The following is a 72089-nucleotide window of genomic DNA, read 5'->3' on the forward strand; positions in this document are numbered from 1 at the left end:
AGGGGAGGCAAGTGGGAGCAATTTAAGAAGCTTTCCTATGCTGAACTTTCTCCCATTTTGCTTCTCCAGCATCCCAATCTCTTTTCCACTGTAGCAGAGGTTCCAGTGGAGGTGCAAGCAGCATTTCCCGTTAGCAGGGGAGCAGAAGCCAAAGAAGGAACACTTCCCTTCCCTACAGATCTTGCAAGGAGGACACTCTCAACAACTTAAAACTAGGATTTCCATGTTACCCAGCTATATCACTCCTGGACGTAGACCCAAAGGATTCCATGTTCTACCACAGAGACATCTGCTCATCTGTGTTTATCACTCTATTCACAATAGCAAAGAAATGGAACCAGACTGGATATCTATTAACAGATTGGTGGAAACTGAAAATGTACATATGTATCCACTGTTTCCACAACTCTCAGATTTAGTTATGATTTTTAAGAAGCTGGGTAGTGGAACAACTGGTCACCTTGGTTGATACCTCAAAATTCCAAGGCCCCCTCTCCTTGTGTCCTCACCAAGAGACTAATGCTCTTCTCCAGAGCTCCTGAATTAGATCTGGGAAGGGGTGAGGTCAGAATGCATTTTGTCTTACCACCACATAAAAGTCTTCACTCTCCCTCATGCTAGACCTCTTTGGGGGCTCATGCCAGGTGAGCAAAACACCCCTTATACTGTTCTACTGGGCATTATTTGTGAATGTGCCATTTCTTATTTATTTGAAATGTTTTCCCCCTTCACTCTCCTACTTGTACTTTTGCCTTGAGTTCTGATGCTTTATATTTATGCAATAGTTGTCCAATGCCATGACTTCAGAGTTAGATTGATCTTAGAGTTAGCTTTGCAGTGTGAACAGGTCTCCATTTTTGTTACATAGATGACTATTTTTTTATATGTTGAACTATAAATATGTTGACTATTTAATATGTTGAACTAAATTTATAATCTACCCCTTCCAAACTTGCTATTTTTTCTAAATTCTGGTAGTTAACAATGTCACTAACCTCTTAGTTTTCCAGGTCAGAAAACAGTGAGTCATTCTGAATCGTCTCCCTTTTGGGACATTCCATATCCAATTCAGTTACTGTACAACACACTCTTCAATTCCCTTCAGTCCATTCCATGTTTCTTTTTGTGTTTCCATTGCTTTATCACAGGTTTAGATATAGAGAACTTCTATCTCCTAACTGGTTTCTATTTTTAAAGCTCATTCTCTTCAATATATCTCCACTTGCCAAAGTAATCTTTCTAAAACATATGGGACCATTGTTGTGGGGTAGTCACCAGAGAAGACTGCTTGGACATGAGGTTAAGCCAACAGAAAGTCTTTATTAGCTTACCACTGACTACACTGGGTGTCTGGGATCCCAGTGACTACACGACATTTTCTGATGGTGAGCTTTTAATCACAAAAAAACCATGCCCTGGGTTGACATACTTCAGTTAACAAGAACAGTTAGTCAACTACAGAAGCCAAAAAACAAGGTAAGTACATTTAGAGACTTTCCCAGATCAATGGACTTTGATGGATTAGGTCTTTGTTTTCATTTTGGCTAGTATGCTGTCTACACGCTGAGTTTCACAGCCAGAATGGCACTTCCATCATAGAGTCAGTTGTGCTAAGGTCTAGAGCCTATTAAGGTCAGGAGCCCTGTTATGACCATCTCTTCCTTCCTTTGCTGAAGTCATTCTAAGGCTATTTTCGCTTTCAAAACACAACTCAAACTCACCTCTCTAAGCAAAAGTCTGCCATTGCCTTTTAGACAATTAGACAGTGGTCTCTGTCTAATTCAACCACTGTATCTCTGGTTAGGAGACACCTAGAACTTTCCCACTTGGTCTTCTCTCTGCTTCTTCCAAATGTTCATTTATAGCAACCTTTTAAAACTCAGCCTGATTGTCTAGTGTTACATTTATGGGAAGATTCTACTTTTAGTTGTTTTAAAGGTTTTGCTTGTGATCTAGTCAGAGTCTCCCGGGCCCTTGCCTGAATTTTTTAATCCTGATTTCAGTCATGAAGATCCCCTGTTGCCTTTCGGGTCAAAATGCTGTGAGGATGTGAAGTTGGAGTTCCTACTACTTGGAAGATGTGCACTGGCAGAGAAAAGTCATCACCATCAGAAGAAAAGAAAGATGAGGACTGGAGCAAGGGCATGGGCAAGAGGGGCAAACCAAGTCTTGGTGACATAGAGGCTTAAATTATGCTTGATATGGAATCTTTTCTAGTCATCTTCAATTATTAGCTGATTAAATACACTGCCTATCACTTCTCCCCTTTCTGTGGTGCTGAGGAAAAAACCCAGAGTATCTCAAAAGCTAGGTAAGTGCTGTAGCACTGGGCCACATACCATTTTCTCCTGATTCTCCCCCCCGCACACTAAATTAGATTGATTTAGCTCTTATCACATTAGGTCTTAACAGTCCAAGGAGGTGCACTAGGCTTGGAGATCTAGCGTTATTTACAGGATGGTTACGATTTTGGCTCTGATGAAACAGTATAAATTTGATAGATTGATTTCTTTGGGACTTTACAGACATGTGAACTACAGGTGTTAACATTTAAGTTTATATAAAGAATGATGCCTGGCAGCGGTGGTGCACGCCTTTAATCCAAGCACCTGGAGGCAGAGCCACGTGGATCTCTGTGAGTTCAAGGCCAGCCTGGTCTACAGAGCGAGATCCAGGACAAGAACCAAAACTACATGGAGAAACTCTGTCTCGAAAAACAACAAACAAACAAACAAAAAAAGACACACTTATGGGCAGTTCAAATGTCTTAATTAGTACTGGAATGAACACAGCAAAATGGAAGCATGTTCTTAGAAAGCGTATTTGTAATTTTCTATCATTTAACCAAATGGCTCTCAACTCTGGATATGCAGTGCAGTTGTGTGGAGAACTTATAGAGTGACCGATGACTAGGAACATCCCAGGCAAAGCAAACCAGAATCTCTAGGGGGTAAGTGACAAATGTTGGTAGTGTTCAAAACTTCCCAGATTTCTACTTTTAGCAAGTGTGAGACTGTCAGCTTTACAGATCTAGAATCACCTAGGAAATCTCTGAGCAGGTCTTTATTTTTAATAATTTATAATAATAATAATAACAACAACAACAACAACAATAATAATAATAATTGGTATGTATGATGTGTACATATGAGATCAGGCATGCGCATGCCAGGGTGTATGTACGGAGGTCAGAAGACGACTATTGGGAGTTGATCCTCTTCTTCCACCATGTTTTGAGGTGAGGTCGCTCTTGCTGTTTCTTTCACACTGCGAACTTCCGCTGGCTGGTCCCTCAGCTTCAAGGCAATTCTCCTTTCTCTGCATCCCATCTCACCGTAGGAGTGCTGGGGTTACAGATGGATGCCACCATATTTGGCATTTTATGTGTACTCCAGAGATCAAACTCAATTAGTCAGGCTTGTGTGCCAAGCACTTTTACCAAGTGAGCCATCTAACCAGTCTGGGTACGCCTTTGAGGGAGTGTCTAGATTGGGTTAATGAAGGTGAGAAAACTAACCCTAAAGGTGAGGGGCACCATCCCTGATCCCAGACTGTATAAAAGGAGACAGGAAACTGAGCATCAATAGTTATGTCTCTTGGCTTCTTGATTGCAGATGCAAAATAACTGGCCTCATCACCCTTCCCTGTCCTGGAGGACTGACTGTACCCTCAAACTGTGAGCCGCCACCATCCTTCCCTGTCCTGAAGGGCTGACTGTACCTTCAAATTGTGAGCCGCCACCAAACAAACCCTTCTTCATCAGGCATTCTGTCCCAGCAAAGAGAAAAATAACTAGCAAAGCAAAGGCCAAGAAGCACTGGTCCATCCTGATATTGTACTCTCTTCTTTGAGGAATTCAGGTTGCCCACACACGGCATTTTTCGGACCTCTCTCCCTGAACCTAATTTCCCTTGTAGCTAGCTCAACATTAGCCATTAAGCTGCTGTTTGCTTTCATGCTATTTATTCTCTGGGTTGACATTAATTTTCGTGAAACTGGTCAGAAATATGGACAAGCACTGTATTCCTTGATTTTATTATTATCATTATTGTTGTTATTACTATTTTAGACAGGGTCTCATTATGCAACCCTGGCCATCCTAAAACTTGCTGTGTAGACTACGCTAACCTTGAACTACAGAGACCTGCTTGCTTCTGCCTCTGAGTGCTGGGATTTAACATGTTTGCCACCATAGCCCGGCCTTCCCTTGATTCTTAAAGTAATAATGTTCTGTGATATTTTGCTTGTGTTCTGAAAAATAAAGCTGCCCTGGAGATCAGAGGGCAGAGCTAGCCACTAGTTAACCATAGAGGTCAGGCAATGGTGGCTCCCGCCTTTAATCCCAGCACTTGGGAGGCTCAGGCCTTTAATCCCAACACAACCGGGAGGTAGAGACAGGAATATAAGGTGGGTGGAGATAGGATCTCAGCCCCCTTTCCGTCTGAGGATTCTCTAGTGCCTGTTGCTCTGTTTCTCTGAACTTTCAGTTTATTACCCCAATATTTGACTCTTGGTTTTTACTGATAAGACTAATTGATAAGGATCATGCTTCATAATAATGTGGCTATAAATTGTCAATTTTTATGTTAATTCATCCATTTTCTTGGGTAGGTGAATATTTTCTCAGATTTAGCTTGATACGATTTTTCCTGAATGAAGAGACACTGTAAGTGAGAAGATAATTTCTCTCTCTCTCTCTTTTTTTTTTTTTTGGTTTTTTCGAGACAGGGTTTCTCTGTGTAGCTTTGCGCCTTTCCTGGGACTCACTTGGTAGCCCAGGCTGGCCTCGAACTCACAGAGATCTGCCTGGCTCTGCCTCCCGAGTGCTGGGATTAAAGGCGTGTGCCACCACCGCCCAGCGATAATTTCTCTTATAGTACAGTGTTTTATTAATTACTGGAAAAGTTCATACATTGAATTTTGATTATAGTCACTCCTAACTCTTCCCCTACCTCTTCCAGATCCACTCCAAACTCCAAACCCCACCCCCTGCCACCTACTCTCAACTTTGCATCCTCTTTTTATTTTTTTTTAAATAACTGTCTTAGTTAGGGTTTTTTATTGCTGTGAAGAGACACCGTGACCATGGCAACTCTTATAAATAAGAATATTTAATTGAGGTGGCTTGCTTATAGTTTCAGAGGTTCAGTCCATTATCATCAGAATGGAGAGCGTGGTGGCTTGCAGGTAGATGTGGTGCTGGAGCTGAGAGTCCTACATCTTGACTCAGAGACAACAGGAAGTCGACTGACTGTCACACTGAGTGAAGCTTGAGAAAAGAGACCCCAAAGCCCGCCCCCACAGTGACACACTTCCTCCAACAAGGACACACCTCTTAATAGTACTAATACTTTTGGGGAACATTTTTTTTTTCAAACTACCACAATAACCCATTGAATCTAATTTATGTTGCCCACCTGCTCCTGGAATATGATTGACTTACACGGGTTATATCCTTAAAGAAAACTGATTCTTCCCACCCTACACCATCAACTGTCAATTGCTCCTCAGCTAGGGGTGGGGGCTGGTAAGCTAGAACACTGACCTGGCTAGACTTGGTACAGGTAACCACTGCCACTATGAGTTCATTGATGCTGCAGTCCTGTTATGTACAGAAGACATGGTTTTAGTCTAGTCCTCCCTGACTTCTGGATCTTACAATCATTCTGCATCCTTTTCCATGATGGTCTGTCCCTGAGTCTTGGGATGGGTGTGTGTGTGTGTGTGTGTGTGTGTGTGTGTGTGTGTGTGTGTGTTGTGTGTAATGTGGACGCTCCACTATGGCTGAGTAATCCACTGACATTTAAATCTGCACTTTCATTATTCATCACTGTCCATTGCACCAAGAGACGTCTCTGACGAGGTCTGAGATGAGCTGCATTGATCTGTGGGTGCAGAGATTCAGACTTACAGTTCAGTTTGAGCCTAGGTCCAAAGAAGATAATTTCAATAGTAAAACTGATGCAAAAGAAAATACTTAGCTATATCAAAACAAGCACAGCTTATACTATTAGGGTTTTAATCGACTTTTGTCTTTGTCTTATTTATTTTCCCATTGCTCCGATAATGTAGTCTGGCAACACCAATTTAAGGAAGAAGGGGTTTGATTTAGCTCGCAGTGCTACATACAGTCCATTCTGGTTGAGAGGTCAAGGAATCAGGAGCTTGAAACAACTGCTTATATTACATCCACGTTCAAAAGAGAGCAGTGAATGCATGCTTGCTCTTCCCACCTTACTTAAGACATCAACATAGCCTCTGGACATGTCTATAGGAGATTATCTCCCAGGTGATTTCTGTCAAGTTGACAACCTTAATCATCACAATCTGTATTTATTCCCCTTCCTCAACTTTCCTCTTGTGCTCAGGGTCTGAACCCAGTGTCCGTGCCTTTGCTAGGCCAATACCCTACCATCCACCTAAATCCCTAAGTCCAGGAGCTTAATCTGTGAGACAAAAGGTTACTTTACAGTCAAATGTGTGCTTTAGTCTGTTTTTTTTTTAATAGTAAAAGCAGTTTCTATTCAAGATAACAATTTGTATAGTTTCTGCAGACATATTTTTCTTTGTTAAATTATATATATATATATACACACACACACACACACACACACACACACACACATGTATGTGTGTGTGTGTGGTTTGTGCATATGAGTGTAGGTGACTATGCAAGCCAGAATAGGTGTTAAGTTTCCTGGGGCTGGAGTTACAGGCTGTTGTGAGCCACTGAAAGAGCAGTATCTACTCTTAACTTCTGAGCTCTCTTTCCAGCCCTGGTCATGCTTATCTTCATACACAGTTTGACATCTGTCGCTCCCTTTAGCTATTAAACATGTCCATATGCATACATGTAGCTGTTTTACTTGGCTTGTAGTAGAATTAAAGTAACGCTATAGGAAAGGAAAGCAGGAAACATGGAGTCACATAGAAATTAATTTGTGTCATTATTTCGTCATACAAGCCTGCAATGCCTGGAGGCAGAGTGGCACTCAATACCTATCACCAGAACTTTATTATCCGATTGGAGAGATAGGACATAAAAAAATTAAATACCGGTAGCAGGTTTGTGACTAAACGTTTCTCTGAATGGTGATAATCCTTCCAGCCAGATAAGAGAGGCACACGGAATAAGCAGGTAAAAGATATGTAATGAGAAGACAGTTTGGTCTTTCTCTGTCTGCTTTAAGATACGGTGGTAGGATTTTGGTTTCATAGTTTTGTCAAGACTCTGTGAAAAGCAGCTCCCTCCTTTTTACAGAGTTATTTGGAAAGTTATTTATTGAGGAGTGGGCTGATACTATTTAAAATGTCTAAAGTTTAAAATGTACAGGTTATATCTTTAAAGAACTGGATTGGGAATAGAAGGCTGTATATTGCCAGTAGAGGAATCTTGGCTCCTCCTCATCAGAGGCTGCCAGTGGCATGTCAGAAGGGCAGCAGGTGGCAGTTGAGGTTCAGGAAGTCAGCCCACCAGGAAGCAAAGTTCCAATGGGTGAATCTCTGATAGGCAAGAGCCCTCCCGCCAGGGCCTGGGTCCCAGAAGGTCTCGCTATGGCTGTATCTTTACATGTTTGCCGCTGACATTTTCTCTGGTATCTGGCATGGTGTGAATGGGTGTGCGGAAATCTCCACTGACTCTAATGTGATAGGATTATCTCTTGGAAATATCTCATTCTACTGGGCATTTTTACCTGTGGATTATTATGAAGATGGTTTTCTCCTAAGCTGTACTGTTTAACTGAAGCAATGATTTTATACAAAAATAGTGTTAGTTTAAGTAGAATTTTGATGATTGAGGGTCTTTAGTAAATATAGTAAGGGATTATGATAGAAGTTAGCTTAGTAGGAAAATTAATATAGGTAAAAGCAAGACATGGTGTTGCCCTACCCCTGATAAAGCAGAGCCTGCAGAGGATAGAAAATAGATAAGGAAATGTCACACTGCTAGAACACTTGAGTTTCTCTTGAGGACTGTGGCTAAGGATAATGATTAAGAAAAATAACTGAGTCCCAGAAGCTAAGTTAGCTCAAGTTCTTTTAATCTTAATGTTGAGAGATTAAGGTGTTTTTGTTAATAGCTTTGAGGTAAAAACCCTGGGGAAACAATATAAAGTTTGGAAAAGCACATAGTTGAGTGAGAGTCTCGGTAAGGTCAGGGAACAAGAACAAAGCAGCCCAATTATCATTAGCTGATGTGCCTTTCTTGCTAGGATGGGTTGGTGATCAAAGGTAATGATTAATTCCTTGTACCCATTTCTGCCCTCAGCTTCCTGATAGAAAAAGCCATTGATGAACTGGTATACACTCTGAGATTTAAAATAGAACTGACTGATTGTTTTTCATATATAAAAGTTTAGATTTGTGATTCTTTTAAGATTTCTTATAAGATTACCTTTTGAGATAAGTAATAAAGTGATGGATCCTTCCTTTGTAACTGCAAAATGCAGCCTGCTGGTAAAAGAACTGCCTGAGAAAAATACTTTGCTTACTTCCACTCTGTTAATCTATAACAAGTTGCTTGGACATGAATGTATGTGGGTTCTTGGGAATACTTTTTCACCTGTAATATGTAAAACGTTTAATCATGAAGGGATATGGAAAACATGCTGTTTTTTTTTTTTTACTTGTTTGCATTGTAATCATTCACTTGAAAAATAGTGTGTAACCACATTGTGATTTTTATATTGCTTGAAAGATTTTCCTAGTCTATATAAGCTGTTAGGAAAAAAATGAAGCTAGTGAGAAGAAAGGCATCAAGAGAGACAGAAGGTACATCTGGGTGGAGGTATGAAAAGAAATAAAGAGAGAGAAAGAACAGAGAAAGACCCTAAGGGTGTGTGTCCCCCCTCCCTTTTTGCCAACCCCAGAGAGTTAAACTTGCTCCCTTCACTGGCCCCTGAGAATTAAGTTTTATTCCCTCACATAGAAAAGTCAAGTTTAGGGAAAGTCTGCTGACTCCGTTGGCTCCCCTTCAAACCCTGAGCTGCTGAAGGCTGGTCCTCATGGCAGTGGTAAGAGACTCTTGGGGGAATGTCTAATTTCTTTTACGCTAGGGATTTCATGAGCTTAGAGACAAGCTGACAGACATTTTGGCCTTTCTTTGGACGTTTCCAGTTGCCCTTTCTAACTTGGCTTACCTCCCTAAGGGCATGGAAACAACTTGAACTATCTAAATATTAGTGTGGTACAATCCAAACGATAAACAATGAATTTTTCTCATACATGAGGGTTTCTGTCCTGCCAAGACGGTCCAGTTGCACACTGCAATTCTAAAGTGGATGAACTGTGTCAAACAATTACACACATACCAGGCTTATTTTGTGACTTAAATGGAGACATCATGTGTTAGGTCTGGTTTTATCTTTCCTTAATGGGAAAGTTTTTACTCTTTTTATTTTTTTATTCGGGTCTCAAATCTCCTTTTTGGTGGCTGATCAAAATTGCTTTCCTTTCAGACGCCTGCACACCAATTCAATTAGACTCTCTCTCCTCAGGGCACCTAACTTTTATTATAAAAACAAAAAACAAAAAAACAACACCTAAGTTGCCCTTGATGCTTAATGCCACTACGCAATTCTTATAACTTCCTATTGTTTTATCTTCTGAAGTTCTCCAGCTTTATTTACACATTTATTTCCTCCCTGACATTTTACTTGGATTCTCATCAGAGAGGCCACTTCTGTTCCATTGTCTCAAAAAAAAAAAAATAGTGTATCTATCAACTAATTATATTTCAGTACCTCCAGCCTCCAGTATCTTGGGATTTCTTAAATTGCTTTTGATTTCAGGAAAGAGTTTTTGAAAATGTTCCCCCTAAAATTATTTAATGATTCAACATTCACAGAAGCTGAGACTTTGGAGGGTTAAATGTCTTCAATATGTCTGACTAAACACTGAGCTGCCTTATCAAAGTTCGGGAAATGCATAGCCAGATGGCAATCATTTCTCTGCCTAATAAAAAAGAACGTTTTGAAGTGTTACATCAGCCCTAACCTGCATGGATACATTAGGCTTCATTTGGAAAAGTACTGGGGCCCCTAACATTATTAAAACATGTGAATCTATTTCCATAATCAGAGCCCTACAGGATCCAGCACAGACTTAGTGTAGCTTTGGTATTCACAAGATTTTTAGTATGTTGACTAATAACAGCCTCCCAATCAGGGGCACTTGCCTCTGATTTCAGCTGAATTAACACCTGTAGAAATCTTAGGATTAAGAATCAACAAATATACTGTGAGTAAACTTGCCTTGTGAGTCGAAGAATGAAGTGCTGGATAATAAACATGTTAAAATGACTCTCCATGTTTTATGCATGACACTCTTGTAATTAAAACAGATCCTGAAGGTGAGTTTGCATATACTAATATAAGGATTGCAAAGAAACAGAGTGTGTTATTAAATATCTGCAGGGCATATTTCCCAAGGGGGAATGTGAAATTTGGCTTATTTTATTCTTATTTTATTTCCTCAACAGTTGCTTGTCAGGGACTAGAGGCTTGGCTGTACCAAAGAAACCCCTCTTGCTAGGAAATTTTTTTCGTTGATCAAATACAGGCACACTGTATAGACCTATCAGCAGATCCGCAACATGTTAATTTCAAAATAGTGTTTTATGATAGCTTTAATTTCAATTACTCAACTAAATGTTAACCTTTGCCAAAATTCCCCAGTCTTATAAGGATCCTTTGAGATCTTTCATAGTTCAGCTTTTGCCCATGGGTCCTCAAGGTTGCATGATCATTGGAGGAAGGTCCTCCAAGAAGGTAATAATTTACATTTGAAAAATATACAGATCTGATTGTAGTTTATAAAATTTTGTTACAGTATGTTTTACCGTCTGATCCTTAAAAGGACCCCTTGGAGTAAGAAAAAATATTATCTTACAAATGAGAAAGGTAGAGACAAAACACTTCATAGCCTCTAAATTACAAATTAGGACTATTACTTTTGTTTTTTAAGTGTTAAAGTTGACTAAAGTTGGGTTTTCATGAAAGAAAGTCAGCTAACTAGAAGATTTTCACATCAGTGTGTTTGTGGTTGCAGAGTTGTGCTACTGCTGTTGGGCTATATACTGCATAGTTCTTAAGAAGTGTGCAAAAGCCTCTATTATACTCATTCACATGTGAAATCAGCGCAGTTCTCCCAAAGCCAAGGAAAAACAGCTATCCTTGCCTTATTCCTGCTTTAGTCTGTCACTGACCCTCTGCTTTATGATCATAAATGAATGTTAAAGTGTTGTGAGTTGTTGGGTACAATTTCTAGTGTCTACACTCTAGTGTTACGTATAAAAACTATATTCTTGGCCATTTTCATTACATACAAATAGCCTTAAGATGTATGTACACTACCTCCTAAGCCACTAAGTGGCATGTGTACCGTGAAATGGTACATGCACAGATAAAATACAGCATAGTTTTATTTATATTCTTTAAAAAAATTAAACCTTTATTTTTATTTCATGTTTATGGGTGTTTTGCCTGAGTATATGTCTGTGTACCAATTGCATGCAGTGCCAATAGAGGCCAGAAGAGGGCATCAGCTCCTTTAGAAGTAGAGTCCCTTGGGACAGGCATTACAGATGTGAGTCTCCAGTTGAGTACTTGGACTCGAACCCAGGTCTTCTGGAAGAGCCACTAGTGCTCTTAACCACTGAGCCATCTCTCCAGTCCCACCCCCAGCATATTTTTCTACGAATGAAGCAGACAGATCTTTCTCTGCAGCGGAGTGGTGAACTTTATAAATAGGTCTTGGGGTCTTTGACACGCTTAAGTGAAGTGTGTTAAGAGCACTACCTGTCTTCAGGAGTCCTGAGGTGGAGAATTACAGGGTTTTCTTTGCTTGGCATGTGGTTACAGGGTTGTGCATGCTCATGTCCAGTTTTATAAAGACCATGTTAATACTATGTGTTTGAAGGAAGAAAGTAAAGTGTCTGCACAGAATTCAGGCTTTTGCTATGTGATTGTAAAGAAATGAAATCACAACTGTATGGACCAAGGCCACCACTAGGCTTTTGACAGTGCCAACTTCAAGGACTAGAAATGGAGAATAGAAGGAACTAGAAGATGAAAGAATATTCAAGGAGCCACTGGCAAATGTGCCCTTGATCCCAAGGACATTTTAAAAGAGAATTACACAGAAGTGCCTTCTTACCAGGGCTGTTTAAATAACTTACATAACAGTCATATTTATTGCTTTCTCATGGTTCTTCAGGAGCTGATGATGGTCATATTAACTGATTCCAGATACCCTCACTGACACCATATTGTTTAAATCCTTATCTGTCCCTTTTGGCCTTTATTTTCTTCAGATTTATATTCAAAATGCAAAAGCTTCGTAATTGTTTTACACATTCCCCAAATTTTAAAAGAAGACATTAAAGATTTACTAATTCATCTTCCTTAGTAAAATAAAAAAAAAATATTGCTGGCCATGGTGGTACATGCCTTTTATCTTAGCACTAGTGAGACAGAGGCAGGGAGGGGTCTCTCTGAGTTTAAGGCCAGCCTGGTCTACACAGTGTGTTCTAGGTCAGCTGGGGCTATGTTGTGTGACCCTGTCTTAAGAAGTGTGTGTGTGTGTGTGTGTGTGTGTGTGTGTGTGTGTGTGTGTATGTGTGTGTGTGTGTGTGTGTGTGTGTGTGTGTGTGTGTGTACATAGGAGGGCACAGAGGCCAGAGAAGGATGTCTGATGTCCTGTTTTGACACTCTCCACCTTATTCCTTTGAGACAAAGTCTCTCGTTGAATCCGAGTTAAGTTGGCAGCCAGCAAGCCCCTTGATCCTCCTCTCTGTCCCCCAACAGCATTGGGGTTACAGGCTTTGTATATGAGCACTGGGGATTTGAACTCAGCAAATGCTGTTATACACTGAGCCATCTCCTCAGCCCTGTTTTTATTTTGAATTAGAGCATATATTCACATGCTTCAAAAGCTACAAAAGACATGTAGTGAAAAACCTCCATTCTATTCTGTTCTCAAACATCTAGCTCTCCTCCTTAGAAACTGTGCTATTAGTTTTGTTAATATGCTTCCAGAATTGCCTAATTATGTGCAAGCATATGCAGATATGCATATCCTCTTCTTCAGGCAGATAATAAAATACTCACTCCTTAAAACACCTTGTGGTTTTAAAAAACTTAACATTTAAAATCATTAAAAATCATAAAAATATTCAAAATCATCAAATTACATATTGTTACAAAAATCCTCACTAAATTTTGTGTCTACAGAATATTTCATTGTACAGATACATTAAAATTGATTTAGTCAGTCACCTACTGACAAGTAGGTTGTTTTCAATTTTTTGTTAAATCATAGTGCTGTGGCAAATACCTTAAACATTCAACACAGAGTACTTGTTTGAATGTATCTAAAGGACAAAGTCCTGGAAAAGGAATTTTCTATGTAAGAGTAGATTGTCTGATATATATTATTGCAAAATTTTACTGCAAGAAGGTTGAATTAGTTGTGTATTTCCACAAATACCTATAGAGTATTGCTGGACTTTTTGATCAGTGTCTAGCTAGTGGGTAAACTGGTTTCTAGTGTTGCTTTAGCATGTATCTCCCTTATTTTGAATAAGTTTCTATTGCATACATTTTTTTTGCAGTTGTGCAAAAGTCAATTACCCATTTTTTATTTGTTAAGAATGCGTAGTGTCTTCCTCACATGACAGGGATGCTGTAACTATGTACTCTCTGCAGTAGGGTTGCCTGAAGACCTCTATAAAGACTATACCAGTCCACACTCAAGCAAGGATTCAGGAAGAGCTCATAAGGCCCCTGCTCTAGCTGAAGAGTTGCTGAGGGAATGAGAGTCAGTTTTCTCCAGGGATAAGCCTGTGATAGATTGCCTGTGCCCAAAGTGGTCAGTCCTATATCCAACAGTGTAGAAAAAAAATCCAATAATCTGGTAGAGACTCCGACTGGACTCCGTTGAAGTGAACTTTTAGTGAAATGTGTCTAAGGGTGGACAGCTAGCAGGTGTCAGGACCTGAACTGACAAGTGAGTTTGATGTAGCTTTCCTGCTCTAATAATTGTTTCTGAGACATGTTGCTGGAAAACTGTGCTGATGAATTAAAGATATAAGATAAGGGATTCTATTTTGAGAAAGAAAAGTACAATCCTGTAACACGGGATATAAAGCAAGTAGGATTTATAAATTTTTAATAGCTATCAGAATGAGGTTCTCAGCTGGTCAAGGATCCAATTGTCCTTTATTCTTCTAAAGTGATGTCTTGAGAGTACTTCACTTCCTTTAAATTAGTTTACTGTGTTATTGGTAAGATCATGAATCTTGCTCTCCTGCCCTATTCAGAGCCTGAGTCATGATCATGCTTTCTCTTCCAGTGAGATTATTATAGGATCAAGGCCAAATGGATGTCAGAGAAAACAGAACTTTAATAAATGGAATGTCTGGAATCTTCTATCAGAGAGTTTAAAGACAAAATGAGTCTATGAGTTTGAAGCAAAGGCTGTTGGATGTGTGAGGAGAAGAGGAACCCTTTGTTTTCTTCTTTGTTGTTATGGTGGGATTTTGACACTCCTCTCCCCGCGCCTGGAACTCTTCTTCACTGGCTCTTGCAATCCAGAAGGGGACAAAGAGCATGCTGATGAGGTTGATGAGGAGGACTATATAAGGGCGTTTGCCATAGTATGTCTAATCCCGAGACAGTGTTTAAGACCAAAACTTGTGGGCAGGTGAGAGAAAGGAGGGAAGTTGATTCTTGACATGAGCAGGTTACAGCTATGGATGGCTGAAGCTGGATCCTCCTTGAAGAGGATTCCTGTAGGACCTGCCTTCCCCCCAATTGCCTATCAGCATGACGGAGGAAGGTGAGTGGGGATTCCTGTAGGAACCCCTGCCCCCTCCATTTGCCTATCAGCATGACAGAGGTAGGTTGCCCCGCTTGCAGGGCTTCAACGGATTCTTGACCACCCTAAGGACTGAATGATAGGGACAGGAGATACAAAGGAAATACACCAAGTCTAGATTCTGATCAAGGTGCCACTTTATTTTTCTCCAGGAAGGTTTATATAGTTCCTGCAGGGTGGGGGGAGCAAGAAGCTGTCATCTGCATAAGGTGGGGCAAGCTCACAGGATGTTTGTATAGGATGTTTACAGGGTGAAAGGGTCAAGGGGCTCTGACTCAATGTCCTGTTGCTAGGCAACCTGACTGTAAGATGATCTAGTTCCCTGTCTTATTGGGGGTCTGTATTTTCCCACTAACTAGAGATTCTGTCCTTGTCCCTGACAGTAGGTGAGTAGGGATTCCCATAGAACCCCCTTCCAAATTGCCCGTCAACATGACAGCCGAAGGTGGTATTCACCCACTGGTTTCCCTCCTCTGTTGCGCCAACCTTGACCCATAGGTTGTAATCACTCATGCTTTTGGTGCCATAGAGTTCAAGAAGCTCTGAAGCACAAGTAGATGATTTTGGTACAGTCAGGGGAGAGAGGGGAGGAGCTGTTGGCAGATACACAATCTGTGCAACCTCACAAGGCTCTGGGTCTTGAAATTCTGAATGGTTTTATAACCAGAGACACTGGCTTTTTATTTTCACTAGATTCTTCAAATTATGGAGCTGTCTTGGGCTATCAGATTGTATTGCATGAAGTTGGTTATCATGTAATGACCAGAGCAAAAAAACTGAAAAATTTCTGGAAGAATGTGGGCTAAGGCTAATGTCTGCTGTACTGATTTAACCATTACAGTACCTCCTGTGCTAGGTGCTACACTCCATTTCAAAGATGAAAGAACATATCTGGTAAGGTAATTAATGTGATGGTTCTTCTGGTGGTCAGTGATGGGGCTAGGATTTAGTCCTGAGTCTGGAGTGAAAGTCTAAATTCTTCATACTATACCTAGGTCTTGGTGCTTGAAAGGAGAGAACAGAGCTCATAATAACCAATGATGATCTTTGTTTTTCTGCCTTGAGTTCTCTGGGTTGACCGAAAAACTCAGATGTATCTACTGATAAGTACAAGAAATGTTCTTGCAACAATTTAACACACTGGGAACTCTGTGTAGTTATGTGGGTAGACCTGGCTGACTGGATTTAGTTTTTCTTTTCTTTTTTTTAAGTGTGTGTGTGTGTGTGTGTGTGTGTGTGTGTGTGTGTGTGTGTGCGCGCGCGCGCGCGCCCATGTGTGGTGTGTACATGCCATAGCACATGTGTGGAAATCAAAAGACGACTTCATGGGGCTGGTTCCTTCCTTCCCCTGTAGGTAGGTTCCAGGCATTGCACTCAGGTCATCAGACATGTGTGACCTTTACCTGTTGAGCCATCTCACTGACCCTATCTTTTCTTTGTAGGAAGATTTTTGATTTTAGATTCAATATCATGACTTATAATGAATCTGTATAAGTTAGTTATTTCTTCTGACTTTAATTTTGGCAGGTCATAGGCATTTGGAAACTCACCCATTTTTTTTTAAAGCTTTTCCAACTTTTTCGGAATATATGTTTTCAAAGTATTCACCAATGATGTTCTGGATTTCATTAGAGTTCATGATAATGACACCCCTTTAATCTTTAAATTTTGTTAATTTGGGTGTTCTCTCTTTTTTGGGGGGGCAAGGGCTTGTCAATATTGTTAATCCTTTCAAAGTACCCACTCTTTGTTTGATTCTGTATATTGTTCTTTCAGTCCCTATTTCATTCATTTCTACCCTACCCTATCATCCCGTGCCTTCTATTGGAGCCACGAGGTGCATTATTAGGCTGTTTTATTTGAAATCTCTATCTCTTTTTTAAAACACAAACACTTACAGATATAAACTTTATTCTTTGGGCTATCTTGACTGTAACCCTGAGGTTCTGGTAGATTTTGCTCTCATTTTCTTTTGACTCTAAGAGGTTTTGAATTTCCTCCACAGTGTTTTAAGTGACCCACTGTTCATTCAAAAGTGTATCGTTCTGTCTCCATGTGTCTCTGTACTTTTGGTAGTCTCTTTTGCTGTTGATTTCTAATTTTTTTGTTATGATCTAATAGGATCCAGGGAATTATCTTGACTTTTTTTTTTATTTTTTAGGATTTGCTTTGTGGCCCATGTGACCAGTTTTGGAGAAGGTTCTATGTGCTTCTGAGAAGAATGTGCATGCTCTATTTGTTGGTTGAAATATTCTGTATATAGCTGTTAAGTCTCATTGGTTTATTGTATAATTTAACTTTGAAATTTCTTTACTGACGTCTAGTTTGGAAGATCTACTCTGACAGGAGAGTAAGGAATTGAAGTCTGTCAATATTATTGTGTCAGGACCTATATGGCCTTTTATGACTTAGAGGTTTTTTTTTTTTTTTTTTTTTTTTTTTTTTACAAAATTTAGGGCTATGGTATTTAGTGCATAAATGTTAATAATCTTTATGTCTTCTTGTTGTCTTGTTCCTCTTTTAAATATGTGGTGACCTCTTTATCTCTTCTGATTAGTTTTGAAGTTTACTATACTAAATACAAGAATAGCCACACTTTCTTGTTTATAGTGTGTTTGCTTGGTAGCTTGATCTTTATCCTGTTACTGTCTTCTAAAAACTCTTCTGTGAGAAAAAGACTAAGGCAGAAGAATCCCAGGTTTGAGGGCAGCCTAGGCTGTACAAAAGACTGTCTATATAGAGACTGTCTCAAAAAAATAATAAATAATCCAGATAAACAAAATGGGACAGAAATGATATAATGTACTTGATAACAAAGGAGAAAATAGTGGTTATGTGGTTAAATTGTTTCTCAAAAGTTACTGGAGATGGGGATGTAGCTCAGTGGTAGAGTTCTTCCTAGCCTATGGAAAGCCTTGGGTTCAATCTGTAGCACTGGAAAAAAAACCCCATAATTGTATTTTTGGCTCTATGACCTCAAATGTTGGGTGACTTGTCTTTATTCCTTCACTAATTGGCCTATAGAGCTACGTCTCTTAGTATTTTCCTCATACAACCTGTAGTGTACATTCTCTTGATAGGCTCCTGTTTCTGCTGCTATAATCAACACCTTATTCTAGGTAAATTATTCAAACAGCGGAAGTGTATTGCTTTCGATTATGGAGGCTGAGACATCTAAGTTCATGGTGCCAGACACCTTGGAGTCTAGTAAGGTTCCATTCCTTTCAGAAGGCACCTTGTTACTGTGTCCTCTCGTGGCAGAAGGAAAGACAGGAGACAAATAGCCCTTTGTAAGAGTACTAACCCTGTTCATGAGGACTGAGTCTTCTCCGCCTTTGAATACTTTGGTGCTGGAGAATTACATTTCAGCATAGATTTGGAGGAACTCAGATATTCCATCCACAACAGACACTGACTGCTCTTTTGTCAGAATCCTTCCCGTTTTTCCTCTGGACCAGTACCTTCACTGTCATGCGATGGGAGACACTGTCTTTTTGTCTGCAGCAGCTCATGCTGTCTGAATGAGTGGACACCTGGCCCAGGCTGGGTCAGCAGCAGGATCCTTTGTAGCTCAGCGTGTGGTAGAGCTGTGGGTTGTGAGGCCTGGAAGTGCTGGTGCCAAGTGCTCTGCCACAAACAAGGCAAGGTGTTAAGAAACAGAGAGGCAGAGAGCACAAAGATGTCACAATTCTTGGTTCCAGCCCTTTTCTGGGACTAGTTTAAATGAACATCCCCTTATTCTTCTGAAATAACTTAGATTTTTTTTTTTTTTTTTTACATACAACATGAGGAATCTATAAAGGAAGGTCCATTCATATGCAGGGTTTTATAAATTTTGGTAGACTTTGGTAGATTTTTGTGTGTATATATGCATGAGTGTACATATGGATGTGTATGTATGTGTTTGTATACATGGCTGTCTTCGTGTACATGTGTGCATACATGCATGTGTGTGTGTGTACGGTGCTGGCTCTCATCCTCAGTTTTTTTCCTACCACTGTTTCCCTTTTCTTAGGAGCCCAGTGTCTTCCTCCAGATCCACTCTGTCTCCTCAGCTTGCGCAATCTGGACTTTCCTTTCTGTTCACATCCAATGTTTTTCTTTTTCGAAAAGCGCTGAATGCTGAGGAATTTTTGCTCTTCCTCGAAGAAACCAAAGCCCAGCTGATCTGTTCCTCTAGCTAACGAGTTGACAATGGGATCTTAACACAGGCGATGCTCTCTCTACTAAGAGACGTTTAGCAGACTGGTGAGAGAACACAATGGTCTCCACATTAGAGTACCTGCCATGTTTTAGATCTTCCCTTCATTAGCTAAGCCGCCTCCTGACATTTTCAAGGCCCTATCTCAGGACCTTTTATTCTAAATAGCTAATTTACATCTATTACCTTCTTTTTTTTCTACCCAATTTCTTAGGCAAACCTAGACACATCTCTTATCAGCTGTTACCACTTACTTCCAAAGCAACTAATATAATCTAAGTCCTCTTTTATATTCATGGGAGAATTTTTGAAAATTCTCTCACTTCCACATATTTTATGGTTTAGTTGAATGAGTGTTTGAAATGACTTGTGATCTTGCTCAGAATAAACTCACAGCACATGTTTAGCAGTCCGTCCCTTCTTCTCAGCCTCCCCAGATGTTCTCAGGTATGGCTTTGCTGTAGAAATGGAGGCGTGTCTGAGATGGTGGAGGCCGGGAAGAGGGAGACTTTCTTAGAGGATTTCTAGTGCTACTTCAAGGGGAACTTTGGAGGAAATTGCTTAGTATAGACAGTTACAGCATGGGACACGGTTCTCCCTCTGAACATTCAATTTGGATACATAAACACCACGAACAAATAGGTATAGAGTTTAAGTAGGATTCTTTGCATTTTCAGCAAATGAAGCATTACTTTTCCTCCAATTTCTCTTGACTGTGTTGGACCAAATATGGCCATAGTAACAAAGTAAAATGATGGATATCATTTGTTCCACAAACCATCTGACTAAATATGTCATCTTACTATATAATATTGTAGATTTTAAATATGCACTATAAGATTTATTTGCAAAAGCAAAACAAAAATTGCCACAAATCTTTGTAGCCTCCCCAGACAAAACTAGGAGTCTCTTTTAATCTGAGCTGGCTTTGTATCTTGCATTGGAAATGATGATAAGGCTTTCCCACAATGTCTTGATGGATCTTGTAGTTTCTGCCTATTCCCAGTTGGAATGGTCTTCTACATGCTCAGTATTGGGTCTTTCTAGCCGGAAAGCCTGTGCAGAAGAGGACTGAGAACCCTAGCCAATAACTTTGGTTATTACAAGTGAAGTCATGTGAACTATCAGATGACAGGAGCCATAAGAGAGAACATCTTAAAAAACTGCCCACTGAAGTCAGCCTAGATTCAAGCATCATGAACAAAATTTCCCTTCTTACATCGACTAGAAAGAGAAGATGGGCATTAGGGGTCAGAGGGGCCATGCAAGAACCATGATCTATAATAGGAAAGAAGTGATGGAGATGTCTAGTAAAAAAAAAAAAGGAACATAGGGAGGCTTCCCTCTTTAATGGTAGGAGGGCATATAAACAATGGGGCATTGCTTTGTGTGGTCTGGAGAGTGATCTAAGATATACTTACAGTTTCAAATGAATTTGTTTAGCATGTAGCAAATGAAAGTAAAGTAGCATGTAGATGGGAAGCAGCAGATGGATACCAATATCTTCAAATCATGAACTGACAAAAACCAACAGATGACTGGAGGGGCCTGATTGAGAGAGCAAAGAGAGATGACATCATCAGACAGAAGCTTATAACGTCTAGCAGAAATTAGCTGGAGAGCTGCATTGAGGCCGTCAGCTTGAGTTCGTGATTGAGAGCTTTGTGCTTCCTGTTCTCACTACAGGCATTTTTATATCATGGGATGAGTGATAGTTATATTCTTTGGAAATGGCTTATCTTCCAGCTGTTCTCAAGGACACAATGATTATCATCCCCTTAGCTGCTTTTCTGTCTGTTACAGAGGCAGAGGCCAACCTGACCCAGGACAGCAGATTTTGGAGAGCACTTGACATAAATATTCATGAGGCTGAGACCAGGGAGGGTCTCCTTGCACCCAGAATCCACTTTCAACAAGTTTAAATAGACAATTTGCCAGTGTCATGTATATTACAGGTATTTTGGAAGGTGGGAGGGCAGATTTGGTGGAAAATTCTGAAATTTTCTTCTGGTTGCTTTGGTTTCTGTAGTGTGACAATACAATGGTGACACAGACTCGCAGAGGTGGAGGCTAAAGGTGAGGGTGGTTCAGGAGTGGGAAAGGAATTTAGTAGGTCTACAGGAAAGAACCAGAGATCCTGGAGGTGGGTGTTTTCACACTTAACTGAGCCTGTCAATCATGCACTTTTCTCCAACCGTAATTAGACCTTAGGGTGCAGGTGTGTCAGAGGTAGAAGGTTGGAGGATCAAGATAGTTGAGCACTCATGCAGGGGAGTGGTTGCAATAGACGATCACAGGGTACCAGAACAAGGGCCCCCAAAGTGGGAAGGCAACCACATGAGGAGAGTAAAGGTTTGGGGGAAGTGGTAAGACAAGGTCACCTTGTGAGAAAAGGTACCTGTGGTGTCATGCTTTGTATCCGATACTGGTAAACGATGTGGGGGAAAATCACCTAAATCCATAGATTATATAATTAGAGAATCAGATTGGAATAAACCCCGTATCTCTACCAAGGTCTTACCCTAAGATTCCATAGTCTATTCATCTGTGATTCATCAAAAAAAGTAGCACATAACACAGACGCTAATGAGGAATAGGTTCAATTAGCACGAAACATTCAGGCAAACTTCTGCAGAGGTTTCTCGCATCATCTTAAGGTTAATTAGCCACTAATTATTTCCCTCACTTGCTTCTTGCATGCTTTTTGGATGACTGCTGCACAAATCAGTACTTTTGGAGGAAGTATCGAGAGACAAAGTGGAACAAATCTGGAATTCTGGAACAAAGGGCTGGTAGGCAAGACCCCAAGTGGGAGGAGAGAATGCTGGGTTTCTGCCCTTGCTCTAGCTCTATGCTGTTTCATAACACCGTATTTATTGCTTTCACTGAGGCTTGTTAAAAGTTCCGAGACACTTCACAATCTGTGCTTCACTTGAACATTTGGCTAAAGTGAGCTGGACCCAGAAGTCCTAGAGTAGAGGAGGAATGGCTGGAATCTTTTCATCTGTTTGTCAGAATCTGGGCAGAATAACAGCAGCCATGATGATGTTTTGGAGAGATATAAAAGCAAATAAAACTTTTTAACATTCCAGTAAAAGGTTTTCTGTAGCTGTGAAGAAACTTCCAGCGCCCAGGCCGGTCCCTCTTCCTGATGATTACAAACATCACTGTAGAGATTTAAGTTCCCTTTCTTCCCTTGTCCATCACTATGGTCATTCACAATGTGGCCAAGACAACCTTTTCAAGAATAAACCCAGTCAGTTTATACTTTGATGTGCAACTCTCTTATTAGACTGAGAATAAAATCCAGACTCCTCATTTTTCTCAAGATCTTACTTGAACTGGCCCGTACTCCCTTCTCTGATCTTGTTCCGAACACATTTCTACTTCATGCACGGCCCACCAGACATATTGACTTGCTATTGTTTCAGAAGTGTATATAATTCTCTATCACTGTCTCAGAGCTTCACTGTCTCAGAACTTGGTACCAGTGGGGTCCTGTGCTGGAAAGTTCTTTCCAATCCTTAGAAGTTAGTGCAGACACTGTAAGAACTCCCCCTGGGCAGTGGTGGCGCACGCCTTTAATCCCAGCACTTGGGAGGCAGAGGCAGGTGGGTCTCAATGAGTTTGAGGCCAGCCTGGTCTACAGAGCGAGTTCCAGGACAGCCAGGGCTACATAGAGAAACCCTGTCAAATTTCCTCCTCTTCCTTCCATATCTTTTCTTTGTTGTTCCACCTTGAACTAGACAAGAGAAATGTGACTAAAAGTTTATTTTTTTTTAAATCATTGACCTGTATATCTTCTGTGCCTAAGGCAAAATTTAATAGGCACCCAGTAAAGCCTGCATCATGGAGAACAGAGAGATGTCCAACGTGGGTGGTGTTGAAGGGTGGAGTCAGCTGAGGAGGACCTGGGGCTGAGCTGCTGTCCTTCAAAGTGTTGATCCTATTTCGCACAGGATGACTGTTCAAGCACAGGCATCTTCAAGTCCTGTAAGACCTGTACCCTCCAACCTCCCCCGTTGAAAGTGCAAATAGTCCTGTGAATTTACTCCTTAAAAAAAGATGCAGAATAGGTAAAGCAACACGGTGTCATGAGTGAGTGACAGAATGGGGCCAAAGGGCCACCCGGGAGAGAAAACACCGGGAAGGGAGAAAGGTCTGAAAAGGTCACGGCCGGAGAGTGACAGCAGTTTTGTTTATAACGGGATCATTGCTGATTTTCAACCCATAAGACAGGGCACTATTGACCACCACTGATGCGTGTGTCAAGGTATCAGATAGTCTTTGCTTTTAAAAAGCAGATTCTTGATGATTTTTTTCTTAATTACAGTAAAGTTTGGGGGGAAAAGAAGAAGGATGTGCATACTGAAAAAGAGAGCAAATCTGCAGCCACCGTCACAGTAGACCACGCAAGCCGAGCAGCATGAGCTTCGCAGGGAGAGATTTGGTAACTATAGTGTTGTGGTTACTATGGTGACAATGTATTTTTAATGACATCATTAAATGGTGGTATAGCTTCATGTAACTAAGGGAGCTGTACACTAGCAGCTGTGCTGTTTGGCCTTCACCTGTATTTTCTACAGGATTGTGTTTAATGACTCCAAAATAGAAGTGTGTTGGATAGAGGAACACTATTTTGCTACACAATCTATGCATGTTTTAGATATAGAGAGAACTTTAGAGAATGCTGATTCTCCCCTTACACACACACACACACACACACACACACACACACACACACACAAGTATGTAGGTAAAAACATACACCATGGGTATACTTTATAGATGAAGAGCTGGAGGCAATTTAAATAGTTTTTTTTTGAATTTTATTTTACAATATAATTTAGTTCTACATATCAGCCACGATTCCCTTGCTCTCCCCCCTCCGGCCCTCCTCACCTTCCCCCCAGCTCACCCCCCATTCACACTTCCTCCAGGGCAAAGCCTCCCCTGAGGATTGAGATCAACCTGGTAGACTCAGTCCAGGTAGGTCCAGTCCCCTCCTCCCATGCCGAGCCAAGCGATCCTGCATAGGCCCCAGGTTTCAAACAGCCAACTCATGCAATGAGCACAGGACCTGGTCCCACTGCCTGGATGCCTCCCAAACAGATCAAGCCAATCAACTGTCTCACCTATTCAGAAGGCCTGATCCAGTTGGGGGCCCCTCAGCCATTGGTTCATAGTTCATGTGTTTCCATTCGTTTGGCTATTTGTCCCTGTGCTTTATCCAACCTTGGTCTCAACAATTCTTGCTCATATAAACCCTCCTCTTTCTTGCCAATTGGACTCCCGGAGCTCCACCTGGGGCCTGGCTGTGGATCTCTGCATCCAGTTCCCTCAGTCGTTGGATGGGGTTTCTAGCATGACAATTAGGGTGTTTGGCCATCCTGTCACCAGAGTAGGTCAGTTCGGGCTGTCTCTTGACCATTGCCAGCAGTCTATTGTGGGGCTATTTTTGTGGATTTCTGTGGGCCTCTCTAGCACTTTGCTTCTTCCTATTCTCATGTGGCCTTCATTTACCATGGTCTCCTATTCCTTGTTCTCCCTCTCTGTTCTTGATCCAGCTGGGATCTCCCGCACCCCTGAGCTCTCTTTCCCTCGACCCTCACCCTTCATTACCCCCACTCATGTCCAGGTTGTTCATGTAGATCTCATCCATTTCTCCGTCATTGGGCAATCCCCATGTCTTTCTTGGGGTCCTGTTTTCCAGGTAGCCTTCCTGATGTGAGTAGCAGTCCAGTCATCCTTATTCCACATCTAGTATCCTCCTATGAGTGAGTACATACCATGTTTGTCTTTCTGAGTCTGGGTTACCTCAGTCAGGATGATTTTTTTCTAGATCCATCCTTTTGTCTGCAAACCTCATGATGTCATTGTTTTTCTCTGCTGAGTAGTATTCCATTGTGTATATGTACCACATTTTATTTATCCATTCTTCAGTTGAAGGGCATCTAGGTTGTTTCCAGGTTCTGGCTATTACAAACAATGCTGATATGAACATATAGTTTTTTACCACCTCATTTAGCTACTGACAGACTTAGGACAAGCTCTTGGGGATCCTGACCCCAAACCAATTTTTTTCTTACCACTACACAATGCTTTCCCTAAATGCACTATGACATAGAACACATTGTACATGCCTTTCATACATCAGCATTGGTAAGAGGTCATGGTAGGACACACCTTTAGTCCCAGCACTTGGGAGATAGAGGCGGGCAGAGATCTGTGAGTTTGATGTCAGCCTCATCTATATAGAGAGTTCCAGGCCAGTCAAGACAATGAGATCCTGTCTCAGAAGAAAAAAGTTAGTAAGTAATTGCAATAAATGTATAATCACCCTAAGGAGGTTGTGAGGTAGTTAGAGCCCAGAGGAAATAATAATTAATGTATGGTATAGTTGGATTTTTTTTTTTTAGTTTTCAGGATAGTATTTCTCTGTGTAGCATTGGCTGTCCTGGAACTCACTCTGTAGACCAGGCTGGCCTCAAACTCACTGAGATCCTCCTGCCTCTGCCTCCTGAGTTCTAGGATTGAAGGTGTGCATCACCACTGCCTGGCCAGAGATAGAATTTAAATGGCCCATGAGCCCTTAAAATTTTTTTCAAATGTATGTGCTTTCTTGTGTGTATATCTTACTTTTGTTCTCTCCCCTCTTCTCCCCTTCCCCCCTTTCTCTTCCTGGGATCGAAGGTATATGCTGTTACACCTGACTTCGTGTGTATTTTTTAATAGAGAGTCATCAAATGGATTTCTGACTTTACCCAATAAATGCCAAATCACGGCTCTTTCCTCATTTGTGTCCAGATATCATAACCCCAATGGAAAGATAAATGCTATATTGAGAAAAATGCTTGTTAAGATACTATAAAGATTAACATTTTTAATTTATATTATATTAATTAAAATTAAAAAATTAATACACATACATATATATATATACATATACACACGGATATATATATATATATATATATATATATATATACCTACACACACACACACACACACACACACACATATATATATATATATATATATATATACACCTAAAGGAAATCATCAGGACAGGTGAAATAATAATGTAGGGAATGAATAGGAGCTACGTAGAGCAGGCAGCCTACACGGCCAACACAAATGAACATTACTCATTCTCGCTCGTCATCAATGAAATCAATTCAGATTCACAATGTTCATACAAAGAGATTAGCACAGCCATGGACAACTGCCTTGCATTACCTGTCGCAGAGGTGGAACAGGAGCAGGTTCCTGCATTTCAACTAGGAGCTTATGTTTGAACAAAAGTTTGGAAATCAAATTAATCATTTAGATTAAGAGCCTTAAAAATGTTCAACACCAGTAAATTCAACTTCTAAGGAAACTGCACCTTCCCAAGGTAACTATTAGATGTTCTCAGTAAGACTTGGATGTAAAAGTATTTCTCCTCGTGTCCTTTAAAATAGTGAAATAAATGTAAGAGGGGAAAAAGGATGGCAGCTAAAAATAAAAAAAAACCCCACTATATCCCACTATATTTTATACATCCAATAAGTGGTCTTGAAATTTTTCTTAATGATACAGAAACTACTTGTGATGTGTTGATATATTTATAAATATTCAGCCTTCTCTAGAGAGGTCCCAGAGATCCCCCAAACACATGTACCAACACACACACACACACACACACACACACACACACACACACACACACACTAAAATGTAACAAATAATGAAAAACTATTAAAACAGGAATCACTTAACCCTGCTGTACTTCTTGGGCTTATATTCTTTGTTTTTTAGTCATATTAACACAGCTCAGCTTGGCTCCGTGTGTTGACTCATTTGAGATGCCGCGAAACAGAGGAAGAATGTAAAAACAGAAGTAATGTCTGGAAGCTAGGGTGGCAAGATAGCAAGGAAGAGAAGGAGCATGAAATTTAGGGACATCCTGGGAACAAGCAGGGACATCCAGGGCCCAGGAGAATGGAAGCTGGGTTTTTCTGGAGGAAGGCAGTGTGGCAATGAGCTGGCGAGACAATGAGGATAATTGAGGGACGGATGCCAGACAGAAAAAGCTTAAAAACACCTGGTTCAGAGCACGCTGGGGACGGGCAGACATAAGAAGCAATGTAGAGAAGGAACTGGTAGGGAGACTTTTCTATTCTGAAGGAAATAGGCCAGGATGAATCACGAGCTACAGCCCAAACTTGACTTATTTACTCGACTCTGAAGAAAACAGCTTAGGGCTGTTTAGTGAAACCCACTGCTGGAAAATTGCACGTAGATACCATTCAGCTTGATAAATGGCTGTTCTCTGAGATTCAACACTAGAGAAACAGCCTTTATACAGAGATTTAAAAAATTAATCAACTTTTTTTTTTAAAGAGTAGTTTAAGTTTTCTAGAAAAATCTCACTGAAACAATGCAGCTGCCATAGGCTTCCTCTTGTCTTGTAGGCTTCCCCATAGCATGTCGCATTGCTGGGGTACATTATTACAGTCGGTGAGCCTGTCTTGATGTAGTATTCTTCTGTCTTGAAGTTATTTATTATAATCCTGCAAGTGTGTAGGTGGGCTACGGCACTGGTGTGGAGGACAGAGGACATCTTTTGGGGGTCGGTCCTTTTCAGTTCTTTCTCTTCACCTAGAGATCTAGTTCAGGTCAGCAGTCTTGTGGGGCAAGCACCGTTACCTGCTGAGCATTCTTGTTGGCCTGATACAGATATATTATTATTAAATTAAGTCTCTATGATTTTGTCTTTCACTGTGTTGTTCTATGAATTTTGGCAAATGCATGATGCATGTCTTCTGATACAGTTCCACGCGATGCTTCCACTGTCCTAAAAAAGCCCCACTTTCTATGTGTTTAACCCTTTCTTCACCCCAACCTGTGGCAGCCAAGGATCTTTTTGCTCTTACTTTAACTTAGTTTTGCCTTCCCAGAATTCCATTCTGGCAGTGTGATTGGAATCTACACTATGAGTCCTTTTCAGATTGGCGTCTCTTACTTAGTGCATTGAAGGCTCCTCCATACTTTTTCCTGGCTTGCCATTTTGTTTCTTGCTGCTGACTAACATTCCATTGTCTGGATGTAGCAAGAGTGTATCTATTTTCCACTTCCAGAAGCAGTGAGAGCAGTTGCCATAAGTCTTCTCCAGCACTTGGTGGTCTCAGTATTTGGAATTTTGCCATCTCTTAGCCGTGTCATCTTAAAGGTTGGTTTAATTTGAGTTTCCTTAATGACATTTAATGTGGAGGAATAGTTTACATCTGCTCAGTCCTCCCGCCCATCTGAAACACAACATTGTTTTCTCAATGCTGTTTTCTCAATTATTGTATTTCTCAATGCTGTCTTTTAGGAGTTCTCTATGTGTTTTAGATACAACGCTTTTATCAGTTATGCATTTCACAAGGTTTTCTCCCTGTGCATGGGGGGGGGGGTTTCTCCCTTCATTCTTCTTTCAAATGTCCCCCAAAGTCCATGTGTTGTAACAACCAAGAATGTTCTAAAACTAAAGACAGAAAAGTGTAGATTCACACAGAACACAAAGAATAGAAAGCGGAATAAACACCAGAAGATTTGTATGTAGGCACGTAATAGTGAGATAGCAGAAAATCAAAGACTAAGGGACATTCTAGAAAGAAGCTAGAGGCATAAAATACCTTATCCTTAGACAATCAAGGGCAACAATGGTGTTTCACTTCCCTTTACAAACTGAGAAACATTCCCCAGAGGCTTCAGTACTTGAATACGTGGAGCCTGGTTGGTGGTGTTGCTTGAGGGAGCTCAGGAGTCACTGTCACCTTGTTGGAGGAAGTGTGGGCTTTGAGAGCTTAAAGCCTCTACCTTACCTCCAGTTTGCCTTCTGCTTTGGGCTGAGGGTGTGAGCTCTCAGCTCATGTTCCTGCTGCCAGGACACCTGCTGCTGTATCACTCTACTGTGATGGACTCTTGTCCTTCTCGGACCATAAGCCAAAATAAATGATTCTGTAAGCCGCGTTGATGCACTGGTTTGAAAGACAATGGCCCCCAGAAGCTCATGAGGAGTGGCACTGTTAAGAGGTGTGGCTTTGTTGGAGTGGGTGTGGCCTTCCTGGAGGAAGTGTGTCACTGTGGGGGTGGGCTTTGAGGTCTCATATATGCTTAAGCCACGCCCACTGTCTCAGTTCACTTCCTGTTGCCTTTGGATCAAGGTGTAGAATTCTCAGCTCCTTTTCCAGCACCATGTCTGCCATGTCCCACCATGATGATAATGGACTAGTCCTCTGAAACTGTAAGCCACCCTAATTAAATGTTTTCCTTTATAAGAGTTGCCATGGTCATGGTGTCTCTTCACAGCAATGGAAACCCTAACTAAGATAGAAGTTGGTACCAGGTACTGGATATTGCTGTGATAGGCCTTATTATGTTTTTTTTTTTGAAAGAATTTGGACTTAGGTACTTAGTGTTAGGAAAGCAGTGGAATGCTTTAAGCACTGCTTAATGGGCCATACTAGTAGGGGCATGGAAGGTTTGAACTGTGGGGGCCTGGCTCAAGAGGTTTCAGAGGAGAAGAATTTTAGTATATGGCCTAGAAATCATTCTGTGATATTTTGGTGAAGAATGTGGCTGCTTTTTGCCCTTGTCCAAAGAGTGTGCCTGAGGCTAAAGTAAAGGGTTTTGGATTAATTCCATTGGCAGAGGAAATCTCAAAACAGTCTAGTATAGACTCTGCCATGTGGTTATTAGTGTTCACTCTTATGAAGATCTATAATGAAAAGGAAAAACACACAATGTACAATTTGAGGAGAAAAGGGGGCACCAGGAAGTAGAATGGGGCTGAATCCTGTGTTCAAAGAGATAAATAGATTAAGAAATAGAATAAAGGAGGTGGTAACCTCAGGGCAAGATCCAACCCAGCTAAGTTTCCAACTTCTGAAAAGGAATTAAAGAAAAGCTTAGAACCAGGTGTGATGGTACACACCTTCAATCCCAGCACTTGGAAGGCAGAGGCAGTTAGATCTGAGTTTGAGGCCAGCCTGGTCTGTAGAGCAAATTCCAGAACAACCAAGCTCAGGCAGTGAAGGAAATCATCAAAACTAGAAAACTGGTGAAGATGTAATTGAACAAGGGGCCATGTTCCAGCCCCAGCAAGCAGCAGAACTTGGCAGCTTTGGCCACATGGTTCTGGCATTGGAGTCAAGTAGCAACTAAGGAAAGCCACTGAGGCCAGGCATGTTGTTCCTGGTTAACAACAAATGCCCACTGAAACCCAAAAGCTAGAAAGCAATTATAATCCTCATTAAGTGACGATTGCATAAATCAATCATTTTCTGTTATGACCATTTTTAATTTGTCATGAACTACCCTGGGCCTACTATGAGATGTAGCCAGAGTCAAGAAGGAAGACCTAGGGAGATGATTCCTGCTTTGGAGGAGAGCAATACCTCCAGAATTGTCATAAGAAATAAACATCTTGTTGATTCTTGGTGGGGAAAAGATTAATGCTGTTTGTTTCAACTCATGTTGAATTTCCCATCAACTTGTTGGTGTTATTTTTCTAAATCCAGTGGGCTTCATTCTTCTTCTAGTTCATCTAAATATTCCACAGTAAAAGGATTTTTTTTTAACCAGCAGGAATGTCCTGAGGCTTCCATTTTTTCCCCTTCTCCCTCCCCTTCATTGTCAACTTCTCCATCACTCCTTTTACCATTCTCTGCCTGACCTCCAGAAACTTCACTTAATTGGTTTTCATCATTATCGGAAAGCACATGTGCCCAACCTTTTGTGGCTGCCTGTGGTGAGACCTGTCTTATCTGCATCTCTTGGGATGTCATTTGTACTCCTAGCATCACCAGCCTCACCACTACCTGCTTCCTGTGTGTACTGAGTACCATCTGCTTCTTCCTCCTCATGGACCAGTTCAGGATGAAATTCAGACACCCCTGACTAATGATCACCAAGTACATTCCATGATTTGAGGACAGCTTTTCTCCTTTCCATCCACTGTTCAAGTCTATCAGTTTTTTTTCTTGTCTCTCCTTTTTTTCCCCCAAAGCGTCTAGGATGATTCTTAGTAACATTTATACCTAGGACAGGATATGTGCTCTCTTTTAACTCCTTGAAAATGTCACACATGTATAATATGTATCTTGATCATATCTACCTTTCACTTGTTCCCAAATCCTCCTAGAAATTCCCACTCCAGCTATCACATTGTACCTCCAAACTTCACGTCTTCTTAACATTAATTAACTAGGGGTGGATCTGTAACCCCATCTGTAACTCCAGTTCCCGGGGATCCAGTGCCCTCTTCTGGCCTCAGTGGGCACTGCATGCATGTAATGCACTTAAAGACATGCAGGCAAAGACACTCATATACATAAAAGGAAACACTTTTAAAATCTTAAAAAAAAAAAATGAGTTAATTAACCTATTGAGTGTAATAGTCCTGTCCATGTCCATGTACTCATGGGTGTGGGGGCAGCCATGGGGAAATGGGGGAGTATAACAGTGGGCAACCCCCCAAAGAAAAATGACTGCCTCTTCTCCAGCAACCATCAACTGCCAATACATCCTCAATTAGGGGTCAGGTCTTACGAACTTCTCTTCCATTCCATGCTGGAATTTTTGACTGGGCTTATCATGTGGGACAATCATGGTACTGTGAGTTTACATGAGCAGCAGTCACGTCATGTCTAGAGGCCAGCATCAGACAGGTCTCCTCTGTTGATACAGATGTCTCATCGATGGCTGAACGGTCATTGTCACTTTTTTTCTCAGCACTTTAAACAGCAAAGAGTCTCTGCATTAACCACTACCCACTTCAGTAAGGAGCTTCTCAGATCAGGGCTGGGAGAAGCATAAATTTGTGGACATAAACAAATATTTAGAAGGCAGTTTGATAACATGATGACTTAGAAAACAACATCTATAGGTTCTCCCCTAGGGCCTGGCCATGAGTTTTGACTATACTTATAGTATCATGTATGCCCATAGAGCATGCCTCAAGTCCAATAAAGCGAACAGATGGTATGTAACATATAGTCATGCTACTATCATACCAGTGGGCATCTCTCACCTGGTGGGTTGGTGTATTATAGCACGCAGGGTCTAGTGCTGGATAAAACTACTGATGTCTTTTCTCCTCCAGGAACCTGCATGGCACCTTCCAGCACTGTGAAAGCTAGCCAGCAGGGTCAGTTCAAGATTAATTTCCCTGTATTCTATAAGCAAAGTATGTCTGGGCTTTAGCAACAGAGTCTTACTGTCTAGTTAGTGTGTGAAACCAAGAGCCTTGGTGATAGCCTGTATGTTTTAGGTGCCTCTGGGGCTTCCCTGAGCAATAATTCATAAGGAGGTAACCTGTGCCTGGCAGTTAGAGTTTTATGTAATAACCTCTGCCTTCTGGGATCCCTAATCCAGGCTTGCTCTTGAGCCAGGCCCTGTGGAATGCACCTGTAGTCCTAGCTGCATTGGAGGCTGAGGCAGGAGGATCACTTGAGCTAAGAAGTCCAAGACAAATTTGGGCAACATAAAAAGCAAAATGAAACCCAAACCAAACAAAATCAACAAAGAACCAAAGGGAAACACAAAAACAAAACAAAATATCTTTGCTGTTAGGAAAGAATATCATTAATATCTACTAATAATACATGGACTTATGTCTTTTTGAATATTGACTTTTTCCTTTTTTGAGTCAGGCTCTCAGACCTGGTTAGTCTCCAACTCACAGAGACATCTACCTGTGTAAATGGTAGTTTCTGTCCTGCCAGCAACTCCCAAATACCTGGCGGCCGCTTCCCAAATAATTAACTCAGAGGCTTAATATTACTTATAAATGATTGGCTGATGGCTCAGGCTTATTACTAGCTAGCTCTAACATCTTAAATTAATACATTTCTATTAATCTATGTATTGCTACATAGCCGTGGCGTTACCGGTCTGCTGGCGTGTTGCTCCTTGGGCAGGCTGGCTGGCTGGCGTCTGCCTCAACTCTGCCCTTCTTTCTCCCTGTATTCCATTTGGCTTTCCCATCTTGCTATACTCTGTCTGGCTATAGGCCAAACCAACTTTATTTATCAACCAATGAGAGCAACACATGTTCACAGCACACAGAAAGACCTTCCCACAGCACACCTTCTTCTGCCTCTGGAAGTGCTGGGATTAAAGGCTTGCTTCCCTCTCTCCACCCAACACCACCGTGGCTGGCTTATATTTACTCTTAAGGTCTTTTTTTTTTTTTCTGGTAGAAGAACAGAAAGTTTGCTCTCATTAAAAACAGATTTCAAGAGCACCCTCAATTGGAGAAGTTGCCATTTGTACACACTCACTAGATAAATCAAGGAACCCTTCCTCATAACTTTTCCCTGCTGATTTTAATGTGCCCCTTCCCGCTGCTGCAGTTGGAGAACATGCCGGAGTGTATTCATGACCTGGTAAAAGACCCTGGAAGTGATGTGATGCAGTTTTGCTTGAGCACAGGGCACGCATCTGTTGTTCCTGTGGCTCCCCTCGTTCCACGTCTCTTTTCTGACTCAGAATGAGCCCTGATGGAGTTGCTTCCCTATCCTGGCCTCTTCCCAGGAGCCCTGGCCTTGACTCCCCGACTTGGGTTCATTCAGAATCAAAGTCTCCAATAAATCACCCCTCTGTAGCATGTTGTTTAACCTTTTCAGAAAAGACAAATGTGGCCCTTCCACTTTCCAGAGCCCAGATCTTCAGAGACCGATGTCTAGGTAGAATGTACTATTTGTCTCAATGAGAGCGGAGCTGTCTTCTCTAGGAGACAAGTGAGGACAAAAAGCTCTGTTTTACAGCAGCCATCCTGAATTTGGTATGGATGAACTGGAGACCAAAGCAGGAACTGGGGGGAGTAGAGAAGGAAATCGTATCTCACAGCTCCACAAATGCTGGAAGATCTATGTTTTTTTCCCCCTTTGTGTTTGTAATTCAATTTCAGTAACATCTGTATTACTAGCATCAATGATATTTATATGAAGTAGTTATTATGGGTGAGGAAATAGAAAAAAAAATATTGCATTTTACGTTGCCCCCTCCCCCAACCCATTGAGAAGAGTTTATTCAATATCTGTTGCATAAAAATGACTAACTATAGAATACACAAGAGCTTTTAGAAAAAAGAGAGAAAGGGGGCTGAAGAGATGGCCCAGCCGTTGAGCACTTTTTTCTCTCAAGGAGGACCTAGAGTTCAGGTATAAATAAATACCCACACGAAGACGCAAACGAACTGCAATTCCAGGGTATCTGGTGCCCTCTTCTGGCCCTCATGGGCAGTGCAGTCACATGGCACACAGACACATGGAGGCAAAAGCTTCATACACAGAAAATAAAAATAAAATACGTTTTTAGAAAAGAGCTGATATCCTAACTTGAAAGTAATAAGGCAGAAAGAATAAATCCCGCCTCACCCTGCCTTTCTGTTTGTGAACTCCCTCAAAGGGCTGGCTGAAGCTCACTGGAACTGGAGAGACTGATCTCTTTTACTCAGGTTTTTTGTTTTGTTTTGTTTTTGTTTTTGTTTTTGGCTCAAATGTTCATCTCACCCTCACAGTTACACCCACAATAATATAATATTTCACCAAATGTGTAGCCTCCTCATGGACCAGTCACTTTGACAAAGAGGCTTGCACAGCAGCCTGGACATACTTCAGAGCCGTCCTGCCTCGTTCAAGACCAGCATCTGGGTAGGCTATGCAAATGAGGAATACAGTGCCTCCAGAACCCATGGGGTCATTACCACTTGGGCTTCCCTTTTGGAGTTTGGAAGGGTCAGATGCAGCCACTTATCTTTCACCTTGGAGGGACGTCTCAACATGTTCCACACTATTGGATCCTTGGGGATTTCACTGGCTTTCTTTGAGACCTGCTCTATAGCCCAAGCTGGCCTCAGACTTCTCAGGTAGCTCAGATATACTTCAGATTTGCTATGTGGCTCCGGCTGGTCTTAAACATGCAATCTTCCTGTCTCAACCTCCTGAGTGCTTAGAGCCAGGGCCTGGGATTATAGGCATTCACCAACATACTTGGATAGACATCTTTAATGAATTTATTTCCCACTCTGAAATAGACCTTCAAGTGCCTGATCTATACAGGTAGAGCACGTGCTGCTACTTACTTGTTAGGTTTGATCCACATAAGGTTGTCAATGTCGTGAACTAGTGTGAAGTCTGGCAGAAGGACAAAGGAGCTGTCTCAGGTACTTCTGTCATCACTGTGACAGAAGGAACTAAGGAAAGAAAGGTTTGTTAGGGCTCACAGTTTGGGGTTTCAGAATACACAGGAGCAGGAGAGTGGTGGCTGGCATTGTGTCTGCCATCAGGAAGCAGAGAGACATTAATGCGGGTGTCCCATCTGCTTTCTGCTTTTTATTTAGTCTAAGTCCTCAGCCCATGGATGATGCTGGCCAAACTCCTAGTGGGTCTTTCCATCTCAGTTAATTCTTTCTGGGAATGGTCTCCAGACACAGCCAGGTTTGTCTCCTAGACTGATTCCAAGTCTCATAAAGTCAGTAAAACTGTTTCTTCTGTTTCAGTTCCTGCCTCCAGGTTCCCACTACTGTTCCTGCCCTGACTTCTTCTTAGGAGGACTGGCATGGGGGCATGTAACTTCAATAAGCTCTTCCCAACCAAGTTGCATTTGACTATGGTGTTAATTAGTACTGTGAACAATGCCAACAAGCCTGAAGAGTAGAGAACATCTCTTTAAGAGAGTACTTTAAGAATTTTTTTTTTCCCTTTGGATATGTACAAAGAAGTACCATGAACTGGTCGTCTTAACATCTAGTTCTGTCATTCCACAGTCCTGGAGGATGCAAGTTCAAACTCAAGAAGTTGTCAAGTTGGTTCCACTTGAGAGCTGTGATGAAGTCTGTTTCAGACTTCTCTTTAATTGGTGGCTGTCTTCTTCTCTGACATCATCTTTCTGTTTGCATTTGAGTCCAAATTTTCCCTCTTTCTAAGAGCACCAGCCGTATTGATTAGGTCCTATGCTCACAGACTCATTTTAATTTGATTACTTCTATAAAGTACCTGTTTCCAAGTACAGTCACATTCTGGATTACAGAAAATTAGACGGTCAATTCAAATCTTGGTGGGACGTGAAAAGAAAATCGCTTGTTCCTTGCTTCTAAGTGGGGAAGGTAGTAAAGATTGTTTTTTGTGGGGGGATGGAAAGGGTTGAAATGTTGAGGCTTCTATTGCAGGAATTCTTAGGAATAAACAAGGGGCCACTGGCACCCTGGGAAGCACTTGATGCTTCGTGTAATCATTGTGCTTAAGATCCAACGACTGATTTGTTAGTCCATAAATAATTGGAGCTGCTGAGTAACTTTTCATTAACTGTATTTTTTGCTTTGAGTTTTTGGTGATAGACAAAAAAAAAAAAAAAAAAAAAGAAAAAGAAAAAAGAAAAACAAAAAAGCGTGGAAGTGGACGGAGGCTCCATTAATATCGGAATTCTTGCCTTGGAGCATAGTGATAAATGGAGAAGAGGCCAGTTCTATTGACATTTTAGTTCTGTCCACACTCATGCACTCTTCCTTATTTAAAGAAATCATGCTTTAAAGAAACCATCCATGCCTATAATCCCAGCCCTTGGGTCACAGATGCAGGAAGATTCCAAGTTTGAGGCAAACCCGAGTCAGATAGCAAGATTGGGACTGGGGGTGGGGGAGGGCACAATTCTTTTCCCCCCCTCCTTTATTTTTTCTTCTTCTCTCAGGTATTATACCCCAATTGCAGTTCACCATCCCTCTCCTCCCCCAAGTTGTCCCCCCCCCCATCACATCCCCTCTTCCCCAGATCCACCCCCCTCTGCCTCCCTTCAGAAAAGAGCAGGCCTCCCAGGGACGTCAACCAAACACAACATAACAAGCTACCATTAGACCAGGCACAAACCATCATATCAGGGCTGGAAGAGGCAACCCAGAAGGAGAAAAAAGTCCCACAAGAAGGCAAAGGAGTCAGAGACCGCCCTCATTCCCCCTGTTAGGAGTCCCACAAGAGCCCCAAACTACTCAGCTATAACATACATGCAGAGGCCATTAGCTCAGGCTTATTACTGACTAGCTTTTACACTTAAATTAACCCATAATTCTTACCTATGTTTAGCCGTGTGGCTTGGTACCTTTTCTTAAAACGATATTCTCATCTTGCTTCCTCTGTGTCTGGCTGGCCACTCCTTGACTCCGTCCTCCCTCTTCCCAGAATTCTTCTAGTCTGGTTGCCCCTACCTATACTTCCTGCCTGGCTACTGGCCAATCAGCATTTTATTAAAAATGAAACCAATTCGAGTGACGAATCTTTACAGTGTACAAGAGCACTACCCCACAGTATTGCCATGCTTTTATACAATATAGAAGGGCACTTGGAAGCTTTTCTTCATCAGCTCAAAATAATACTTATGCCTAAGTGGCAGATTTTGCAACTTTTCACAGACAAGAGCCTCAGAAAAGGTATAAAAACTGCCAGGTGGCTTAAAAATGTTTCTGAATGATGAAAACCGTTATGTGTGTTTGTGGGTTTCACTCAAATTATGAAAATGAAAACCGTGGTAAAGACCCAGAGAACGTTCTCTAAAGGAATGCAAAAACTGTTTTGTTTTAGCATAAAAGCTTATACTTTGTAACCAAGAGAAACATAGCTCTATTGCACTATGAACTAAGACCATCATGCAGAAAGAGTGGATGATAATCTGAGGGTCTTGAGAAAATAGGACAAAGGTTGAGAAGTGAAGCATTCAACATTTGTATTTACCAGAGGCAAACACTGAAAGTAAAAAATCAGTGACTGGACTTCATTGTAGGCTAATACAAATTTGAGCTTCATTCCCAAATACTCCCAATCCATATGTGGATTCATCTCTATGAGCTTCATCTTCAAATTCTCTAAATCCATCCATGATCGTGAGGTGTCACCACATGGCAGGATAGACTAACACAACTCTTTGTCACCTGAGACAAAGTGCCACATCCATCCCCAAGCTGAATGTTTGACCTCCTTCTCTTCTAACACATGGTGACTTATTTAGTCCGGGACCATGTTTGTGATGATCTTAGGATATAGTTGTATTTAGTTGTAGATTGTTTTTCCCGAAATAAATGCTGTGAGTGAAGGCCATCGGTTATGTATGTGGCTGGCTTAGTTGTAGATATCAGGAGGCATTGGTGGTGTTCTAGTATTCCCCATAGAATTCTGTAATGGCTCAGTGTTGTGCAAACATTTATCCATTTGTCACTATAATGTAATAGAGAGAAGTACCTTATGGGGATGAGGCTAGAAGAGGCTTTTATATGATTACATCACAGGGTGATAGATGCTAACAATTTTGCTTATTATGAGAACAGTTCTCCAAAGAGAATTCCTGATATATATATATTTTTTTGCAATTGCTCTTCTCTCTATATATACAAATATAGCTAATATCATATCATAAATATAAATAAAAAAGTTAGGAATAGTCAAGGGATTTAACATTTGTATGAATAGAACAAATTGGAATTTGTGCATATTTGCTCAGGTCTCGTTTTGATTAAAGGATGACTGGGAAGATTGAAAAAAGGAGAATTGTTCTAGGAAAATATTTACTAGATTCATGGTGTTTGCCTTTGTGACCTTCGGAATAAATTATTGAAGGGCACAGAAGCAGAGATCAGAAAGAAGATTCCTTAAAATTGGAATAGCAGGTCTGGAGAGATGGCTCAGCAGCTAAAAGCACTTGCTGCTGTTTCAGAAGACCTCTGATTCCCAGTACCCACATGGTGGCTCACAACCATCTCTAACTCTCGTAGTAGGGAATCTGACACTCTGTTCTGACCTCCATGTGCTCCAGACATGCGTGTGGTATATAGGCATACATTTAGACAAGACACTCACACACATAAAAAATAAAGTTGGAATTTGACACAAATAATCTGAGATAAAGCAAATTCCCAGGCTCTAAAGCTTACTGTACCTATATTTTTAAAAAACATTTATTTTGTGTGTACATGTTTTTATGTATGTAGATGTATAGACATGTGTATGCAACAGCATGGATGTGGAGACCAGAGGGCAGCTTGTAGGAGTAGGTTCTCTCCTGCTACCATGTGGGTTCCAGGGATTGAACTCAGGTTGTCAGGTTTTACAGCAAATGCTTTTACCCGCTGAGCCATCTTGCTGGCCCATAGTATCCTTTTCCTTAAAGCTCAGGTCATAGGGTAAGGACAGGTTTGATACCACCCCAGGAATTGGAGTGTGAAGATGCTAAGTCCACAACGGGTATACTCCAGAAATGCTAAATTAACATCTACATGACCCCATTATTTTTGAGGGCTGATTTTACCAAGAAGATCTTAAAGGCTCTTCTAGAACTTGCTTGTTACAATACAACAAGAGGAAGGCAAGTTATAATGTATCTGAGTTCCTAAGTTGTCCTATACATGAATATACATGTGTAATTTATGAGAATAAGTCAATGTCACTGAACAAATATTTAATATTTGTATATACTAAACATTATGAGTGATGCTGGGGCGGGGGGAAATCAATAAAGTATGGTGCTGATACATGGCTCTTGCTTACTAAGTATTGCAACTAAGATTCTTTTTTTGTTTTTGTGTTTGGAGACAGGCTGGTCTCAAACATACGATCCTCTTATTTCAGCCTCCCAAGTGCTGAGGTTATAGGTGTGCACCACCACAATTCAGCTACCCTCCCTCTCTCCCTCCCTCCCTCCCTCCCTTCCTCCCTCCCTTCCTTTCTTTCTTCTTCCTTTTTCTTTCTTTCTTTTCTTTTTTTTTGAGATAGAGTCTCTCTATGTAGCCCTGGCTGCCCTGGAATACACTATGTAGACCAAACTGGCTTCGAACTAACAGAGATCCACCTGTGACTGCTTCCCCATGTGCCACCACACCTGGCTATAATGAGGATTTCTAACCAGGTCTACTTGATTCTAAATCTAATATATACAATGAACCATTGGCATTTTTATTGTAGTGCTTTGTTTAATATCTATAATGACTGGGCAGTTTGTTGACAAATCTGACATTTCAGCAGTAGCCATCACATTAGCATTATAATAATGGAAAAAACTTTTGAAAAGTCAAGAGAACAAAGCCAATCCTACTCTATATACAGCTATTGATGCATTACTATTTTCATTTTCTGTAAAGAATCAACAGTTCACAGATGTAAAAAGAAAACCCGTCTAAGTATGTGAAGAGCCCAACTCAAGGCTGTCTTTTGTATTGGATGAAGCTTTTCTCTGCAATGGGGACTTGAACTTGGCCTTGACAGACAGGAATTTTATGAGCAGAGAGGAAGTGAATAAGCAGGCCTGATAATCTCCCAGCTCTTAAATTAAACAGATGACCATCCTTATATGAAACAAGGATCACCTCTGCTCTTAGGACCTTGCCCATTTCACATTAGGTTAGCAGGAGTGAATGGTCCCTGACAGCTTCAACCTCATTTATAAGTGAGCCTTTAATAGACTTTGCATGAATTCATTTGCCTTCAAATTATATTTAATTTCTTGATTTATTTTGTGTGTATGTGTATATGTATGTGCAGACCACAGCACAGTTATGGAGGTCAAAGGACAGCTCATGGAGTTTGGTTTTCTCCTACCATATGAACCCCAGAGATTGGACTTCAGGCTTGGTAGCAGTTACCTTTACCCACAGAGTCATCTTAGCAGATATTTGTGTTCGAAGGGAATACCATAGTGTTTTTCTTTGTGTGTGTGTGTGTGTGTGTGTGTGTGTGTGTGTGTGTGTGTTATGTGGAATATGTTTGTATGGTACAAGCACATGAGTGTATGGCCATGATAATGTAGGTGAGTTCTGGGATTTTCCTCCTCTGCTGTCTGCCTTATTGCTGATGTCAAAGCTCACTGTTTTGGCAAACTTTGCTGGCCAGCAAGCTCCTGTGACCTTCCTGTGTTTTCTCCCTCCTCCCAATGCTAGGGTTAGTGCTGCCATGTTCTGCTATTTTAAAACTTGGGTGCTGGGGATTCAAACTCAAGTCCTCAAGCTAGGACAGCAAACACTCTTGCCTATTAAGTCATTTTCCTAGGCCCCAACGTTCTTTTGACAAGTGCTTAATTATCATTGATTTAAAAACTGCTTGAGGTAAGGAAGAAAGATCTCTATTTACACCCATGACAAGGTCCTCTGTGCTGGTGGGGATAGACAGCTTTCTGCCATATGCTTCTGGAGGATGTGGCAACCATGGCAACACTAACATCTTCTAATTGCTGTTCCTTGTCCTTTGCAGAGCTCAATGATTCTCACAGATGGGCATTTATGAGCTGGAGTGGACTGCTTCTCTCTTTAGATGGTTTGTTCATGTCCTTATTAATTGCTGCTCAACTCTAGAGGTACCAAGAGAATGAGCTTCTTGCTGTAATCATTAGTTTGAAAAGCTTAAATATCACCCATTGTATGCATTTTGTATCTCAAGAGTTAAAAAAAAAAGAAGTTCAACTGAAAGATGGGGAAAAAAGTAGCAACAGCAATCTTTTCCAAGAAACATCGGGTTTCTACTGTTAATTAGTTAATACAGTGGTTGTAAAGCACTTAGAAAATGAAATGTAATAAAGTGTCGACTCCCTGATCAGCACCAATAGACTTTAATTACATCAGAAGGTCACGGACCAGCTGTTTTGCTACTGTGGAGCAAGATTCCTCTCCTCCTCCTCATTCTAGGTTTTTTTTTTTTTCCGGAAGAAAATACGGAAGGAAAAGATTTTCTTGGGGGGTATTGGTGTTTCTTGCCTATAACAAATAGGATTTTTGGACCTTCTGTGGGCTCTGTGAGTTCATTGTTGGGGTCTTCTGGGTCTGGAGTAGCAGACTTGTACAGACACCTCTCTTGTTCTGACTGCAGCCTTTTCTGAGAGCGGTGTCTGTGAGCTGTAAGTCAGCTGTTCCCAGCTGTCTACTGACCCACTGAGGACGAAACTTAATTTGAACCCAACTTTCCATTCACACCTTTGGCCAAAGGATTTGTCTCGTTTTAGTCATAGTCATTACCTAAGGGCTGTCAGTGTGTTCCCATCATTCCTCATGCCTTCTCATCCTCCATTGTCCAGGATTTATTAAACCTAATTGTACTTGATTTGTGTCCTCTTTCCAGAGACTCCAGTGTTGAACTAGGTTCTCTGGCTGCTCACCATTTTTCTGTTTCTTTTGTTCAGTAAACAATGGGTCTTGTACTCGTAAGAGGCCATGAGCAACCAAAGGGGTGTGCTTCTTTGAGCAAGGAGTTGCGTTGAAGCTGTGAACTGCTGCCTCGTATACTGTGGATGGCATTTGTTGTCACTGGGTTTTAAGTGATGTGAAGATTCTATGCTAGCTGGAAGTCCTGATGAAGAAAGTCATTTATGAGATGGGGAGAACTATAATGATTTTTTTCTTGTGCACTTTACCCTTTCTCCTTTCCTCTCTCCATCCCTCCATCCCTCCTCTCTCTCTCCTTCTCTCCTCTCACCTCTCTGTCTCTGTGTCTATGTCTGTCTCTGTCTTTCTACGGTCCATTGTATTTTTTACTTGACCAAGTTAATCTTCTTACTCGGATGCAGCTTCTAGTCTACCATCTAACTTAGAAGTTTCTTCTGGAGACAGAGTTTCATGAAATCCAGGCTGACCTTGGACTTGCTATGTAGCTGAGAATGACCGGGAACATTTTTTAAATACTATTTTTTTCCTGTGTATATGAATGTGTATGTGTGTATGGTGTGTGTGTGTGTGTGTGTGTGTGTGTGTGTGTGTGTGTGTGTGTGTGTGTATGTGGTGTGTGTGTGTGTGTGTGTGTGTGTGTGTGTGTGCACGCATGTGCATGTGTACTGTGGTGGTGGACAACTTGTTGGAGTTAGTTCTTTCTTTCTACCATGGGTCCCAGGGATTGGGTCATCAGACTTGGTGGCCTTAGCCTTTACCTGTTGAGCCACATTGTTAGTTTATTGGGCAATATAAAATCAAGTTAAACATCCGTCACCTCAAATGTGTTATTTCTTATAGTGAAAATATTAAAAAATCCTTTGTGAGATATATTTGGCATTCATAGCTACAAGCATCAATATATTTCTAAAAGAAGATATCTATTCTTCACGTTTAGACAGTTTGTACTGACTTCCAAGTGGGATGAGGAAGCCAACTCTTATTCTCCCACCAATCTTCGTCATCACCTTCCGAGTTCATTAGTCATGCTATCGTTGTTAAGTTTGTAACAGGTACATTCTGTTCCTTGCCCACAATCCCACTATTTTAACCCTGAGTCTGTATCTACTGAGTCCAAAGCTTCCCACTAACTTCCGTGATACCAAAGCATCTCCATTTTGCTGTGTGTATCCAGTTTACCTTGTTTTTGTAAGAACTGTCATACAGTAGTTTTCTCATAAAGGATTGTCGTCACGGGCTTTAGGGAATGTCTTTTGACTCTTCTTTGTCTCCTGAGCTCATTAAATATACTTATTTGTTAATGTCCCACTGCTTAGATCTATCTGTCAATATATCATATCAACACGTTTTTGATAAGTTCGCCATCTTTCTGCAAGTTCCACATTCACACAGCCAGTGGAGTATGCTGGAGCCTGATGACTGCCGTTATACCTGCTTCACTCAGCCCCAGCCACTCGTGGGTGAAGCTATCTAAAACTAGGCTGTAAAATATTACCACTTTTATAATGTCCACAGTTTAAACATCTTTACTGTGCTTCATAATAAGCAGAGATCTCAGACCCTTCAATCTTGGCAGCTTCTTCAGATTCTTCGGTTATCTTTGAATTACATAATTTTTTTTTTCCTTTTCAGATAATACCACGAGAAGATGACCTAACTCTGGCTGGAACATTCCACAGTCAAGGACTTTAGTATTTTGGCTAAAGATCTTTTCATTGTGGAGACATCTTACATTGACTGGCTAAGCCATTGTTACTCATGCCTGTCAGCTGACACAATGGGAATGTGTATATTTCACCCTTCTCGAGAGTCTTTCAACAATTGTAAGGGTTATGTCTATCCCAGTTCTCCTCCATTCTTCTTCTTCTTCTTTTGTGATCTGTATTTTGAAGGATGGCTTTGAGCGAAATCTTTAGTATGAAATCTTTAATGTAAAAATCTCATCCTCTTTTATTTTAAATAATTCAATATATTTTAAAATTATGATGCTTCTGCTTTAAGAATGCTATGGAAATAATTTATTAATATGGATTGTGTGGGAGTCACACTATTGCACGCAAATTGATTTGTTCTAATAATACATATATATTTATAATAGAGTTTCACACTTAATGAGAGGTTCTTTGTCTGTGAAACAAACTGACAGCAGATTAAGGAGAAAAGGCAGACCAGTGTATGTGATACCGAAAGTTTTATGTGGCACAGGGGCAAAGGGACACCTTGTAGAAAGAACAAAGAAGTCTCCAAGATAATGGCTAGGATCAGAGGCTTTTATGCCAAGAGTGATAATGTTCAAGGGGATGAAAAGACAAAGAGAAAGAGTTTCTGGGCTTCGAGGGGAGGTGAGTTACAGCAAGGCTAACATATAGAAAAATAACTGCAGGCCAGGTCAAGTTACTTGGATGGATCCTTTGTATTGGCTCGTTGTGCCCTCTTGTCTCCCCTGATGAGAAGAGGATTTTGGAAACATCCTCTCAAGGGAACCTGTGATCTGTTTCCAGGCAGATCCAGCGGGACAGCCTGTTTCTATGAATCACCATCAACTGAAAATAATCCTTGTGCTAGAATGTCATATTTTGGGGATGGTGAGTTAGGATATACAATGTCCTAAGCAAAACAGAGCTTGTGATGCCATGTGAAAACCACCTACTAGGCAGTGGGTTGGCAGTACCAAGGCATGTGGGGAACACAGGCTCCCCACACTGTCACATAGGGTGAGAGAGGAGAGCATAGGGTGCTCACTCCATCTAGCATGAGAGACAGAGCTCTCTGAAAAGCAATCCAGCATGGAGCGGGCTCAAGGGTGATTGTTGCCTCTGGTCTCTCCAGACATCTAGGTCTAGTCTTTAGTACTAATGGGTAATTTAGGAATAAGAGAAAAAGTCATTGTCCTTCTTCAGTTCTTTTTCTTGTTTTTCAGAATAGTGGAGGTGGAGGAGAAATAAATTGGTTTTGCTGGTAGCTTATAAGCAGCACAGGAGGAAGACTATTAGAGAGAAAATGAAGACAAATAATAGCCTAGATTTTAGAAACATAAATAAAATTCCTTTGATACTCACTGTTCTTAATTATCCAGTGACAATTATCCAAAACTGAACTCAAACACCATACTTTGAACACCTGATATTCTCAAAGACTTAGTTGGGCCCATATAATAAAGATGAGCATTGTTGAGTTTCTGGCACCATCCTAAGTACTTTGCATGTACTAATTCATTTACTCAGAAATAGAACCATAGACAGCTAAAGTAATTTGTCTATGAACTAAGACATGGCAGAGCCCTAGATTTGAACCCAAGAAGCTTTGATGTAAAGCTGATACCATTGAGTCACCAGTGCTGGGAGTCCTCTTAGGATTCTTGTAGAGAGATGGTACAAAATGGGGACTGTTCACTGGAAGTCAGGGAACGAAATGAATAGATGGTTAAGGATGGTATTGTGTTGGCAGCTGTACACTGACAGGCACACTAATGTTGGAGTAGTCAGGTTTAAGTACTGTCTTCACCTTAAGTACTTAACCTGTTTGGATGGACCAAGTCTTTGGTCTAGGCTTCTGGCATGGACCTCTATAAAACTCTTGGAGCTTCCTGAGTGGTAAAGGAGTCTTGCTTGCTTATGTTAGTAGAGTGACTCTTGGTGGCTTCTGGATGGCTTTAAGATGGGGACTTGCTAGAGAGGCCCACAGAAATCCACAAAGATACCCCCACAGCAGACTGCTGGCAATGGTCGAGATACAGCCCGAACTGACCTACTCTGGTGATGGGATGGCCAAACACCCTAATTGTCGTGCTAGAAACCCCATCCAACGACTGAGGGATCTGGATGCAGAGATCCATGGCTAGGCCCGGGGGATCTCTGGGAGTCCAGTTAGTGAGAATGAGGAGGGTTTATATGAGTGAGAATTGTTGAGACCAAGGTTGGATAAAGCACAGGGACAAATAGCCAAACGAATGGAAACACATGAACTATGAACCAATGGCTGAGGGGTCACCAACTGGATCAGGCCCTCTGAATGGGTGAGACAGTTGATTGGCTTGATCTGTTTGGGAGGCATCCAGGCAGTGGGACCGGGTCCTGTGCTCATTGCATGAGTTGGCTGTTTGAAACCTGGGGCCTATGCAGGATCGCTTGGCTCGGCCTGGGAGGAAGAGACTGGACCTACCTGGACTGAGTCTACCAGGTTGATCTCAGTCCTCGGGGGAGGCTTTGCCCTGGAGGAGGTGGGACTGGGAGGTGGGCTGGGGGGAAGGTGAGGGGGGCCGGAGTGGGGAGAACAAGGGAATCCGTGGCTGATGTGTGGAACTGAATTGTATTGCAAAATAAAAATAAAAAAGATAAAAAAAAGATTTAAAAAAAAAAAGATGGGGACTTGTCACCAGCAATTCAAAACATGTGAGTTAGAAGGTTGAAGCTTTGAGCTAGCTTGGCCTCTGAGAAGAGCAGAGGGCTAGAGATTGAGTTTGGTCTTGTGGACAGTTATTCAATCAGCCATCCTAATATAATAGAACTAAAAAAAAAAACCTTCTGAAAACTAAATATCAATGGTGCTTTGTAGTAGATGAGTATGCTTATGAGATGGAAGGTGCCCAGTTCCACAGAACAAGGCAATAAGCTCTGTATTGTAGCACCTTCCATAACTCACTCTGTAGATGTCTTTATTTGTTTATTCTTGAGTTATATCTGTTGTAATAAACTCTAATAACATATATAAGATAGCCTTGAATTTTATGAGATAGTAGTAAATCATTAATTTAATGGGATTGTGGGAATATCCTAGGTTTGTTGTGGGGACATATTGTGTACCCTAATAAACTTGCCTGAGGATCAGAGGGCAGAGCCAGCCACTAGATTAGACATAGAGGTCAGGCAGTGGAGGCACACACCCTTAATCCCAGCACTTGAGATCTCATGCCTTTGCTTGGGAAGCACACATGCCTTTAATCCCAGGAAGCAATGTGGCAGGGTAGAGAAAGGTATATAAGGCATGAAGAAACAGGAACTCACTCTCCCTTTTTTTTTTTTTTAAATTTTCCTTTTTTGTTGTTGTTGTTGTTTTGTTTTTCGAGACAGGGTTTTCCTGTGTAGTTTTGGTGCCTGTCCTGGATCTCGCTCTGTAGACCAGGCTGGCTTTGAACTCACAGAGATCCACCTGGCTCTGCCTCCTGAGTGCAGGAATTAAAGGCATGTGCCACCACCGCCTGGCAGGAACTCACTCTCTTTAGACTGAGTATTTCGTAGAGGTAAGAACTAGCAGCTGGCTCTTCTGCTTCTCTGATCTTTCAGCTTTCACCCTGATATCTGGCTTTGGGTTTCTTATTAAAAGACCATCTAAGAATTGAACAACAGTTTGTAACCAATCGGTATTGACTGAGGACTATCTTGTTGTGAACTGTCCCCTTTAACCTATGGGATCTGAACTAACTTCATGTGGTTAGTGCCTGAACTGAATTTCAGCGGGTCATCTGGGTATGAAACAGAGTAAAAAAAAGTAAGTAAAGGCAAGCATTTGCCATTACTTCTTTATATTTGCCAAATAACTTAGATTTTTAAAATAATTAATCATAAGTTTATTATTTTTTAAATTTTAATTAATTTTATTTATTTATTTTACATCCCAACTTCAGTTTCCCCTCCCTCCTCTTCTCCCATTCCCTCCTCCTACCTCCCCCACTCCCCAATCTACTCCTCCTCTGTTTCTGCTTAGAAAGGGGTCAGCCTCCCATGGGTATCAACAAAACATGGCATATCAAGTTGTGGTAAGACTAAGGACCTCCCCTTGTATTAAGGCTGGGCAAGGCAACCCAGTATGAGGAATAGGTTCCCAAAAGCCAGCCAAAGCATTAGGGACAGTCCCTGTTCTCAGTGTTAGGAGTCCTATAAGAGGACCAAGTTACACAACTGTAACATATAGGGAGAGAGCCTAGGTCAGTTCCATGCAGGCTCCCTGGTTGTCAGTTTAGACTCTGTGAGCTCCTATGAGCCCAGATTAGTTGAAAAAAAATACCTAGACTTTTATGTCATTAAAATATTGTAGGTTCATAGGGAAAGTAGGAGTATAGGAACATCCTCAAAGAATTAATTGGGACTGTGTATAACGGTGATCACTGTTGAGTTCTAAGCACCATTCTAGGTACTTTGCATATACTTTATAATCACCATAGATAGATGTAATCCTCACTTTTCATTTTATAGATAGAGAAATAGAGCCAGAGAAAGGCAATATATGGCAAACCTATAGCCAATATTATGCAATGGGGGAAAACCTGAAGTCATCTCCACTAAAATAAGGAACAAGAAAGAGTGTTCATTGTCTGCACACTTAATATAGGACTTGAAGTCTTAGCTAGAACATTAGGACAAGAACAGGAAAAAATGGATACAAACACATAAGAAACATTTCAACTATCCTTATGTATAGTTGACATGATTCTATACATAAGAGACTCTACCCCAACAGAGAACTCTTAGACGGTATCAGAACTTTTAGAAAAAAGGCAGGATACAAAATTAACATAAAAAATCAATAGCCTCCTATGTACTAGTTACAAACATATGGAGGAAGAAGAAACTCTGAGCTTGGCTACCATCATAGTCAAATTAAAGGTAAACTACAGAGTCATAGTACTCAAAATGCATGTGATATTAGCGCAAAACCAGCCATGGAGATCAGTGGGATAGAACAGATGTTCCAGGTATAAACCTGTGTAGCTATAGTCAGCTGTGCTTGATGGAAAGTGCCAGAAAAATATGCACTGGTGATCATAGAGCCTCTTCAACAAACAGTGTGGGCAAAACTGGGTATACATATATAGAAGAATGAAACCAGATCTCTATTTCTCATTCTGTATGAAAAAACCATCTCCATTGTATCAAAAGCCTTACTAAAGACCTGAACCCCTGAAAATGATAGAAGAAAAAGTAGACAAAAGACTTGCCATTGTCAAGATTTTCTGAGTAGGATTCCAGTTGCTCAGAAAATAGTATCAACAGGCGAAAGAGTAGGGCCCTAGGGTATTAAAAAGATTTTGAACTGCCAAGGAAACAGTTAACCGAGTGAAGAAACAGTCTACAAAATGGGTGAAAAATCCTTGTTAGCTAGATATTGGAGAGATAATTAAAATATAAAATCTGCAAATGACTAAAAAAAAAAAAACTAAACAAGAATTCAAGTGACCCAATGAATAAATGAGTGAATGAAATGAACAGAATTTCTCAAAAGATGGACTACAAACAGCAAACAAAAACATAAGAAAAAATGTTCAGCTTCACTAGCCATCAGAGAAATGCAAATCAAAACTACATTAGAGTCTATCTTACCTCAGTCAGAATGTCTGTCATTAAGAAAGCAAATAACAAATGTTGGTGTGCATATGGACAAAAGATAACCTTATACTTGTTAGTAGGAATATAAACTAGTCCAGACACCATGAATATCAGCATGGAGGTTTCTTAAAAATCTAAAAGTAGACACACCATATGGCCAGGCTAAACTATGCCTTGGCGTGTACCTGAAGGACTTGAGGTCATCATGGAGACACTGGCACATTTTGTAGCACTAGCCACAGCTCAGTTGTGGAGCCAGCCTAGGTGTTCAACAACAAAAGAATGTATAAAAAATTATGATATATACAATGGAGTTTTTCCGTCATAAAGGAAAATGAAGTTGTGTCATTTGCAAAAAATAATTCTATTAAGCAAATAAACCAATCTCAGAGAGACAAATGTTGTATAGCTCTCCAATTTGTAAGTCGTAGATTTTATATAGTTACATAAAACCATGCATGTACTGATGACATGATAGTGAATATGAAGCCACCTTGTAGAACAAAGGGGACTAATGAGAAGAGGAGGGTTGACCAATGGGAGGATTGTGGGGACTGAGGGTATGTGGAATATGCTCCAAGGATATTATACACTTGAATGAAGATGGCTTTATGTAAACCAGTTTAATAAAAAAAAAATCTAAGAAGTCCTGCAGGTAAGGATGTGGTGTGGGAGGCTTTAGAGAATGGTCTTGGTCTTGATATCTTCTTAAAGGGAGTATGTGTGTATGTATCCTCTAAGCGTGCAGAGAAGAAAGTGTGTATGTGCTCATCTCCTAAGTGTGTTTATAAGGGAGTGTGTATGTGTGCATGCCCTAAGTGAGTATATAAGGAAGCATGTATGTATGCATCCTCTAAAGTGTGTATACAAGGGAGTATTTATGTGTGCATCCTCTTAAGTGTGTATAAAAAGTTGGAACAAGGCTGGCATAACAGCTCAGTAGTTAAGAGCACTGGCTGCTCTTCTAGAGGACACAGCTTTGATTCCCAGCACCTACATGGACATATAACTGTCTGTTACTCCAGTTCCTGGCAAATCTGATGCCTTTTTATGGCCTCCTTGGTCACCAGGCACACACGTGATGCACAGATAGATGCAGGCAAAACACTCTTACATGGTTTTAGAAATTCCTCAAGAAAACAGTAGCTGGAAAAGTTTTGACTTGAATCTTCCTTTTTATAGTAATATATACACAGAAAAGCTGATGATATCCCTGGATTAATTCTCCTTATTTTTCTAAGGAAGGCATTGAAGTCTGTGGATCTTGATCTGAACTCATAATGCCTCATGTCTAGCCATGGAAGGTCTGGGACTGGATTCTAAACAGCTCTACAGTTGCAATCTGGCCCCGATGATCTCTAGTCTATAGCACAGCCTGCTTACAAAAAGGCTGTGCACATTCATCAAGCATTTAGATACTTAGAGTTTTTAGGTAAACTGGTAGGAAATACAAAAAGAGTTCTATTGGAAAGTCAAACAATAAAGAATTACCTAGAGTAAGCACCGAGGTTCCATTTTATTACAGAGATCCTGATTCTCTCCTTATAATGTTCACACATATATGTATTTCTTTGGCTTTTCCCACATAAAATAATAGATATGGAATGTATTTCCATTTCAACATTACAGATCAATATTTTTCTTACTGTTTTATACTTAATTGGATATAAAAAATGACAGTACAATTGCATCATCTGGCTATGAAGAAGCTAAAGGATTTTCTTTTAATTTTGTAGATTTCTAGTGCTTCCCTTTTATTATTGTTTGATCCTTTTGTTCTATTTGTTCTCTGAAATTAAGTTTATTTTTTCAGAATTTCTTTCATCTTTCTCGTTCCTACAAGAAACATATTTATAACAGTCGACTTCATTGCATTTCCCAACTTTTGTTTTCTTAAATCATTCTTAGATCTTAACATGATTAACTGAGGTTCAAGTTTGAAACTAGCTACTGTGTTGGTAAAGTACTTGCTATGTAACCATGAGAACCTGAGTTTGGAGTCCCAGCATTTACATAAGAAGCTAGGCAGAGCGATGAGTGCCTAAAATCCCAGAGCTGAGGCTGTTGAGGCAAGAGGTTCCCTGGGTCCTACTCTAGACAAATGAGTAAGTCCAGGTTCAATGAGAAACCCTATCTCAAAAAGCAGATGGAGACCAATTGAGGAAGATGCCCAGTGGCAACTGAGGTCTGGATGTGCGCAAGTGTGCCCACACATGAGCACCCACACCCACACACACAAAATAAAAAAAAAAACAAAGCACTGTAGCTATTATGATAAGAAAGGGTTTAATCATCATAACTAGAGATTAATTCATGATTATTCATGAGCTGTGAATGGAACAAACAGAAGTCATTGGTGATTGCTTCAGTTCTGTGCAGTAACTGAAAATATTTTTCTATGTCCTTGAGCTGACACAGAACATCAAGCCTTCAATGTAATATTTGTTAAACATTCTTAGTATAATTTAAAAAATATTAAGTGGTTGTTTTCCCTGCAAAGATTAGCATGATTACAGTTTTTCTCATTTCAATCCTACCTAAAATGGCTTTTTCCTGAATGAATCTTGCATTCCCCCCCACATTCATTTAGTTCTAATGAATAACTGCCTAGAGTCCAATTAGGTTAAAAATAGAAGTTTTTTAAAAATTTGATTTCAGGAAGGTTATTTTATAAACAAGGTTCTCAAAAATTCATGTAGCAAACTGCACTGATTCTTTAGAGTAGAAAAATAAGCAGAATTTCAGATGGTTTTCAAGCAGGTAAGAAATGGAATCAATAGTTGGGTGGTGGTGGTGGTGCACACCTTTAATTCTAGTACTTGGGAGGCAGATACAGGCAGAACTCTGAGTTTGAGGCCAGCCTGGTCTACAGAGAGAGAGAGTTCCAAGACAGCCAGGGCTATACAGAGAAACCCTGTCTTGGGAAAAAAAAAAAACCCAAATGCCTCCCAAAATGAAGCACTTCAATGTGTAAAGTTTATGCATGAATAATTGGAGCATAATAGCAAACATAGATGTATATAGGCATTTGTCACTATGATGATTTCACTGCAAACGTTTCTACTATGCAGGTCTTCATATTAGTCACTTTACCAATGACTAAAACAAAGGATATTGATGTTACTGACTGGTGTTTTGATGCCTATTAAACCTATTTAAATATAGAAAACTGATGCTAAATTCACCCAAGGGCAAGTGTGAAAAAGACAATCACAAAGTCAATTTAATTCAACAGTAATGTAAAACACATCTATTCCTCTCAAAAAAATCTCACATCAGCACCAATAATTGATGACAGCAAATAACAAAAAAGAATTTAGTAGATTTGGGACACATATAAGAAATAGACAATAACAACAAAGACTTTAGAGGTATTTTATTTTATTTATTTATTTATTTTTTGAGTGCTAGTATTCAAAAGTATTGCAGTGTTTTACCATTGATCACCTCATAGAAGTTTACTTTGATGTCTGGCACAGCATGATAATCTCTAGCTGTATTTTTATCTTTGATATGTCACATCGAGGGATGTGGTAAGCCGTTGTTTTAAAAGCGAGGTACCTCATCACAGTAGCTAAGATGTAGGACTTGATACCTGTCTGGATCTGTGTCTGGCACCCGACTCTATCCACACTTTTTATGTGACTTTCCGTACTACTGATGTTGAGCAGCTAGTACATTAAGTAGGAACAAAAAACTAAGTAAAGAACGCCTGCCATGGCACAAGCATCAGCATTCTAGAACTCTAGGAAGGTTGAATGCAGTTCTTGGTCATGAACCTCCTACTGGGCCATGAGCTTTAACCCCAGGAAGTGGGCGGAGCCAGCCAAGAGAGCTAATGAGAGGATCCAGGTGTAGGTTAGCCATTTAAAGGTGTGCTCACATGGTCAAAAATGGCTAAAAGATATGCAGTAAAAGAGGTCCAGATGAAAAAACAAAAACAAAAACAAAAACAAAAAAACCGCCAAACATGTTCCAGTATGTTTTACAATGTGAATAGGCTTAAGAAAGAAAGAATATGGGTATGGACAGTCATGGAAAGAAATAAATAGTTTAAAAATATAGTCTTTAAAGAGAGAGTAAAAGTAATATAAAAGAAAAAAGCCACGTAAGATGGGTAACACAATGGGAGTTTGGATTCTGTATAGTATTGTGTTGATATTGAATTTTTTGATTGTTAATAAGCAAACAAAACAGCTACTAAGAGACATGGGATTGAAAGAGGGACTGTTGAAATAAATCAGTCTGTACACTTTAGGAATGCTTTAACTTTAAAAAAAGTCAGAAAACGTATTTGTCAAATGGAAGTTAAAAATGCTTTGGAGTTTTGTTCCCACAGGAGATGAGAAGTTGTAGGTTCCTCCAGGAATAATATAGATCAGATTTGATCAGGGGAGACTTCCTGAATCTTGACAGGTGATATCTTTCAACAAAGGTTACTGCTAGTCTTCCCAGGACTTGGTCATTATCCCAAAATTTTCTCAGGGACCCCTAAAGATGCCTTAGCCCAGAGTCAGCAGGAAGCGGTTTAGAGCAAACTATGTCCACATTCCCAAGAGTTGGGAGGTGTGGGTGGTTTTTGGTTATTTGGTGGGTTATGGATGTTTGTTATCATTTAGAGAAATATAGAATATTGATACAAATTTCAAGTTATTTTTGTTACACTGTATATATGTTTGTATATGTTTCTTATTTAAAGGATTATTGTATATTGATAAAAATCAAGGTTATTTTTGTTACAATATATTGTATGTATGTTCCTATTTTTGTTTGAGGTATTGTGCCTATGCAGCTCATTTGGAAATGTAGGGTGAAGTTCTAGTTTTTGAAAGCTATTAGTATAAACTATGTAGGATAATCAGGAACATAGGTTACTGGTTAGTCATTTATAACAATCAAAATTGTAGAAGTTAGGTATGCTTTCTAGATCATGTAGAGATATATTTTAGATAGACAGATGGTCTTCAAACCTTTCAAAGACCTAAAGAATATGGCATTTAAAATGTTTTGTTAACTTGGGGCTTTTCATGACAACAAGATACATCTGCTCCTGGCAGCACCAATTTATTTCAGAGATGATGGGCATTGAAGAAACTCCTTATGGAGTTTACTTCCAATGTGGCCAGGCTAGCCATTTGGGCAAGAAGCTGCTCTTGCCTGGACTGCTTGACAGTATGTTGTATAAAGTGGACATGCGGGACCCAGAGGAAAGTGACTGCTGAACTTTGCTAGAACAAGGGGTGGTCCTTCAGAGTTCCTGCTTCATAGAAGAAACTGCCTGACAGTGCCTGGATGTATAGGAACCAGAATCAGGACAGCCCAGAGACCCAAGATAGAACCAAACATGACTGGCAAAAAAAAGTCAATGAAATGATTCTTAATGTTATTCTGCAATACTTATAGTCTATGCCTAGTCCAATTCTCATCAGACAGGCTTCATCCAGCAACTGATGGGTGCAGATGAAGAAACCCACAGCCAAGCACTAGGTGGAGCCAGGGAAACCCCACAGAAGAGGAGGAGGAAGAATTGTAGGGGCCAGAGGGGTCGAGGACGCCATGACAACATGGCCCACAGAATCAACTAAACAAGACTCATGGGGACTCATAGAGACTGAGGTGACAAACACGGACCCTGTATGGGTCTGAGCTAGGTCCTCTGCACACACCTTATGGATGTATAGCTTGGTGTTCCTGTGGGATTCTCAGTAATGGGAGTGTGTGTGTGGGGGTGTCTCTGACTCTTTTGCCTATGCTTGGAAACTTTTTTCTTCTACTAGGTTGCCATGTCCAGTTGGGATATGAGGGTTTGTGCCCAGTCTTTTCTATCTTGTAAGTCCATGTACAGTGGCTATCCCTAGGAGGCATGCTCTTTTTTTTTTTTTTAAATGGAAAACAGGGGAGGAGTTGATCTGGGGAAGAGGTGAGGTGAGGGACTGGAAGGAGTGGAGGGAGAGGAAACTGCGATCGGGATGTAATGGATGAAAGAAATGAGAGAAGAATAAAAGAATAAAAGAAAAAAAACACTGCTGATGTGATAAAAATACAAGAGTCAAGACAGGTTGATTATAAAGGTCTGATAAACTCGTAAATGGGTGATATCAACACCAACTTTGCATTATAAATGAAAATTTGATCAGTACAGTTTTCGTATGAAAGGCATTAGTGATACTAGTTTTAAAGAAATAGATTTCCCCCCTGTACCTATTATTTGCCTAGCAGTTGAGAGTTGTTTTCCTATGAAATCCTTATACTTGCTAATTTGGACTTGTTATGACTCTAACCCAGCTTGAGGGACCTTCTTGTTTTCCCCGCTGAAGTTCTGCTCTTGAAATTTCTCCTCATTGAAACTGTGTAAAATGAGAACCCTGGAGGCGAGGAGGAAGGATCCAACCCCTGTTATAGATCTCTGTCACAGAGGGAGGCAGAGGCTGTGGGCTCTCTCCTGCTGACACCCCAGTAACATAGACCAGGCTCTCTCACAGCAGTCAACTTCATCTGTGGCGAGCCAATCCTCATCTTTAAATAATATATGGCTGGAGTGTGGTTTTGCTGCTCTGTCAGGACGTGATCTAAGCTATCCCTCTGTAATCTAAGGAAAGAGAAACAAGAATGAGTGATGCATTTCATTTCTTTTGGGAAGAATGTGGCTGTAAAGCCCCAGTAAACGATGAGACAAATGAAATGACTATGTGTGGGGTTGATTTGAGTCTTTGCCAATCCAGCTTCCTTAGAATCTTTGTGACCCATTAGATTTTTTACATTTCAAAATACCCATCAGGAGCATATAGTACTTTTAAAAATGTTTTGCACTGTGTTGAAAGACACAGGTCTGATCATTGCCTCGTGCTTAAGAGTACATTTCTAGGGGCTGGCAGGATGGTTTATTCAGCAGGTGAAAGTGCTTGTCACCAAGCTTGGTGGCCTGAGTTTGATCTTCAGACTCACATGGTAGAAGGGAAGGAGAGAACTGACTCCTACAAATTGTCCCCGATCTCCACATGTTCTCTGTTGTGTATATGTGTACCCTGTGTATGTGTGTATGTGTGTGTGTGTGCACACACACACACATACACACACACACAATAAATATGTAAATATATAAAAATAGAGTGCATTTCTGAATCTATGCTTTGAAAGAACATTCTGTGTCTTAGAAATCAAAAGTAATAATTGCCTATTACCATTATTGTGCATGTATGAAGTGAGACAATATCAAGTTATTCTAGAAAAAGTTATGTATAAATATAACCACTTTGGAAATGGGATAAATGGACACATAAAATTAGAAAAGAGTTTATGTTAGCAAGTAGTAGAAATTAATCTTAAAAGTGATACTTTTCTGGTTGAAAATAGGCTTTTTAGAAATGTTTATACTCACAGATGAAATAGGTACACAGACTTATATTTTGTGCAAAATACCCATACACATAAGTAAAAAGAAATAAATCTTTAAAAAATATTGTGTGTCTATGTGTTTATGCGCACATGAGTGCAGCACCAGAAGAGACCAGAAGAGGGCATTGGATCCTCTTAGAGCTGTAGTTACAGGGGTGGTTGCGAGCTGCCTGACATGGCTGCTAGGAACTCTGGTCCTCTGCCGGAGCAGTGCCTGCTCTTACCTGCTCGGTCACCTCTCCTTTTCCAAGCAGTGCATGCTCTTAACTGCTCGGTCACCTCTCCATTTCTAAATAAATATATTTTAAATTTTAAAAAAGTTAAAGAAAAGACAGCTTTTTAAGTCATAGGTTTTATTATGGTTCAGGTCTGAACTGTGCTCCTAGACTCATGTTTGAAATACCCAGTCCCCAGGTTCTGAGGCTGTTTCGAAGGCTGTGGCTTCTGTAGGATGTGGGACCTGGTTGGTAGAAGTAGGCCACTAATAGTGGGTCTTTGAAGGTTATACACATACCTAGTTCTGGTCTAGTTCTTTTAGCTTCCTGGCTTGTTATCATGTGAAGACATATAACCACATGATTCCACTGTCACTACTGGAGAACTTCCCCATGCTTTTCCCTCTATAATGGACTGAACTCCGAAGGCACGAGACAAAGCAAACCTTTTGGCAACAGGCTGTTGTTGTGTTATACTTGACGATCTTGTTCTTAGACCTTTAAAACTGGTTTGTCAGAGGAACGTGGAAGAGTTTCAAGATGTGAGCTAGAGAAACTCTAGAGTGATGTAGGCAGAGTTTAATGGGCATTTGGTGGGAGAATCAAAACATCTATAAAATAAACATGACAGTAAGGACTAGACTCATGAAATTTCAGATGATGAGAGTAAGCACTTCAGAATTGGATCAGGGGTTGTTTGTGTTATAGTCTGGCAATATTCTGTCTGTGTCTTAGAGATCTGAGTTAGGCCAACTTCACAAGTGATGGACTAATTAATTTATCAGGCAGAGGAAGCATCATTCAGACTGTGGCATGGTTATTGCTTATGTTTTTTAAAAACCAGATTTATAGAGAAAATTAAGACAAAAGAGCAGAACAGAAGGCTTGAGAAAAATGTGTGTTTGGAAGTGGGAGTGTAGTTAAATCTACAGACAGCAAGCACAAAGTTGCCATAATCATTAAAAAGAAAAACATGAATACCATTTCAAAGATTTATTTATGAGCATGGGTATTTTGCCAACATATCAGTCAGTGTACTCATTTTATCTATGTATATAGACATCTGTAAAAAGCCAATTATATATAAAAAAAGACATTTGTGAAAAGCCAAGTAGTTTTCACTGGGGCAATAACAAAAATGCCCTGAAGGTGAGACACCACTTATTGGACAACCCAGGATACAAAAAAAAAAAAAAAAAAAAAAAAAAGCAAACCCAATTAAAAATATTTCATTTTCATTTAAAAAGAAAGGCCTAAGCTGGGTGGCAGTGGCATACGCCTTTAATCCCAGTACTTGAGAGGCAGAGCTAGGTGGATCTCTGTGAGTTCAAGGCCAGCCTGATCTTCAGAACGAGATCCAGGACAGGCACCAAAACTACATAGAGAAACCCTATCTCAAAAAACCAAAGAAGAAGAAGAAGAAGAAGAAGAAGAAGAAGAAGAAGAAGAAGAAGAAGAAGAAGAAGAAAGGCCTAGTTTTGTCTTAGGCTGCCTGCAGAATTTAGCATCATCCATGTCGTACTTTTTTTCCAGGCATACAGAGTGCATGACTCCTTTGTAAATGGAGGCAGAATATTCTGTCCCATAAGCCCTATTATACCTGGCAGTTGCTTTTCAAATTACCACTCAGAGGCTTATATTAACTATAAATGCTTGACCAATGGCTCAGGCTTATTACTAGCTAGCTCTTACATTTAAGTTAACCCATATTTCTTATCTGTGCTTTGCTATGTGGTTCGTGGCTTGTTACCTCATTTTCTACATGTCTTGCTTCCTCCAAGGCTGGCTGGTGTCTGCCCCAACTTCACCCTTCTTTATCTCTGTCTTCAGTTTGATTGTACTGCTTAATTTTATTCTGCCTCGCCATTGGTCAAACAGCTTTATTATCAATCAATGAGTTCAACACATATTCACAGTGTACAGAAGGACAACCCATAGCACTCCTGAGATCATTAAAGTTTGTACCAAGGTTTGAGAGAAGCCTGTGACACTAGGCAATACATATTATGGGTCAGATTCTCTACTGAGAGTCTGACCAGGCTCTGTGTGAAGCTTTCAGAGTGAATTCTAAGTTGTGATTGCTATTATAGATACCAGCAATGTGAGGCATCTGCCAAGGAAGCTTCTGGTACCTAGTGGACCAGCCCAAGAGAGAAGCCATGGATGCTGCTGGTGTCAGGGCCAGAAGGCAGGACTACCTAGGCCCTTTGAAGCTCAAAAGAGTAGGTCATTAGGGGTAGACTTTAAAGGTTATATTCTCTCTCCAGATTCTGGTACAGCTTTCTTCAGTAACCCTGCCAAGGAAGGAGCTGCTTTACTGTTCCTCCCCTGCTATGATAGAGTGAAACCTTCTGAAAGCATGAAGCAGGATAAACCTTTTCTTCCTTAGGTTGCTTCTGTTGGACATTTTGGTCACAGTATTATAAAGTACTAACTGGCCTAGATCTATCTATCTATCTATCTATCTATCTATCTATCTATCTATCTATCTATCTATCTATCATTCATCCATTTATTATTCATCTATCATTCATCCATCTATCTATCATCTGTATATTTATCTATTTATCTGTCTATCATCTATCTATCTATCTATCTATCTATCTATCTATCTATCTATCATCTGTCTTCATCATCACCATCATCATCTATCACACAAATAATGAAATAATTTCTGAAGAATTCCAGAGAAATCTGGAGTAATTATTAAAATGCTAATTTCTTCTTTTACTTTGTTTTGCTTATTTGTACCTTACTTGGCATTTCTTCTGCACTGTTCCTTCAGGCCTTTCTCAATAAGCTCCAAGAACACAAGATCCATTATAATTGTATTTAGATTTTTAAATATAAACCCAGGAAAATGTTCTCTTCTGCAAGAGGGAGCTGATAGAGATCATTTTGGGCATAGACAAATGGACAAAAGTAATCTTTGCTAGGCAAAAATGCTCAACTGAGCCATTCTGGGTGGATATCCTTCTATTTATCCCCTAGACATATTCTACCCTTTTCCGTTCTATTCTCAGCCCCAGGAGGCTGAGCTGCCCATTGTCAGTGATTTCCCACGCCCTGTATCTTTACATGTGTTTGACCAATGTGGAACACTGGTAAGGGAGAGGTGACTACTGACAATTTGTCCATTTTTCCCCCTTATTTTATTTTTCTCCCTGATAAGAGTCAGTTAGTGTCCCTTAGAAATCTCTGGTCCTTTATGGTTTATTCTCTACTTGACTTTCTTTGGGTTATAGTGTAAACTGACCTTTGTTCATTCACTCTGACAGGGATGGTGACAATCAGGTTTACCACCAGCCTTGGATGACTTCTATGTATTCTGGTTCCTCCCAACACTGCTTTTGGTGTTAATATCCCCATACAAGAGTATACCATCTGTTTTTGTTGCAATTCTGACTGGTAAAATCCTTATTATTAAGTTACTAAGGGTCTGTATATTAAACACCTAGCATTGCTTAATGTCACAGATAAAAATATTATTTCCTGTTACCTAAAAGAATGTTGCTTTAAAACAGTTAATATTTCAAAGGCCATGTGACCACAAGACTTTTATGGACATGTTCTGAAGGAAAATAAAACTTTGCGTGTGCACCTAACAGTTTGCTAGGCCTGCCAATTTTCAAAATTTTTTTGACTCCTGTAAAAAGATGGCTTAAGGAAACTAACATGTATTGCATTGAATTACAATTATGATTTAAAAGGAAACACAATGACTTCACATCACGCTTTAGGAGGACATTTTGACAGTGAGATCTACTTAACCTGAGAAACGTTAGACAAACCGAACTCTTATTACTAAAGAGGGTGATAGTGAAAACAGAAGGCGTTTTTGTTGTTCTTGAAGTTGACTTGGGTGGGAAGGCTCAGAGTTAGAAAAAGCATGAAGTGTTTTTACTCTGCCCTGCTGTCTTCTTCGTAGATTATACAAGAGTCACTTCAAGCCAGTCTGCCACTTTTACCCACAGGGTACTTGTTGAGTGTTTAGCATGTGCTAGAGACTGTGCAAGATAGAGACCATGATGAACTTCATAGTGTGGTCTAGGACATCTTTCAGAACATGGATTAGTAAAAAGACAATACAGTTTGAGGACTGGAAATGTTAATTACCCTGGTTTGACCATGTTTAGGCAATATTCTCTAAAAGATCAATACCAATAAAATGCATATGTACTTTAAAAGGGAATTTACCAGATTGGCTCTCATGACGGGGGCTGTCTGGGTACTAAGAGAACTCGGTAGTTGCTCAGGCAAGAAGCTGTAATTAGCAGTTGCCCTCTGTAGAGAGTGATTATGTTTTACGTAGGTGTTCGAAATTTCCCAATAAGTAACATCATCCATTCATTGATTGTTGATTAAAAATGCATATCTTGGGCTCCAAAGGGGTATAGAAGAAACCCCTTGATATGAAAATCTTGTAATTTTATCTCAAAATGCCATTCAGTTAGCCACATGTGTGTGTGTAAGTGTGCATGTGCATGTGTGCACATGCACTGCATGTGTGAAGATCAGAAGACACCTTGCAGAAGTTGGTTCTCTCCTTCCACCATGTAGGTTTTCACTACTCAGGTTAGGTTTGGTGGCAATCCGCTTTACCTGCTGAGCTGTCCTGATGACTGTTTTGTTTTGAGACAGGGTTTCTCTGTGTAGCCCTGGCTGTCCTGAACTCACTCTATAGACCAGGATAACCTCAAAATCACTGAGATCTGTCTGCTCTGCCTCCTGAGTGCTGAGATTAAAGGCATGCACCACTACCACCTGGCTGTGATCCTCGTTTCTTACCCTCAGATGATGGATTTGTGCCACCAAGCCCAGCATAGGGCAGGTTTAATTGTGTTGACAATTTGAAAGTCCTTGCTGGAGAAATGCATAGAAGGAGAAAGTTCTCTGTGTAGAAGCATGTTGGGCAGGGTTGGATGTGTGAGCAGGTTCCACTCTGAGGACAGTTATGCATTCTGGAGAACTGGCTAAGCAGAGATCTACCACTTTTATTTTGCAAAGCTCTGGCCTCTTGCTGCTCAAGGCTGCTGAGCAGGCAAGCAGCTGGAGAAATAGTCTTGCTTCTGCTGGAGCCCCTTTGTGATGGAAAAGGGACCAGTATCTTATGCTACCTTGGTTATTTTGTTATTGTTTTTATCTTTGTACACATATGTATGTAGGTGTCTGTCCATGTGTGCATGGTGTGTGGACAGAGGTTGATGTAAGGCGTTTTGATCAATAGCTGTTCCCATTATTTTAATTTTTTAATTTAATTTTTAGATTTATTTATTTTTATTTTATGTGTATAGGTGCTTTGCCTGCATATACGTCTGTGTACCACATGCATGCCTGGTTCCTGTGGAGGCCAGAAGAGGACATTGTACTGGATCCCCTGCACCTAAGTTATACTTGGGATCCACCATATGGGTCTTGGGAATCAAACCCTAGGCATCTGGAAGAGCAATCAGTGCTCTTAACCTCTAAGCCCTCTCTCCAGCTCCCACATTATTTTTTGAGACAGTCTCTCACTGAACCTGGAGCTCACTGATTGGCTGGACTGGCTGGTCAGCAAGCCCCTGGCTTCTCCAGTGCTGTGTATAGCATATGCAGCCACTCCAGCTATTTTTGTGGGAGGCTGAGTAGCAATTCTCTGCTTGTGTGGCAACCACTTTAACTGAGCCACCCTTCAGCAAAGTTTTTTTTTAATTTTTTTTATTCATTTTATATACCAAGCATATACCCCCCTCTCATCCCTCCTTCCGCTCCCCCCACATCTTACCCCACCCCTGACGCACCCCGCATCCCCTCTTCCAACAGAGTAAGTTCTCCTATGGGGGGAACAGCTAAGCCTGGTACATTCATTTGAGGCAGGACCAAGCCCCTCCCTGCTGCATCAAAGGTGAGCAATGTGTCTGACCATAGGTAATAGGATCCAGAAAGTCAGCTCATGCACCAGGGATAGATCCCGATCCCACTGCCAGGGGCCCCTTAAACAGACCCAGCTACACAACTGTCTCTCATATGCAGAGGGTCTAGTCCAGTCCCATGCAGGTTCCATAGCTGTTGTTCTAAAGTTCGTGAGTTCCTCTGAGCGTGGTTCAGTTGTCTCTACTGCTCTCCCCGTCATGACCTTGACCCCCCTTGCTCATACAATCCCTCTTCCCTATCTTCAACTGGATTCCCGGAGCTCGGCCTGGTGCTTGGTTGTGGATCTCTGCATCTGCTTCCATCAGTTACTGGATGAAGGCTATATGGTGGCAGTTAGGGTATCCCCCAATCTGATTTCAGCAAGGTTTTAACAACCCAGGCTTTCCATAGAGGCTGGAAAATGAAGAGGTGTCCATGTGTAGTAGGCGTAGACAGAATCCTGAGCGAGAAGTTAAGGTAAATTTTTTTAGTGCTAGCGAACAAGACTGTGTAGGCTGTGTGGTCTGGCACTTAAAAATGTGGTATGTTAAAAATCTTTACTCTGTTGATATACCATGGCTAGCTGATACACATGGGAGGCCTGCCCTTTTCTGAAGGGAAAGGAGGTGGAGTGGATTGGGGGTGGGGGAAGAGGGGAGGTTGGGGCAAGGGACTAGGAGGAGAGATGGGAACGAGGGGAAACTCTGATTGGACTGGAAAAATTAATTAATTAACTAATTAATTAATAAAAAAAGGGATCCATAAAACAAAACAACAACAACACTCTTTATTACTCTGCTCTGACTCTGGAATTATACTTCTTGTGCTGCAAAACTGCAAGATGGTCTTTCTGTCTCCCACTTCAGGGAAAGAGATCTTTGGTACCTGATAATGGCTTTTCCTCTTGTCCTTTCTCCGAAATTGCCATGTGCTCTTAGAGAATGTACTGCTGTATAAAAATCCAAATGCAAATACGTTTTTTTTTTTTTCTACAAGAAGCCTGTCTTTGAAATCTTTTGTATAATTAACATTTTAGTGTTTGACCAAAATGTTCTTTTTTTATTTAAATAGCTGTGTGTTTTATAGTTCCCAATTTTTCTGAAATATTCTTTTAACAGTGGGAATCTATAAGTCAAGCTTTTGATTTTTAGTGAAAGTTGTCTATAAAATAACATACTTTCTTCCCGTCAAAATTTCCACTTGAAAGAGAAGGTGACTTAAAATAATTCCTTGGTGATTTCAGTGAAAATTAAAGTTCCTAAGGTGGCCCAAAGATTGCCATCAATGAAATAAAATTAGGATTTTCAAAGAAGCACATCACTGGGAACCTGACTTTTTAGCTGTCTCATCAGACCAGTTTCACAAGCTACACAAAAGTGACCCGAGTCTTCAGGGAAGTAATGAACGGAATATGGCTGCTTTTGTACTTGCTTTTAGTTCTCAGCCTTAGACTTATATCTAATTTGGCCCCCCTGTAAATGCTCCAAGTACCTGGTTAGCATAGCTTTTCCTCACAGCTGAGAATCTGTTAGCAATGAAGGCCCATGAAGGGGAAGCCATTATCTCCTAAAAGGATAGGGTCTACCTCTTGGTGGAGACACCGTGTTACCTCATCCTGTAAGAACTAATCCTGTTGTACAGGTCAATCACCTGGCCAAGGGATCACCCCTCAGAAAGGTGAGTTCACTTTAAGCTACGCTAGAAAGATGGGCAGAATAATTAATTATCCTTTATGGAGATAAATGTACTTTTCCTTCTAAGCATTCCACCTTCTAGCACAGTCCCTAGGAGCTGCCTTGAAGTCCTCTTGAGCCTGTCCACCTTGACATAACTTCATTTTTCTTCTTTTCTGTTTCTTTCTTCGGATGCTGGTGAGGACCTAAGTATGTTTTTTTTCCCCAGTACTTTCTTACTCTTTCTTTAAAACTTTCCTTCCCACCATGTTTACAGTGCTGGGACTCATTCTGAAGTAAGTCTGAATGAAGAATCCAAGAGCTGCCATGTTTGGGTCAGCCTGGAGTGGCAGGCTGACCTGGGCTAAGTGGCAACTGTGAATTTGCCTTGGGCATTAGGTTTGTACTACTATTAGTTTCCAATAATAAGCTATGATAAACATACTATTGCTAAATCCATTCTGGGACATTTCTGCCCCTATTTTTGTTACATACCAAATTTTAGATGATTGAATTCTGTATTATCAGAATTATTATGAGGTTCTCCCAGACTGGGAGAGAGAAATGTATCCTAGGACATTTTCCTGGAATTTGATGAGTTACAAGAATTCACAGAGGACCCACAGAAACCTCCATGGTGCCCCGTCTATGTACACACACTGTGAATTCTGAGCTGAAATATACTTGGATGACACTTCAGTTTATACCCCTTTCTAGGAAAGTCATGGTGTACATTAGCACATTGTACATGTGCTGGAAGATGTGGATCACAAAGTCTCTTCATATCTGACACCATTCAAAGCTAGTGTTTCATAAAAACCAAAACCAAGCCCAAAAACTGCTCCAGCAGTTCAGGGACAAATCGATAGAACCTTTTGTTTCCATATACAGGCTATTACACGTGTGTTCTTCAATGTTTCCCTGTTACCTGAATGTTGAAGCCTCAACTCCCAGCCATTGCTGTTTTAAGGAGGCAAAAATATTGAGAGGTAGGGCCTGCTGGGAGATTTTAGGTTATTGGGGATACACCCTCAAAGGGGATTGTGGGATCCCCCATCTCTTCCTATTTCTTTTGCTTAAAGTTGATGCTGACAGTGTTATTTTGTCATGGAGTGCTGTATCTGCAACCCACCCACTAGAGAGGATTAAATGCAGTAAATCTACCAGATCATGAACAGGAACCCCCAAAACTCTGAGCTAAAATAGACCTCTTAGAAGTCGATGACCTTAAGTCTTCTGTTATAGTCACAGAAGTCTAATACACCAGGGAAAAGAAATCAATTATAGATTATAGAAACTAGGGCAGTGGTTCTCAACCTGTGGGTCTTGACCCCCATGGGGGGGGTCAAACTACCCTTTCACAGGGGTTGCCTAAGACCACCTGCATATCAGACATTTACATTATGGTTCATAACAGTAGCAAACTTATAGTTATGAAGTAGCAACAAAAATAATATTATGGTTGGGGGCCACCACAACACGAGGAACTGTGTTAAGGGGTTGCAGCATCAGGAAGGTTGAGAACCACTGCACTAGAGCATGTTTTCGATTCTGCTGAGCTTGTACTTCTCTCTCTCCTCCACCTCCTTTTCCCTGTTCCTCTCTTTTCCCGTTTCCTCTTCATCCTTCTCCTCTCTTACCCTGCTTTCACTTCCTCCTCTTCCTCCCTTTTCGTTTTTGCTTCTTTTGAATTAAGGTCTTGCTATGTAGCTCAGCTTGGCCTGAAACCAGCTATCCTCCTGATTTATTCTCTCATGTACCGGGGTTGTCGACAGGCACTACTACAGTGCTGTTTTTTCTTCAGGATTCACAAGCTAATGTTTTCAATAATTGCTAAGATTTTAATCAAAAAATTAAATTGGCATATACATTGTACTTACCCATGGGGCATGATAGAATGTTTCATCACTCACATACATGTAGTGATCTAATGTAACAATCTAATCAGGATGATTAGCAGCAAATCATTATTTTACACTTTTATCACATTTGTCCTTCGGAAGAGAGCATTCACAAACTTCTTCTTCTTCTTTTTTTTTTTTTTAGCTATTTTGAAATATATGTTTCTCTCTTTCTCTCACTGGGAATCAGTCAAACTCTTTGTGCATGTCAGGTAAGTGCTGTACCACTCATTGAGTGACACCCTAGCCCTATTATTGTTAACTATGGTCACTCTATCATGCAATAGAACAGTGGAGTTTATTCCTCCTATCCGACACTTCCCCTTTTGAACACTTTCTCCTCAGCTTCCCTCTGTCCTCCTTTCCCCACTCTCTGGTAACCTGTGATAATTAATCTCCATTGTCAACTTAACAGGCTCTAGAATCACCATAAAAATCAACTTCTGAGAATTTATGTGAGGGATATTCTAGATGAGGCTGGAATCAGAAGACCCACCCTAAATGTGAGAGGTATCATTCTGTGGGTTGAGGATCCAGAGGAATAATAGGAGAAAGAGAAATGAGCCATGAGAAGCAGTGTTCATCTCTCTCTGCTTCCTGACTGTGGGTGCAGTGTGACCAGCTGCCTCACATTGCCATCTCTATGGCTTCCCAACCCTGATGGAGAGAGAGAGTACCTTTAAACTGTGAGCCAAAACAAACCACTTCTGTCTTAAGACAGCAACAAGACAAGCAACGGATATACCACTGTTCTGCTGTAGACTTCTGTGAGTCTCCCAAACAATTTTTAATCCAGGTGGATGACTGAGTAGTCAGGCAGTGATCCATTGGCTTCAGAATTCTTTCACCAATATTGGGATAGCTAAAAAGCAAGGACAAATACCTCATTGAAAGAACATGGGATTTGGGTTGGAATCTCTGCTCTTGGATCTCTTGCAGCTATGTGAGTTTGGGAGAATCATTTGGTTTTCTGAGTTTCCCCATGTATGGATATAATCACTACTTAGTACCAGAATAATTATTTTTTGAATGATGTGTATTCATGTGTGTGGAAACTTGGCAATATGTGTTTGATTTCCAAAACATTTTTAAAATTACTTCTTAAATCCTAGATGAGTACAAGGCCTGGTATTCTAATCAGTGAACTGAGTTATTAAACACATTGTAGGTGATTCTTTAGCTTTATAACCAAAATAATCTTTTGTGTATATAGAATAAAGAGAAGGAAAATAACAAAGCTCCTCTTCCAGAAAGAAGAAGAGAGTCCCACTGAGATGGATAACTGGGCTGCTTCTCCACTCAGGTACAAACAACCCCCTGCCAGACCAGAGTCGCAGCTGGCCCAATTTAGTGTTCGGCAGCCAGTTGTGTTTTTCTCTGCTGGAACTTGCAGAGTGAAGAGTAGCCTTTGGAAAATAGGCTTTAATCCTTTCTCAGATGATACTCACAAGAAGCTAGGCTCTCAAATAAACTCCTTATCCCTTATCATTTTCAGCAAGCTCCATAGCAGTCAGGCTTTTGTTAAAGCACCTTCCAAAACAGACAGGAAACATTACTTACCCCCACCATCCCACCCCACATCAAATGGTCAGTACCAGAAATGCTCTTTCCAGTCCTACAGACTCAGAAGGTATTGAATGCTGGCTTCATGATATAAGCAAAACAAGAAAGTAATCGTAAGTGCTGGACATTTAGTGATTAGTAACAGGAAAAGTACACTAAAAAGGTTAAATTTTTCTTAATGTGATCTTTAAAATGTTTTTCTTTATTCTTTAGAATTTTATACATGGCTACAATAATATGGTCATAGCTAACTTTTTTTTTTTTTTGAGGCAAGGTCTCTCTACAGAGCTCTGGCTGTCCCGAAACTCACTTTGTAGACCAGGTTGGTCTCAAAGAGATCCTCCTGCCTCTGCCTCCCGAGTGCTGGGACTAAAGGGATGAATCACCATACCCGGCTCATACCTAACTCTTTTTCCTCCTGTCCAACTCCTCCCAGATCTTCCCTAACATGTCCCCTCCCAACTTTGTGCCTTTGGTTTCTAAGACATTTCTCTGCAGAAGCTTTGTCATTAAGAAAAAAAAAATATTTGAATTCACACTTATAGGCACATTCCAATCAGGACTCTGCTTTTAGAAAGTATCTAACTTTGTTCTTAAGTTGTGGAAGTTGATTTGAAATGTATTTGGACAGATCCATCTGGGAAGGTGCTTCAGGCATTATGAATGACCTCCATAATGAAAAGTACCCAGATGGATTTGGGTCTGGTGGTGCGAACATGTAATTAATCCTAGCACTTAGGAGGCCAAGGAAAGAGGATTGCTAGTTCAAAGTCAGCCTGTGCTGCATATGAGTTCAGGACCAGGTATGTCTACAAGTGACTCTGTCTCATAAAAAAACAAAAACAAAAACAAAAACAAAAACAAAGCTACTTAAAACAGAACATACAAACAAACAACAATAGCAACAAAGCCCCCAAAGTATTGTAATTGAAAGGATATCTGTGTTGTGTTATTTTTCCTGATGATAGTCTTGGTGGAGTTGGTGTTGATAGTGTATGTAGGATATGGGAGGGTATATGTGGACACATATGGAACAGGATATGGATGGATATGAACTTATTACAAATGGAAGTTTGGTAGAGAAATAGCCAACAGCCCAGGCACACTATTGCAGCTGGTAAGTTAGATGATGCAGTGTAAGAATGAAGGCTTAAATGATTGGTGTGGGCTGTGATACAGAGAAGTCAAACACCATCTAAAGGCATTCAAAAATCTATTAATACCTATTTCCCAAAACTCCCGGCAGATTACAAACTTCAGGCATTTTCTATACTCACGACCAGTTTGTGGTTTCTGGGCTAAAGTTTGGTGTGGGGAATATGCCACCAAATTGTCCAGATTCAGTAGCTGAGGAAATTATTTTGCATGCTACTTTTCTTCTCTTCTAAAACCCAGCTTAGGGAGAGGCTGGGGTGTAGCTCAGTGGTAGAGTGTTTGCCTATCATGCTCAAGGCTCTGGGCTCACCTCCAGCACTGTACGAAAACCAAAAAGTAAACTTCAGGTAATTTTTTTCTTGGGGCTATTGCAAGGACTTTGAGATGCAGATGGATAACATGTTTCACAGAAAACATCTTGGAGAGCACTGAACAAAAGTTAGCTGCATGTACATACACACATGTGAGTGATAGGTACATACAAAAGACCTCTTCCCACCTTTCAGTGCCCCACCTGGAGAAGCTACATGTTTTACCACAAGGTCATTGACAGTACATACATCCATTATCATTTCCTTTCTATATCTCCCTGTGTTTTATGGTTTCACGGACTCATGTTTTTCCTTATTTATTTAAAATAATTTTAGTATGCAGGAGAGTAAGTTTCATTATTAATATTTGCCTATCATTGTACATGACTCTTCTCAACCATTTCACCTTCTTGATCCCCCTCCTCTTTCCATGGGTGTTCTTCTACCCCTTTCTGCTTTCATATCATATATGGATATACATATATATGCATCTATCTATCTATCTATCATCTATCTATCTATCTATCTATCTATCTATCTATCTATCTATCTATCTATCTATCCATCATCTATCTGCCTATCATCTATCATCTGTCTGTCTATCTATCTATCTATCTATCTATCTATCTATCTATCTATCTATCTATCTATTATATATCTATCTGCCTGTCTGCCTCTCATCTATCTACCTACCTATCCATCTATCTATCTATCTACCTATCTATCTATCTATTATCATCATCATCATCATCATCATCATCATCTCTAGATTATTCACATGAGAGAAAACATGTTCTATCTTTCTCCCTTTTTGTTAGATGGTTAGATGGTTAGATGGACAAGAGTCAACTGAGACTTAACTGGATTATAGAGTCCAGAGCACAGATGCTAGCTGAAGACCATATGAAGATGGAAGTCTTCATATAGACTACCATCAGAGCCTGAGATATTCTTTTGAGAGTGTCTGATGATAGTGAATCTTTTTCTTTCAAAGAGTGGGAGAGGATTTGTGTTTTGGAAAACATAACATGTCCTTTAAGTAAAAACATACAGGTTAGATTAAAAAATGAAAAGTGACTTTGAAGAAGAATAAACTAATAGGAAAAAAGACTTCGGGTATGGAGGCATGTGCTGAGCTCAGAAAGGAAATTATTCAGAGACTGGGCCAGGTGTTTGGTGGGGTTTCTAGCTCCCTGACGTCCTTTCCTACCACAGATTTTCAGTGTTTAAATGCGGAAGAATCCTGGAGCTAGTTTTGGGACACTCTCCCCTATCCATCTTCACTCCCTTAGGTGACTGTACACATACTCATGGTTTTAGCATCTTCTTTTTGCCTAACTCCTGATTGCACGTCTTCAGCTAGCATCTGTGCTCTGGACTCAATACTCTGTAGTTAAGCATCCGTTGACTCTTGTTCATCTAACCAGCTCCTCATGTGTATGTCTAGCATGGAGAGCATGCGCACGACATCCCCTTTCAAACAAGCTTTTGCCTGGTTCTTCCTTCTCTCTGCTGACAGCAGCTCTGCCTTTCCAGTTGTTCACAGCAAATGCTGCAGCCACGCTGGACATTGCTTTCTCTCATGTCTTGAAATCTTGTTCATCAGACAGTTCTGTCCGCTTGGTCACTTCAGTTCTTGCACTCTGGCTCACACCATTGTTGATTCAGTGCCAGATTATTCTAACACTCCTTCCTCCTCACTGTGTTACCTCCATGAGCACTTCACCACAGAGATCCTATCAACATGTTGCTGCTCTCTGAGGCATCTCACTGCACTTAGCTGAAGTCCTTCTATAAACATTGGCTATGAGCAGACTTACTTCCTGTAATGCATCTCTGACTTCATCATGTCATTAATTAGTTAATTAATTAATTCTTGACACACTGTTCACTATTCCCTGAATAAAGCAGGAGGTATCTACCTCAGGATCTCTGCACTTGCTTTCCCTTTAGTTTGGAATCCCCGCCCTCAATGTTTGCAATACTGGCCCTTTCACATTCTTTAAAAGCCATTTCCCCTAGATATTTAGAAATTTTATTTCCTTTTCTTCTGCTTTATTTATTTTCTCTTTAGCAATTGCTTTTGTATTTGTTCTTTGCAGACAGGGTATTTATGTTTTATTTATTGTTGGATCCCTGGTGCTTGGAATATGTCTAGCTCAAAGTAAACAGTAAGTATTTGTTGAGTGAATGAATAAATAAAACACCCTTTCAAATTACTAATTTCAAAAATGGTGGAGGAATTATGGAAGACACAGATGCTGAATGTAATGTAATGGAGAAAGCATTAGGCAGTAATCGGGATTCTTCTTGCAGCTGTACTATTAAGCAGGCATGTAGTTTCGGGCCCATTTGCTTCAGTTCCATAAGGCTTGATACCCTCTTTTGCAAAATGAGGTAGTTAGGTGGAGGCAAATAGATGG

The 72089-nt window shown here is 40.6% G+C and overlaps 1 long non-coding RNA gene across 2 annotated transcripts; it reads left to right on the forward strand.

The window, feature by feature from the left end:
- Window positions 1–8758: 8758 nt before the first annotated feature.
- On the forward strand, window positions 8759–45297 carry LOC131923415 (uncharacterized). 2 transcript variants are annotated; one of them, XR_009382603.1, is made up of 5 exons: window positions 8759–9014; window positions 20882–21033; window positions 21807–21870; window positions 23412–23528; window positions 43872–45297. It is a non-coding gene; the product is annotated as an uncharacterized LOC131923415 (long non-coding RNA). The 2 variants fall into 2 exon arrangements; XR_009382604.1 differs by lacking the exon at window positions 43872–45297 and adding an exon at window positions 32211–32300.
- Window positions 45298–72089: the final 26792 nt, after the last annotated feature.

Source organism: Peromyscus eremicus, chromosome 13 (assembly GCF_949786415.1).
Source record: "Peromyscus eremicus chromosome 13, PerEre_H2_v1, whole genome shotgun sequence".
Taxonomy (NCBI): domain Eukaryota; kingdom Metazoa; phylum Chordata; class Mammalia; order Rodentia; family Cricetidae; genus Peromyscus; species Peromyscus eremicus.